Genomic DNA, 72,089 nt, shown 5'->3' with positions numbered 1-72,089 from the left:
GGAAATGTGGGTTTCCCATTTTTTATGATTTCTTTTAGATATAGGCCTAGAATTAGAATTGCTATGTCAAAGGATATGAACAGTTTTATTGCTCTTTGGGCATAGTTCCATATTGCTCTCCAGAATGGATGGATCCCTCCACCAACAGTGCATTAATGTCCCTATCTTCCCACAGCCTCTCCAACATTGATCATTTTCCCTTTTTCTCATCTTAGCCAATCTGATAGGTATGAGGTAATACCTCATAGTTGTTTTTAATTTGCAATTCTCTAATCCATAATGATTTGGAGAATTTTTTCATATGATTATATATAGCTTAAATTTCTTCATTTGAAAACTCTCTATTTATATCCTTTGATGCCATCAAATTTCTATTGAGTTTTCAGTTAGCTGTAACACCTAAATACCCACATATGAATTGCTATCTAGGCACATTTTTCCTCATTCTGTTCAATGATCGCAGTAACATCAATTAACTTGAAGGTTATCGAGTCCAATTCCTTATTATACAAATGAGGAAACTAAAGCCTAAAGAAGTTAGCTGATTTACCCAGGGTCACATGACTAGTAAATGTTGGAAGAAGGATTTGAACCCAGGTCTTCCTGATTCCGACTTTTTTCAACTTAACTGTGGAATTTGATACTTATTCCTATTCTTTTTCAAATTGTTAGATTTGATCCTTTCAAGATCTCAGTATTGCCACCCATTGTTTTTGCTCCCAGGTTAGTTCTAAATGCAAATTTAGTGAGCATGACATCTATACATTTACTCAAGAGTTTGATTAAAATGCCAAAGACAATGTAACCAAAACAGAGCCTTGCCAGTAGAGAATGACCATTGATCATTTATCAACATATTTTGTGTTTTCTTTCCATTCTTCCAAATCCACTGAACATCATCTCAAATAAGTTCTAAATTATTCCTTTCAATTAGGCTCAGTTTTGTATATAGACAAAATACCACTGATATCAGATAGTTTTAGAAGTTGTCAAAAGAGCTTCAATCTCCCCAAAAGAGTTTTCTGAATAGCTCATCTTGATGTCTGAAATTTTAACATTAGAGCTCCATTCCTTTGAGTCATGGAATTATCTCTTTCTAAGATAATGAATATAACATTGGAATTAGACAAAATTGTGAAATTTTATCTTTAATACCTTTCTATTTTCTTCTTCAATAATACTCTTCCCTCCCTTCCTTCCTTCCTTCCTTCCTTCCTTCCTTCCTTCCTTCCTTCCTTCCTTCCTTCCTTCCTTCCTTCCTTCCTTCCTTCCTTCCTTTTCTACCTCTCTTTGTGCCTTTTGACAGTACTGATCTCCTGTATACTTTCTTCTACTAAATTTAAAAATAAACCACCCTTTTTTTTTTGTTTTCCTCCTTTCTATCCAATCCCTGCTCAGTCTCTTTTGCTTCATCTGTGGTGTATCCAATAATATTTTTTTTGGGGGGGTTGGGTTCTCCAGGGCTCTGTCCTGATCCTATTTCCTCTTACTTGATGAGCCATCCTTTCCTATGAGTTCAATTATCATCTTTAGACAGATGAATCTCTCAGATTTATGTAAGCAGTCCAGATCCCTCTCCTAAGCTAGAGTTCTACGTTATCAGCTGCTTTTTTGGACATCATAAACTAGATGGTGCATATGTATCCTAAACTCAAACTGTTCAAAACAGAGCTCATTATCTCTTCCCCTCCCCCCCTCCCCCCAGCCTCCCTTCTTCCAAACTTTCTTATTTCAAAGGAGGGGGCAACTATGAGATACAGTAGTTAAAGCACTGACCCTGAAGTCTGGAGGACCTGAGTTTAAATGTGACCTCAGATAGCTGACACATTCTAGCTGTGTGACCTTGGACAAGTCACTTAACCCTGATGACCTCACATCCATGATCATCTCCAGTAGTCCTGATTCATATCTGGCTACTGGATCTAGAAAGCTCTAGAGAAGAAAGAAGACTGGTGACTTAGCATAGCATTCCCTCACTCAAATCTAATTCATGTGCTTGTTATGGCATCACTTCCCTGATGATTCTTCATAAATGAAAATCAAGCAATAGCAACAATTTCAAGGAATATCAATAGGAAGTTTGGGAAGGAAGAAATCAAAGCTATATATAGTCATGAAAATACGTTCTAAATCATTATTGATTAGAGAAATGCAAATTAAAACAATTATTTGATATTATCATACCTATCAGATTGGTTGAAATGATAGAAAGGAAAATGATAAATGTTGAAGGGAATGTGGAAACATTGGGACATTAATACACTTTGTGGAATTGGGAACTGATTCAACCACTTTGGAAAGCAATCTGGAATTTAATCTAAAGAATTACAAAAGCAATCTGGAATTTAATCTAAAAAGTTACAAAAAAGAGTTACAAATCTAAAGAGTTACAAAAAACAGTTTTGTAGCTCTTTAGATTAAATTCCAGATCATTGGAATTTATACACTGTACATATATATTTATATACTGTACATCTTTATATACTTGACTGTGTACATATGTACTGTATTATATATATATTATATATACAATTTTAGATACTGTATTATATGTATTATGATATGCTACTCTCTCTCTATATATATATACATATATATATATGTATGTATGTATGTATGTATGAATGCATGTGTATCCTTTGGCCCAGCATTATCACTATTAGATCAGTTTCCCAAGCTGATCAGGGAAAAGGGAAAAGAACCTATGTATTCTAAAATGTTTATAGTGGCTCTCTTTGTGATGACAAGGAACTAGAAATTGAGGGATGCCCATCAACTGAGGAATGGTTAAACAAATTATGACATATGACTGTGATAGAATGCTATTGTACTATAAGAAATTATGAGCAGGCTGGGTTTAGGAAAATATGGAAAACTTGCATGAAATAATGAAGAGTGAAACAAGCAGAATCAAGAGAACATTCTATACAGTAACAGGAATATTTTTGGAAGAGTAAATGTGAATGACTAAGTTATTCTTTGTTATAGGAATATTCATTTCAACTACAAAGAACCTATAAAGGAAGTTGCATCCTCCAAAGAAAGAACTGCTATATAAAATTATTTATTTTATTTATATGTATATGTATGTGTGTGAAATGTTGACCTTCTCTAAGGTGGGATTGGGAGGGAGGGAAGGAAACAATTTGAAACTCATATGTAACAAAATGAATTTATTTATTTTTTTGTAAGGCAAATGGGGTTCAGTGGCTTGCCCAAGGCCACACAGCTAGGTAATTATTAAGTGTCTGAGGCCAGATTTGAACTCAGGTACTCCTGACTCCAGGGCCGGTGCTTTATCTACTGCACCACCTAGCCGCCCCAAAACAAATTTATTTTAAAAGATTAAAAAGGACCCCACAAGCTTTTCTATTACTGTTATCAAAGTTTAATAAGTACCTAAGACTTTATATGTCTGATAAAAAGAAAAAAATCTGTTTTTCTCAGCTTCTAATTAAGGTTTATATATCTGAATATTGTTTCTGGTGTAAAAAAATGTCAATCTGCCAGGTCAAGACCTGCCCTTCTCCATAACCTGTTAACTTAACCTGTCAGCTTTGTAATAGCACCAATAAATTCCTTTACTGGGTCAACAAATCAAAAGATAAGAGACATCTTGCATGAGGAGAGAAAAATCCAGTGTTTATAAACATTCCCTCTCCAGCCTAAGTGGAATTCTTATTAATAGGAATTTGAAGAAATATTATAACTTACAAGAGGATCATAATGTATAACCATGTCAGTTGTATGAAATTTCATTGGTTGCCTAACTCTGTTTTATGGCTCTTTGTACTTTCTGTGTAACTATGCCCCCCAAAAACTTTGTATCAGGGCTGACATCTTTAATGATGTCTTCCACCTATAGGTTTTTCAGTATGAGCTTAGAGAATAAAACTTCATATATAACCTAACTTTTTGTTATTTCATTTTTAGCCCTGAAAAATTAAGGCTCAACACTATCAAAGGTACTACTATTGCCTGGGTTTTTCAGGTCTTTAACTGGCATGTTATTCTCAATTCCTCACCCTCACTCACCTTCACTCATCCTCACTGTCATTTCCTTTTCTCTCCATTCACCTCCCTAGTACAAGCTTTCATCTCCTCTTTTTTGGACCATTGCAAAAACTTGCTAATTGGGTTCCTTATTATTCAGTCTTTTTCCATTCTAATCCATTCTCCACTTGGTTGCCAAAGTGATCTTTTTTTTCTAAATCCTATATCTGACCATGAAACTCCCTACTCAATAAGCTCCCTATTACTTCTAGGATCAAATATAAACAAATTTGGCATTACATTTTTCTAACACCTCCCCCTTTCATTTTTAAAATGTTCTTGTACTTCAGTTCCCTTCTCTCTCCAGCTATTCTATGATTTAGCTACACTGTTATATTTGATGTCCCTTGCATGGGTCCCTATCCATCTTCCATTTTTGTGCTTTTGTGCTGATTATCCTCTATATCTGTAAGGCTTGGGACCCCCTCACCTCTACTCCATGGTTTCTCCAGATTCCAAAAATCATTCCAAATTCCATGTCCTATAGAAATCCTTTTCCTGCCTCCTAAAGTGATAGCACTTTCCTCTTTCCAATTATTTTACATTTATACTATATTTATCTTGAATATACATAATGATTTACATGGTATTTTCTCCATTAGAATGTGAATACCATGAGACCAGGGATTGTTTTAGGCTTTTTTTTAATATCACTACTACTTAGAACAATGCCCAGTATATAGTAATGATAAATTTAGAAATGCTTCTCAGCCTTGTTCTCTAGTTTTCTTTTTTTTTTTAGGTTTTTGCAAGGCAAATGGGGTTAAGTGGCTTGCCCAAGGCCACACAGCTAGGTAATTATTAAGTGTCTGAGGGTAGCTTTGAACTCAGGTACTCCTGACTCCAGGGCCGATGCTCTATCCAATGGGCCACCTAGCCTCCCTGTTCTCTAGTTTTTCAATGCATTTTTCCCTAGGGTATTATCATGACAAGGCAGGAAATCTTTGTTGGTATATTTACATTTTAATAAAAGATTGAAATTACTGTTGTCTTTATATATTGTAAGGGAAATGTTTTGGAACAGGATGGCTGGTCTATATCTCTTAGTCAAGTGGTACCCTTCTAGGAAAGTTAAGCTCTTATCAGTCAACTCATCAGATTGATCACATGCCTACTATGTACATGTCACTGAGCTAGACTCTCAGGTACAAATATGACAAATACCTTAGTTCAACAGGGGAATGAGATAGTACAAATAAACACAGTCCAAGTTGAATAAAATATGCACCTAGGCAGAGTGAGATATCACTTCTAGCGATGTGAATTCATTCATCAGATTCTTTCCAACTTGACAGGAATAGGTTTTGGTTTGCTGAAGAACAGAAACACAAAGCATGCTACCTTCTCTCTCGGGGAGAGGAAGGAGGGAGATTTAATAAATGTGAATAGTGGTCTAGAAGGCATTTAGAGGACTTCAAAAGAAACATCTCTCTGGCTTAACAGTTTTTTCTCCATTTTTCTTCCATAATATAACAAAATATCTTCTTCCTGACTATTCCATATTCTCATCTCCTTTTTTTTCCAAGCCTGCCAAAGATAGCAACTTTGTTGATTGTAATATTTTGTCTACTAGTTAGTGCATTCACCCTTGAAACAAGCTAGACAATTTCTAATATATCTATGTGGATTTGGAAGAGCTGAAGCCACATTGTAATAGAGGGCTTTGGTTTCCAGAAAATCTGCAGGGTTTTCAATTTCACCTCTCAGACGAATTCAATAGAAATTGAAGTATGTGTTTTCCTCTAAGAAAAGACTTTTGGAATTGTTTGTATTGCTGAAGAACTGCCAAATGCAGTTCTAAAGGTTTCCATTCTGTTATTCAGTAGCACCTAAGAAATATTTTCTAAAAAGAAAGGGGAAAATGTCATAGAAATGATGGTGGTTATTTTAAAGTCTACTCTCTGACCCTTGAAAATGAAGCCTGAAAATATAGCATTTACATGTTCTTGCTAATTATTTTGCATCTGCCTAATTCAAAACCAGCTATGCCCCACAAGGGCTTTTTCAGTTAAGTTGGCATTTGTTTCATGATTCTTGTTCCGTATCAAACAGTAACTTGGATCTGAAGTTCTTCATGAGGGATAGTATCCATTGTCTTTTTTTGTTGAGATCTTGTTGGCTCTTGGTATTATCATTCAGTGTTTTTAATCTATTTCACCCAGCTTTTGTATCACATGCAAATTTGGGAGGCTTGCATTTATAATTTTATTCAGGAGCTTAATTAAAATGTTGAAGAGAACATGGTCAGGAAAAGACCCTTGAACTTATATCAAGCAAGTGCCAACTTAAAATCACAGAATCTTAAAAACCTGGAAACCCATCAGAGGGCATCTAGTCTGGCACTCTATCTGAAGCATAATATCTTTGATAAATGGTAATCTAGACTCTGAGTATTTTCCCTCCCTTCCCTAAATCTGAATCTTGAATAGCATAGTTTTGTGTTTTTCTCACAGTTCCAGTCACTCTTCTCTCAATGAGTTCTGGTTTGACATTGCCCATCTTAAAATGTGATTCATTCTTGAGAATGGTATTTGCTCTTGCACACACTCCTTAGTTTCCTCTGACACTGCCATCACCCTAGTATAGGCCCTCACTCCTGGACTATTATAATAGTCTGTTGGAGGGTCTGCTTGCCTCAAGTCTCTCCCTACACCAGTTCATCTTTCACTCAGTCCTTAAAGTAATCTTCCTAAAGCACAAGTTTGTTCATGACACTTTCCCCTATTCAATACACTGTAGTGACTCATTATCACCTCTCAGATCAAATATAAAATCCTCTGATTGACATTCAAAGTTCTTCATCACCTCCCCTTCACAAAAATTTTCCAGTCTTCTTCTACCTTCTCTATGAACTCTTCCATTGAATACTTAATAAATATCTTTTGACTGACTGGGAAGGATCTTGAAAATTAACTGCTTCATAAGGACTTTATTCTTTCTTTTTAGAAAGATTTTATTTATTTTGAGTTTTACAATTTTTCCCCCATTCTTGCTTCCCTCCCTCCACCTCCCACAGAAGGCATTCTGTTAGTCTTTACATTGTTTCCATGGTATACATTGATCTCAGTTGAATGTGCTGACAGAGAAATCATATCCTTAAGGAAGAAAAATAAAGTATGAGATAGCAAAATTACATAATAAGATAACAGTTTTTTTTTTCTAATTTGAAGGTAATAGTCTTTGGTCTTTGTTCAAACTCCACAATTCTTTCTCTGGATACAGATGGTATTCTCTATTGCAGATAGCCCAAAATTGTCTCTGGTTGTTGCACTGATGGAATGAGCAATTCCATCAAGGTTGATCATCACCCTCATGTTGCTGTTAGAGTTGACAAAGTTTTCATGGTTCTGCTCATCTCAGCATGAGTTCATGCAAATCCTTCCAGGCTTCCCTGAGCTCCCATACCTCCTGGTTTCTAACAGAACAATAATGTTCCATGACATACATATACCACAGTTTGCTAAGCCATTCCCCAATTGAAGGACATTTACTTGATTTCCAATTCTTTGCCACCACAAACAGGGCTGCTATGAATATTTTTGTATAAGTGATGTTTTTACCCTTTTTCATCATCTCTGCTGGGTATAGATCCAGTAGTGGTATTGCTGGATCAAAGGTTATGCACATTTCTATTTCCCTTTGGGCATGATAAGGACTTTGTTCTTGAACTAAAAAAAAAAAAAGAGCCGGGGGGGGGGTTCTTGCCTAAAGTTGAACAAGTAGGCAGTGACAGACTCAGAACCAGAACCCACTTAGGCATTGTGCTAAGTTCTGAGAATACAAAGACCAAAGATGGTCCCTGCTCTGAATCTAATAAATATGTGCTAATAACTATATACATCCAAGTTACATATAGTGTAAGAGGAAGGGCATCTCACAAGGAAGGCAGTAGCAGTGGTGAGATAGGGAGAGACCTAAGGCAGAGAAGGTGAAATTTGAGCTGAGCTTTGAAGGAAACCAAGGAAGCAGCAGGTGGAAGCAAAAAGGGGAAGCAAAAGGGGGATAGCCATGAGTTAAAAATCCTCTGTCCACCTTGATCCCAGAATGCCACCAGCTCCTAATATCTCTAATGGGGTCCCTTTTCACCAAACTTAAATCTGTGTCCCAAAGTTTTTTGGGAAGAGGTGCCAATGAGAAGACACAGAGATGGAAGACTGGATGTCGAAAGGTGTTAGGGTACTAGAGGCTGACTGTGTAGCTCCTCTTGAATAATGATGAGACCCTGGGGACTTGCTGAGGCATATGTGAACACCTTTGTCTTTATGTTTTGAAATACAGGGACAGGGAAGTATAGCATGTTCTGCACATAGGCATCTCCAGTGTGTGCTCTTGGTTCAGGAAGTGAGCTTCCTCTTGGTGGTCTGACATTGTTTGCCTTCTTCTGGCATGCAACAGGGCAGTGATGAGCATTTTTCTAATTGGTACACACTTGATTCATGTGGGGATGCTGTTCCTTGATTGGAAAGAGTTGCTTGCTGTTGCTTGATGGGAAACTGTTGCTAATTCACATGGCTTTTGCTGATAGCCAATAGTATAATTGCAGGGAGCAGGAGGGACAGGAGAGAGAGAGTTCTGAGGAGGATTCAGAGAGGATTTGGGGGATTCTGAGATGTAATCATTGAAGTTAGAAGAATAAAGCTGCCTGTTTGTTTGCTTCTGGTCTGTGACTCTCTTTGTAGAACACACTGGTCTTGTCTGGTTGAACACCAAAGACCTGAGAGAGGTGTGGCTTGGCTGCCACTGGAAAGAGGATCCAGACAGTGGTGCCCGAACAGGGACTCTAATTAGGGGCAGGAAAGGACCAAGACCCTGCAATAATTGTAGGAAGATATCAAGAGTACCTCGCTGATGTTGTCAGGCAAGAAGATGGGAAATAATAAATATTCCTAGCTTCAGACTAGAGAAGAAGGAAATATGGGCTAGCCAAACTGAAAGTAAAATAAATGATTGTCCCTCAGATAAGACAACTCATAAGACATTGGGAGGAGGTGAAGGGGATTTATAGAATGAGTTATGGCCCCCGTCACCATCCTCTAAAGCACCCTCATACAGGAAATTGTATCCGGACTTATCCGGTTTAGAACAAACTTCGTCAGAATGCCAGATAGAAGAGTCCCCAAAAAAGAAGCTTGAGAAAGAATATTTGCCTTGGCCTCTTGAAACAGAAAAAAAGGAAAAGAAAGAGGTTAAAGAAAAATCTGGACTGGAAAAAAGTACTGATATGGCCAGAGAAAATGGGGAATATGTGGCTGGGTGGGGCATATGCCCGGTTATAGAAACTCCTGATCCTCAGGCCCCAGGAGGAGTTAGAAGAGAACATATTGCCATACCTTGGACACACATTAAAGATTTAAAAGCTGCAGTAACTCAGTGTGGCCCAACGGCTCCTTATGTTGCTGCACAGTTTGAACAATTGTCCATACTATTCATTTCATGTCTGAATGACTGGAAAACTATAGCCTGTGCATGTTTAACACCAGGACAAGCGGTAGTATGGCAGGCTGAATTTGCAGAACAGGCAAAACAAGAGGCATTGAGGCATGTTGCAAGAGCTCCTCAGGTATATACTGCACTATCTGGAACAGGAAATTATAAAACCACCACTGCCCAACTACAATATGCCCCTGTTGAATATACCTTGGTGGCTGATTGTATGAGAAGGGCATGGACTAAATTAATTGGGGAACAAGGAGAAAGAAAAAGTATGACCCAGATAAAATAAGGCCCTAAAGTGCTTTTTCCTGATTTTGTTGCCCAAATGCAAGAGGCAGTGGCCAGAAGCATAGGCCCAGTGGAAGGTGCAGAAAAAGTTTTAAATATGATGTTGAGGGAAAATGCCAATCATGATTGCAGAAAGGATATGGTTGGTCTACCAATGAATGCAGGATTGGAGGATATGCTAGCACGATGTGAAAAAGTAGGCTCTGGGACTTATCATGATGAACTACTTGCAGGGGCCATACAAACAAAAAGGGGAGAAGAGAAAAGATGTTATGGATGTGGGCAGTCAGATCATATTAAAAAAGACTATAAACAAAGATGCCCTACTGTTATCTGTTTCAAATGTGGAAAAAAATGACCATTATGCAAAACAATGTAGGACCCAGAAAAAGCAGGGAAAGGGGGTGAGGGGTGCCTCATGGACCCCTTACCAACAAAACCCTCAGGCTGGATCCAGTCCACAGGTATATCCAGTACAGACCTTGGAGAACGAATACAAACAATTAATGAATCAAAAAACTCTTTTAAATCCATGTACACCCTAGGAAAATACAAAATACCCTCTTATGCAATAGTGGAATTTCCCATTGATCTGTTACAGCAGGATGCTTTGATTCTATGTCATGCTAATTATGTCCCTGGTATAGTCCACTCCTGTATTCTCCCAGCGGGATCTTCTTTTATAATATTCACCAATCCTCACGAGGAATCTGCTTATGTTAACAACAGTTTCCCTATTGCAGTAGCAGTAGCTTTGTCATTACAGCAGGAATCTCCCACTGTAGCTCTTAGTCAAACTATTGAATCTGGAAAACCTTATGCCATAGTTTTATTCAATGGATGGCCTTTCCAGGGTCTATTGGACATTGGAGTGGACCGAACTGTCATTGCCTCTTTCTTGTGGCCCCATGAATGGCCTACTGAACCAACATCTACCTTTGTATATGGAGTGGGAAGATGACAAAATGCTTTACAGTCCGTGGAATGGATAGAATGGAAGTTAGAAGACAGAGGTGGTAAGTTGAAACCCCTGATAGTACCAGGCCTGTCAGTCAATTTATGGGGAAGTGACATTATGAAGCATTTACAATTAAGACTTACCAATGAAAGCTTTTAATAGGGGCCACTGTCCAAGTGAGGAAGACATGCCCTCCCCTTGTACAGAAGACAACTGAACCTGTCTGGAGGGGCAGTGGCCCCTAACATCTGAAAAACTCCTCGCGTTACATAGTCTTGTTGAAGGACAGTTAAAAAAAGGGACACATAGAACCTACTTTTTCTCCCTGGAATACCCCTGTATTTGTAATACAGAAAAAAATCAGGTAAATGGAGAATGCTTACTGATTTGAGAGGAGTGAATGCAGTACTGGAACCAATGGCTGCTTTACAGACTGGCCTTCCTTTACCTAATGCCATACCTGAAGGTTATGCCATATGGATTATAGATATACAAGACTGCTTCTTTAGCATACCCCTGAATGACAAAGATAAAGAGAAATTTGCTTTCTCTGTACCTCTGCTTAATAACAATACCACCGTGTTAAGATACCAATGGAAGGTTCTCCTGCAAGAAATGGCTAATAGTCCTACTTTGTGTCAATGGTATGTGGCTCAAGTATTACAAAATCCTAGAAAAAGGTGGCTGGAGGCATATATTTGTCATCATATGGATGATATATTAGTAGCACACTCTTCTCAGGTAATTTTACAAGAAATTAGTAAAGCAGTTATTTTAGAATTGAAAAAAACTAGGCCTGCTGGTAACCCTAATAAAATTCAAACACAACCCCCTTTTTCCTATCTTGGCTTCATTGTGAATGCTTCCCATATTACTCAACAGCCTTTGCAGATAAATTGGCAAAAGATAAATACCTTGAATGATTTCCAAAAATTTGTTGGTTCTATACAATGGATTAAGGCTTGCACCCCCATTCCTGTGACCCTGATGAGATCTTTATATGAACTATTGAAAGATGACTCTGCTTTGACATCACCACATCAATGGACCTCAGAAGTAAAAAAGGCATGTCAAGAAATCTTATCCTTATGCTCACAGCATAGTACTGGAAGAGTGGACATTAATGCTTCTATTAGTATAACCTTAAAAAAAATGAAATACCATTTGTTGCTATACACCAAGGTAACAAGATTCTTGAATTGGGCATATGGTACCAGGACATCGCACGTTATTATCCCATGTCTTGAAAAGGCAGGTAAAGTACTGCTTGAAGCAGCTAAATGGACCGCTATGGTTTTCGGCTGTCTTCCCATTGCATATGTAGACTTGCATAAGGAGGAAATTAATGAATTGACACAACAAAATTTTACATGGGCAATACTTACACAATGGGAGAATATATCTTCTGGTACCTCATCTCTAATTACAAAGAACATCTGGGAAACCTGGACGGTGCCACCAAAGAAGATAGTACATCAACCTGTTCCAGGACCTAACATCTTTACTGATGCTACTACCAAAGACCATAGAGCAGCTATTGTACATGGGGATTCAAGGGTAGTAACTGTGTTACATACTCCTTATGACAGTACACAAAAGAATGAACTTTTTGCAATAATTCAGGCTATTAAGCAATATTCTTATAGCATCAATATTATCTCTGATAGTTCCTATGCAGTGCAAGTGATGAATAGGATAGAAAATGCCATCATTCTAGATCAGAAATCTACTATTGGCTCATTACTCCTTCAAGCTCATTGTGCTTTGTATGATCGTACAGAACCTGTTTATATTTTACACGTTCAGTCACATACTGATGGGCTCGGTCCCATCTTTGAAGGTAATAGATTAGATGATGCTGCTGCATCACCTACTTCTTCTTTCTGTGCCTCTATTTACTCAACATTGGAGAGGGCCCAAAAGGCTCATTCTTCTCTCCATCTTTCTGCTCATTCACTACGTCATCTGTACAACATTACCAAAGAACAGGCTAGACAAATTGTTAAACAGTGTCTTTGCCATGTTCTCTTCACCCCTTCTGTTATTACTGGGGCCAATCCCCATGGTTTGTCTCCTAATGAAATATGGCAGATGGATGTTACACACCTTAATGGTTTGCCCATTCATGTTTGTATTGATACCTTTTCTAATTTCTTGATAGCATCAATACAAGGAGGCGAGCAGGTTCGTCATGTAATTAACCATTTGTATCATTGTTTTTCCATAACCAGGACCCCTTTAGAGATCAAGACTGACAACGGCCCTGCCTACTTATTGCTGGAATTACGTGATTGGATGAAAGAATTAGGAATTAGACATGTAACAGGCATTCCTTATAACCCCATTGGACAGGCCATTGTGGAATGTGCTAATCGCACTCTGAAAGTGATTCTCACTAAACAGGAAAGGGGAAAGGGGAGATTAAGCCAAGGAGCATTGGACAAAGCCATATATACATATAATTTTCTTCAAATTTCTCCTACTACTAACTTGTTGCCAGCAATGCGACATTTTGTCACAGTAAAACGCACCCTACGGCTAGCCCCAGAAACTTCAGGTGGCATTATTAGTTCCCCAAGTTCCCCTAAATATGTAATGTATAAAAACCTTGAAGGGGCATGGTCAGGTCCATATAAAGTACTAATGTGGGGTCCAGGTTCTCTTTGTATCCCAACAGGAAATGGAGACCAGTGGGTTCCAGCAAGGCACACGTGAACGGTGGAAACCAGAAAAAAGGAGGAGGAGACGAGGATGACAAGGAAGGGTGAAATCCAAGAGGAGGAGAGAGATGAAGAACATATTGAAGCTAATGACTCTTCTAACATTGTTCCTGACATCTGTATCTAGTGACAACAGTGACACGAGGAGATGGGCTTTCATTCCATCCCCTTCATGGCTAAAACTATTGACCTGGACTGATACAATGCCTTGTCACACATGTTCCAAGATGGAGGATTTGAATGGACAGTTGAAAACAGAAACTGCAATGTGATTATAGGTTCAATCAATATTGTTTAACCCAAGCTATATACAATGAAATTCAAATGGAATGGGAGTCGATTAGAGCTCAATAGCACAGGTTAAATTTAGAAAATATTTTTTTTTGTATTGTAATCATGTTACTTTGTATATGCTTGCCTTGTTTAGTATGTTTTATGGCTCATCTGATTTAAGGGCACCTTCACTTCAATTTATGCCTCACCACCTAGGAGATTTATGAATTTTTGCTGTTGCGCTTTGCGCCAAACGAGAGGGGAGATATGTTAGGGGACTAGAGGCTGACTGTATAGTTCCTCTTCAATAACTATGAGACTCTGGGGACTTGCTGAGAGATATGTGAACAACTTTTGTCCTTGTGTTTTGAAATATAAGGACAGGGAAGTATAGCATGTTCTGCACATAGGCATCTCTGGTGTGTGCTCTTGGTTCAGGAAGTGAGTTCCAGTCTTCCTCTTAACTGTCTGACATTGTTTGCCTTCTTCTGGCATGCAACAAGGCAGTGATGAGCTTTTTTCTAATTGGTACACACTTGATTCATGTGGGTATGCTGTTTCTTGATTGGAAAGAGTTGTTTGCTGTTCCTTGATGGGAAACTGTTGCTAATTCACGTGACTTTTGCTGATAGCCAATAGTATAATTGCAGGGAGTAGGAGGGACAGGAGAGAGAGAATTCTGAGGATTCAGAGAGGATTTGGGGGATTCTGAGATGTAAGCATTGAAGTTAAAAGAATAAAGCTGCCTGTTTGTTTGCTTCTGGTCTGTGACTCTCTTTGTAGAACACACTGGTCTTGTCTGGTTGAACACCAAAGACCTGAGAGAGGTGTAACTTGGCTGCCCCCCGAGAGAGGACCTGGACAGAAAGGAAAAGCAGAAAGGTCATTGTAGCTGGATCTTGGATTACCTAGAGGATCAAAGTCTAAATAGACCGAAAAAGGAAGAAGGGACCAGGTCATATAAAGATTGATATGGGAAGGGAATAACCATTTTTATCAGGCATATTATGTGCATTGTACTATCTTTATCTTCACAACAACCCAGTCAGGCAGAGGTTATTATTACCCTTAGGGCAGCCCTGACCCTGAAGCCAGAAGGACCTGAGTTCAACCTGGCCTCAGGTACTTACTAGCTGTGTGACCTTGGGCATGTCACTTGACCCAGTTACCTCCCATGCAGGGCCATCTCCAGTCATTCTGATTCATATCTGGTCACTGAATCCAGAGAAGAGGAAAAAGTGAGGCTGGTGACTGAGCACAGCCCTTGATGTCATGGTCTTCTTCAAGAATGAAAATAAATGCAAATATCAAGATTGCCCGCATTTTGGAGTTGAGGAAGCTAAAGATGATGATGATGATGATGATGATGATATGAAACTGAGGCAAAAAAAAAAGGCTAAGTGACTCACTGAAGGTCATACAGATGGTGTCAAAGCTAGATGCAAACTTGGATCTTACTGACTCGAGGTCCAGAATGCTATCCATGTGCCAGCAGTTACCTCTGAGACCTATTTGATCCTAGAGGTATTGGGAAGCTAGTGGAGTTTTTACGTAGAATGACACAGTCAAAATGCACTTTAGGAAAATCACTGGCAGCTGGGTGGACAATGGATTGGAATGGGAAGACACTTTTGGGAGGGAGACCAATTAGAAGGTTATTATCATAGTCCAGGTAAGAAGTTAGAAGAACCAGAACCAGGATGGTGCCTGTGAGTAGAAAGATGGAAATTTGAGCAAAATGATTCATGAGGTTTGAAAACAAATTGAATATGTGGACTTGAAGTGGGGTTAAGGCACTCAGAGATATCAGAAAACAGGAACTTAGCTCCCTTACACAGCAAGAGAACTAGCTTCCCTTTGCACTTTCTAGTTTCCCTTGTGGCCATTTAGACCCAAGCCACAGTCTGACAAGTTTCTGATTCCCTCCAATCTCTGCTGAACTTGTGGTCAGGGGACTTTTCCTCAGTTTGCACTAGACTTCTCCTCCTATCTTATAGTAACCTTTTTGACATTTCACCCTTCATTTTCATGTCATTACACATGCTATTTCCTGGATTCCCAGCATGTACTTGCTGAGATATTCAGAAACTAAGACTGAACACTCTCTGTCCAACCCCAACTCCTCCCCTGGGCAGGTTCTCTTTCTCCCCAATTCTAACCCCAGAAAAAAAAGGTCTTCTCTTCTCAGTTTGCCAACCAACTAACTGGGGAGATGGTGATGTCTGGCACAGTAAGATGAAAATTGGGGGGTGGGGCTTGAGAGGAGTTTAAATTTTTTTTTAGGTTTTTGCAAGGCAAATGGGGTTAAGTGGCTTGACCAAGGCCACACAGCTAGGTAATTTTAAGTGTCTGAGACCAAATTTGAATCCAGGTACTCCTGACTCCAGGGCTGGTGCTTTATCCACTGCACCACCTAGCCACCCCTTAATTTTGGACATGTTGAATTTAAGATGTCTTTCAGACATCCTGGCAGCTGGGTGGTATAATGGATAGAGTACTGGATCTGGAGTCATCAAGACTTCTTTTCCTTAGTTCAAATCTGACCCCAGATAGGTATTAGCTGTATGACCTTGTCCAAGTCACTTAACCCTGTTTGCCTCAGTTTCTATATCTGTAAAATGAGTTGGAGAAGGACATGACAAACCACTCCAATATCTTTGCCAAGAAAACTCCAAATGGGGACATGGAGAGTTGGACATGACTGAGAAAATGATTGAACAATGAAACATCTAATTTGAAATGTTCATTGTCAGGCTGAAGGTCATCGTCCACTTCACAGGCTCAAATGAGATAATTTAAGTAACTAATCTCCAACTTTAAGTTGGAGATCTCCAATTTATGTAAAGCAACTCCATCTCAGTGCTCTTAGCTCTGACATCTTGGGCCAGGCAGAACAAGGCTCTCTTCCAACTCCCAAAACAGGGACCTAAATTTAGAACCCGAAGGAAGGTGAACAGAAAGACTTGGGTTGAATAAGTCGACTGGAGCATCACCAGAATGGAGATGCTAATGAATCCTTGGGTGTTGATGAGATTGATCACCAAGTAAAATAGTACAAGGAAAGAAAAGAAGAGGCCCTATGGGGAACACCCAGGATTAGCCATGATTTCAATAAAGATTCAGCAGAGGAGCCTGAAGATGAGAATTATGACAAGTAATGTCATGACAACCTGGAGAGAAGTCTTAAGAAGAGAGTAATCTACAGTATCAAAAGGCACCGAAAAGTCAAGAAGAATTAAGAAGTCCATTAGAATCGGAAGAGATCTTAGTAACTTTAGAGAAGTTCTATAAATCCTGGACAGCTAAACCTTGGGGATTCTGCACACATTAGGTCTTCCATAATGTAGGCTCATAATTACTAAGAGAAAACATAGTTCAAGAGGGATGGAAGACTCCTAAGAATGAAATTCCACAAAAGTACATGTTTTGCAAGTAAAGGGCAAGAAAAAGTGGAAGCATCTAAAGTGAAAACAAGAAGCTCGGGTTAAAACATACACACAGCACACACACAACACAGATTTTCCATCCCCGGTCTCAGAAGATCCCTACTAAACCTTTCCCACACCCACTTCCTAGAACCTCCAAAAAAGACACGGGATTTGCAGTTCGGTGGATTAAGATCCAAATCAACAAATCAAGGCCTGCGGCGCTACGAGCACCGCGTAATTAAGACAAGATCTTGCAACTTCAGGAAACACTGTATCGGCCCGAAGGGTTTGGTTCTCAACCCACGGTTACACCTTAAACCCTCAAAGGTGGGCTAGCAGTTTGGGAGCACTTGGCTCTCCAGGGGGCGGGGGAGAAAAGGCGTCTATTCAGCCCACTAGAAGGAAGGCAAGAGAGGAAGGATTACTTTTTTCTGGCCGGTGGCAAAAATAGAAGAGAGGAAGGAGGAGGAGCTGAAACCTAGCTGTTCTAAGCCGTCAGAATCACGTGTCCGGAATGCTCCGGGGCCGGCTGGAGTCCGGACTGCCCGGACTGTTTACGGAAACCCGGGCAGCTGCCAGCCCCCCGAAGCCAGGTATGCCCGCCTGGGGCGGAGCTCGGGCGCTCCCTGGCACCGAGGATGCTCTGGAGCTACTCAGGGGCTGGGGTCCGGGTGGATGCGGGACGCCAGGCCGGTCTCTGGCGTGGGATCCCCTGGGCCAGCCTGGGGAGACCCTGGGGAAGGGGCCAGAGCCGGGCGCTGGCTCCTGCGGGCCCCCGCAGCCCTCCTCTCCAAAAGGCTAAAGTCGGGGGGGATGGAGGAAAAAAATTGAAGAGAGTCACTCTGAGAACTGATGCTGAACCCCTAAGAGGAGGGGGGGAGGTGGAAAGTGCGTTTGAGGTGTAATCTCACTTTTTAAAACTTTTATTGCTCGACAAGAAGATAAAAACAACGGAGATTATGGGGGGGGGGCGGAGAGAATAGGGGATCGGTAACTATTCGGTGTAGTTTGAGAGGCTCGGATTCTTAGTGGACAGTTCATTGTTGCTTTTGTGGAGCGGGATTTGGGAAAGGGAGCCCGGACCGGTAACTTCAGGTGTGGTGACTTCCCTCCATTGGCAGATCTGTAATTTATAGTGTTAGAGATTTGAAGGGAATCGTCCCGCAATATTGTGTGTTTGTGTATGTGTGTGTGTATGTGTGTGTGTGTGGTGGTGGTGGTGTGTGTGTGTTGGGGAGGGAAGGTAGGGCAGGGGACTTTAATCCAGGGTTTATTGATTTTAAAATGCTCACTTTCCCAGACTCCCCATTAGCAGCACTCCCTCCAAAATAAAAGATGTATTTTACTATTTCGGGAAAAAAAAAGTACACGCTCTAATTAGTTTAGACCTTACCTGGAGAGAGGACTGAATTTTAGTCAAGAAATGAGTTTACTTGCTACTTCTTATTGGTTATGTGATCTTAGACAAATTAACTTAATCTCTTTAGCCTTCAGTATTCTCTCTAATATGGATTATGTTAGAACGAGATTTTTGATATCCTTTCAAGAGACATAGTCTGTCCTTCAAATGGAAAAGATAGGACAAGAGCTCGAATCCAGCCTCAGCACTTGATACTTACTAGCTGGGTGACCTTGGGGAAGTCACTTAACTCTCATTGTCTCACAGCCAGGGTCATTTCCATTCATCCTGATTCATATCTGGTCACTGGACCTAGATGACCGTGGAGAGAAAGTGAGGCTGATGACTTAGCATAGTGCCCACTCATTCAAATCCAAATCATGTGCTTATGATGGCATCATCTCCATCATCTGAGGTCATGGTCTTCTTCTAAAATGCAAGACGAAAGCCATCAATTGCATGAAAAAAGCACTGCCTTTGGAGGGAGAGTTTAAATCCCAGCCCTGAATCTTCAGTTTCATACTCCAGCTCAGCTACTTCTGCCTTCTGCAGTTCTTGGTTCATCTCTTTCATTTATTTATTAAAGAACTGGGCTTCCCTGTCTTACCCAGGCTGGAAGTACAGGGGCTGCTTACTGGAAGATTCCAATGGTGATAAACTTGGCAACCTTGACTGTTCCATTTTTTTCTTACCTGGCCCACTTTTTTCTTTTCTTCCTTAGGCAAATCTTTCCTTCCTCTTCCAAGGGTCTTGTAAGGGTATGTGATGTGTTTAAACTATTGCAATTCAACCTTTCCACTGCCTGGGTCGGCGTCCTGCCTTTGGAAATCCAGTCCTGAACCATCACACTCTACTTCTTCTCTTGGGGTTCTAGTTTCCTCATCTCTAATATAAAGGGGTGTCAGTAGACCCCCTTGAGGTGCCTTCCAGGCTCTGAATTTAAAGCTCTATGGAGTAAGTAAGCCTCAAAGAGCTCTAGGTATGTCAGGAAGAAGTTGCTCAGTGGATAACTTGAAATAAGACTCCCTTAAATTGCCTCTCCATATATTTTTTAAATTAAAAAGCCATAGTTTCATTTATCTTTTTTTCAGTCCTGTCACTTAAACATCCCAACCCAAGTTGTTATGCCAGCATCTTCTCGGAAGAGACTTGAAAATAATATCAGTGCCTTATATTTGTATTATATCTTGTATTTTGCTTAAACATTTCTCATAGATTTCTAAACCCTTAACTTTTAATGTGACTAATTGTGTTCTTTTCTCTTTTTTTAGGACTGAATACAATGAAGTCAAAAACAACCCTTGTATTCATTCTGAGTTCCATTTGTTTAGCTTTTTATTGTTTGTGTACTGCTGACAAGTTCTCCAATCAGTAAGTTATTTGCAGAAATAAAATTTCAGATCAACTTGGCAAGATAATGTAATTGTATAACTAGCATTGATTCATGCAGGATTTGAAGTCAGGAGGTTTCAAATCCTGGCTCTTTTCCATTCTACCATTGTTTCCCTGGGCAAGTCATTTTCCTCACTTCTCAATACCACCATCTGAAAATTTGGGGCAGGAGTGGTACCTGAGTCCTGGGTTGGAATGGATGACCCATAAGGTTCCTTACAGCTCTGCAACCATGATTCTGTGCAAACTTAAGTCAGGTTTTTGAACTAAGTTAAAAGACTAAAGTAAGTACTAAAAAATTAGAAGATAAGCATTGTTGAAGGAAACTTTATTCATTTTTAGATTCTTTTCACTGATAATACAAATAGCTGTTTCATCAGTTAGTTTGTCTGAAATTCTTAACCTTGAAAATTGTAGTCTCCTCTCCTTATTTTCTCCCTTCCCAAAACCCCATAAAAAATCACTAAGCAAATTCATGTATGTATTTCTTATAAAAAAAGAATTGTAATGTTCAAAATCCAAATTTTACTTTAACTAAAAATTAGAATTCATGGGGTATAATTTTATTCTAAAATATTTTCAAAAAAATTGGAGGTAGATTATGCTTCATATTTTAAATAGCTGTTTGATTATAAATAACTTGATGTTGAACTTTTGAAGTTGTTTTTCTGCAAGTAGCTTGTTTTTTCTAATAATTCCACTTTACAAAAATTAATATGGTTTCCCTTTTCTTTCCAAGTTGTTAAAAAATATGGCTTCAGTTGGCTTCAGGGTGGTTTTCCTAATTTTCTTTTCAATGGTTAGAGTTCAGATACTTTAGAATTTAAGGTAGGTAGAATCTTTTCCCCCTTAGCTGGATTTCCTCTTGAATGTCATTGCTCAACTTCCTCATTATTGTCTTGACTTGTCTTCTTTGGGGAGTGGGGAAGAGTGGGGGTGGAGGTAGGTTGTGTTCTTCTTAGAGCAATTTCCTTTTTTCTTTCAAATTAATATTTGAAGATAGTAACAACTCATATACTTACATGTTGAAATACATACATATATCTACATATAGATGTGTGTGGATATATATATATATATATATATATAGATATAGATATATATATATATACACACATACATATGCTCACCCAGGTATTCATGGGTATAGAGGGTATACATGCATGTATAAATAGACATTCCCTCAGAGGATAACCCTTCAGTGCAATTTTAAGGTATTAAAACTTTGTACACTTATAGCAGCTGGTATCACAGAAGACTTGAATTCCAATCCCTCCTTAGAAACTTATTAGCTCTGTCTGCCTCATTTTCCTCTACTTTAAAATGGCCATAATAAAAGTATCTATCTCTCAGAGAGGTTATGAGGATCAAATGAGATAATACTTGTAATGTGCTTAACATACAGTAGGTGCTATATAAATGATTATTTCTTCCTTCTTCATTTAGTATATACAAAATGCTTTCCTTCCCACAACTATGTGAAATAAGTTAGTGCAGTCATTATTATAGTCATTTTCATAATGATAATAATGACTAACATTTTTATATCATGCTAAACACTTTACAATTATTATCTCCTTTGATCTTCATAACTGCTCTAGGAGGTATCATTATTCTCATTTTACAGATGGGAAACTGAGGCAGGTCTTTTTTTGAAGTGATTTGACCACAGGCACACAGCCAGTAAGTATTTGAGGCTGGATTTGAACTCTATCCACAGCATCATTCAGCTTTCCAACTCAGAGATATAAAATAATACATTTAGGGTTTTCAAGCTAGAATGGATCAGAAACTAATTTGCACTCAGCCTTTTTGACTCTATAAGACCATTTTTGGGCTTCTTTGATAAGAGTCCAAGAACCAACCAACCATAAGACCAGGGCAGAAATATTTCCCTTAAACTTATTGTAAACCCCTCAACTCAACTAGTTTATTCTTGTACAGAGTTGGATATTGTCATCAGTTTCAACCTATAATTAATTTTCTCATAACACTTTAATTGTGAATTCTACACTTACTCATAATCTAATTACTGAAATAGGATATTTATAGAGAAACTTGAAATGAGGATGAAGCCCAAAATTTTAATTGAAATTGAGTATAGGGCTCTACATTTCCCGATTTACCCCAAACTATCTCAATGATGAGTTTTAATTTGGTTCTACTGGTTATTGTTTTTCCATTCTTTAACTTTTTTTTTTAAAGATAGAATATTATCATTTTTCCTGGGACACTGATTTTTACTATATGATTTACTACAGTAAAACAGGGTTAGAGATATCCTTTAGGGGAAACCCTGAGCATGAATAAAATGTTTGTTAAGCACCTAAAAGGGATCAAGAAAAAAAGTATTGAATAAAGATGAACTATTTTTTAAATGTATTTTTCATCTTTCATTGCCAGTTTGCTGTAGACACTGATGATAAATAGGATTTTTTTTTTTGGTTGTTTTGGTTTTTGGATGAAAGCCATCATTTAGACTTAGTGGAAGATTTATAAAATAAAAAAATAAAAAAATAAAAGTTGAGAAATAAATTACTTCTCTTTCCATTGTGGCAGCCATGAGTGGAGCAAACTGTTTATGGTTCACCATTGGCCTACAACTGTGTGCAAGGTAAGTTTCCAATGTTTGAAGTGTTTATACAACTCAAAAGAGGATTAGGTGTTCTCTAAGGTCTTTCTAGTACTAAAATCCTAGATATTAAGATGCTAACTTTTTTTTTGGTTAGTAGTAAGGAGCCATTTTGATCATGACTAACATTAGTATAGAACTTGCAGATTTTCAAAATGTGTTCATTTGAGCACCACACCCTTTGAGATAAGCACTGAAGAAATTATCCCCATTCTACATTTGAGGGAATTGAAGACTAGAGAGTTTAAATGGCTTGCCCATGGCTGTACGGTTAGTAAGTCTGGGATATGAACCCAGTTTTTCATGACTAAAGGTCCAATACTCTACTAACTAGACTGAGCTGCCTTCACTGAAGATTTTTGAGTAGGACAGTGATGTATTAAAGATATTAGTCTAGGAAGACAGACCTGGCAGTGCTAACTAAATTGGAAGATAGGGAGAAATGGTTTAGGAAGTTAGTGCATGGGAGAGACAGTTTGAGCTGTCAATGGGGATGAGGGTAATGGGGGGATAGTCTAGATATATTCCAGAGATAGAATCAATAGAACTTTTAATACAATCCAAGCCAAACAGGTGTTGTGCTAGGCATTGAGGATCCAAACAGGTTGCTTAGATCATTGGTTTGTGCTTTCTGTATTTGGTAGACTTACCTCAGGGCCCCCAACCTTCTATAAGTGCCAGAATAGCAGTAGGTATTACAAATTAAATTATTGCGATATAAACATTTGCTTTAGGAGGTAGACTGGCAACAAACATTTATTAAATTTATTAAATGTTCCAGGGTTTCTTTCAGGTTTTAGCACTCAGTAAAGCATTTTTTGTTGTTCCTTCATTCTCTAAGAGGACCAATAACATCATAAGGGTGATGTCATGACTTGCTTGTGAATTGGATTTAAGTGAGGCAGAGCTAAGTATAGTTGTCAGCCTCACTTTCTCCTCCAGAGTCATCATAGATCAGTGACAAGACAAAAGTCAGGATAACTGGCAATGGCCCAGAAACTGGTGGATAATCTTGGCCTTTTTTAAGACCTGAGTTCTTGGGAGGTTAGAAGAACAAGTCTTGAAAGCTACAAATGAAAGTAATCTTCTCAACAACATTACACAAAATAACGTTTGGATCTCTTGGATTCCATCACTCCCTACCTTTTATGTTGGGGAGGGACAGGGAAAACTTGTGATTTCATTGTACTTGACCCATAATAGGCACTTAAATGTAGATTGATTGAAGATAGAGAAATCTGGTATAGGAATACCATGTGCCAGTGCAGATCAGTAACATCTCTGTAACTGCCTTAGAGATTTGTTTATATACAGTTGGCATGATTAGAGGCAGACCTTAACCTGGTCCTTTCTACCACCAGGGCTAGCTCTCTATCCCCTGAACCTTATTGTTCCTCACCTTTTTTATGCTTATTTATATATGCGTTGAGTCAATCAGGTAGTATAGTGGATAGAGTGTTGGGCTTGGAGTCATGATCACTCATCTTCATGAGATCAAAACTGGTCTCAGTCACCTAGTAGCTATGTGACCTTGGACAAGTTACTTAACCCTATTTGTCTTAGTTTTCTCATCTTTAAAATCAGATAGAGAAAGAAACAGCAAACTGCTCCATTATCTTTGCCAAGAAAATTTCGAAGTATCACAGAGATTTGGACATAACTGAAAATGACTGATTAACAACAAATATGTTGAATTTTCCCCAATAGACTATAAGCTCTTTTACTTCAAAGGCTGTCCTTTTTCACATTTGTACCCCCAGTTCCTAGCATAATGCCATCCATGTGGTAAAAGATTCATACATGTTTGTGAAGTATTTGATTATTAGAGTGCTTGGTTTATGCCAAGTCTAGCTTTATGTTCAGAGTTAGGCCATATGTTCAGTGAGACATTTGTCTAATGGGATGTGGGAGCTTTGTGGGCTAAGTGTAAAGATAATTAATTGAAGTGCTAGTGAGTAATAGCTTGTTTGTCACGCACCTGGATTGTACATGAAAGCTTTAGAAATATATACATTTTAAAATTCAATTTCAGGTAAAATCCTTCTGCAGGAGTAAAACTTCAGGGGAGCTATCTGTATAACCAAATTAGTTCTGTGTCCCATCCATAGCTTATTGTTAACATTCAGTGAAAAACTGCTTATTGTCTGTAAATATGCATGATCTCGGGCAAGTAATTTAACTTCTCTGAATCTTGGTTTCCCCCTGCTATAAAATAAAAGCATTGAACAAAATGATCTCCATATTTCCCTCCAGCTTCAGATCCTGTGGTAACAAGTGTTTTCTGTGATTTTTCAGTCTTCAGGAAAAAACCTTTAGTTTATGATGTTTATATTGTAGCTGGGAAGATGGCGCAGAACTGAACTACAGTTAAATTTCTTATTTGACTTTGGTTCTTCCATCCAATTACCCTCAATTTCCTTCCTCTCTTATCTATTAAAGGCTATGAAAAGGGAACTTACTAAACACCCTGTGCAAACTAACCCCTCCTCTTTCCATACTGAGATAGTAGCTCTGCCTTTCCCCTTGTTTCTTCTTACTTTTCAACCTCAGTATGTTGAAATGTTATTTTCCTATCCCCTGGGAATATTGCTATATTGAATTAATTGTAACACAGGAATGAAAATTAAATATTTAAAGTATCTGTATGCATAATATAAATATGAGATATTTGAACACATTATTTAAATGCCTATTACATTATATAATATATTCTATATTACATATATATGCATAACTTCTGTCTTATGTTGGAGAAAAACAAGATTGCAGAATGTACTTAAAGAAATAATGAAGTCATTTTTATTTTTGTTCCCTCCCCACTTAGGAAAATGAAAATGACTGCAGAGATCCCCCTGATTATTGGACAATACATGGACTGTGGTAAGAATTTAAGCAATTGCCATTTAATTTATAAATAATCTTTGTATAACCATATTGAAGCTCCAGTCCCATTATTTATTTTAGTTACTTTTAGTTAGGGTGAATATATTCAATTTATTAGTTCATTGACCTTAGTCTTTCGATTCCATCTCTGATTTGGTAGCTTTAGGACAAGGTTAAAATGGATGACACAAATTCAGACATTACAAATGTGAGTTTGGACATCTATTCCTAACCTGTGACCCATGAATAAATTATTTATGCATTCGTGACAAGCCATGTAGGCTCTGAATATATAATGTATCACTGGGGTGATCAAGTACAACTCCTTACATGAAGCATGAAACCCTTCAATAAATATCCTAACAAGTGATAGTTGTCAGGACTTTTCTAAAGCAGCCTGTTGCATTTTTATATCCTTTTTATCGTTAGAAAAGTGTATATATTGAACAGAAGTATGTCTCTGTTTAGATAAAATACATTGCTTTTTTTTTTTCATTTTTGAAAACATTCTACTGAAATCTCTGACCTCTGTGGAGCAGAACAAATTCTTTTATGTTTTTTTTTTATAAGACACCCCTTTAGATGCCATCTCCAGTCATCTTGATCTGTATCTTACAATGAATGCAGATGGCTCCAGAGGAAAGAATGGGGTTGATGACTTTGCACAGCCTTGCCTCACTTAAATACAATTCGCTTGCAAGTCAAGACATCACCTTGATATCATAGGTCTTCTTTGAGAAGGAAAGACAAACCATCTGTGAGTGGTAGCGGTTGCCCCATTGGGGACCCAACTGGTCAGTTCCATTTGGACAATGCTGCTCCTTCCTCTCTTCCTATAGGGAACTGGATTGTTGTGAGAATATTATTTAACATGTGTAAAATGTTTGGCATGTTTCCTGAAGATAGTAGGTGCTATATAAATAAATAAAATAATATAAATAAAAAGGTACTTATTCTCTTTTCCCTTCCCCCTCTCTTTCCTGTTATCCTGGATTCTAATTTCCTTTCCAATCCATCCTTTACTGTGTTCCCAAAGTGATTTTTCTAAAGCATTGTTGTGACTAAGACTCTCTTTTGCATCCAGGACAAATGAAAAATTCATGTCTTATAGTTTTAAAACAGTTACCAGTCAGAACTCCACCTACCTTTGTGGGCTTATTTCTCACTATTCTTTACCCATCCTACATTCTAGCCAAGTTGCTCAGCTTTGTTCCCTCTACATGATATTGCATCTCCTGTGGTCATGCCTTTGCCCAGGTATCTTCAGTTGCATCTCCAGTGCAGCTCTGGCTGGAATGGATATGGGATTTTCTTGAAATAGGTCTAGATGAGTAATCTCCCTCTACCAATGCAAGTGAGCACCTTCTCTACAATTAGATTCTTGTTAAGTACTTGTGAAAGAATCAATAGGGGCGGCTAGGTGGTGTAGTGGATAAAGCACCGGCCCTGGAGTCAGGAGTACCCGGGTTCAAATCCGGTCTCAGACATTTAATAATTACCTAGCTGTGTGGCCTTGGGCAAGCCACTTAGCCCTGTTTGCCTTGCAAAAAAAAACCTAATAAAGAAAAGAATCCATGAATGAATGAATATCTCATCTTATGTCACTTATTCTCCTTGAATCCTCAGAGATGACAGTTACTATAAATTTAGATCTGGAAGGGTCCTTAAAAGGCCATCTAATCCAACACATTCATTTTATAGTTGAGAAAACTTGAGTCCAGAGAGGTCAATTGATTTGCCCAGAGTTTCATAAGTTAAATGATATAGTTTTTAAAGGCATTTTGGCTCCAAATTCCAGTGCTGCCTTTCTGTTGTGCCACAGTGGGTTAGCAATAATATTTGTAAGTTTGTTCAGGGAATAGAATTTATTCATGCCAATAGGCTTGAAGCCTTTTGAAAGATCTTATTACTCACCTACCTTAGACTAAAGTTCTGCCTAAATCATTTTATTGTTCTTCTTATTTAACCTGAGGATGAATTTCTTTAAAAAAAAATATGGTAATACAAAAAGGTTGAGTAGTTTTGCTTTCCTCCCATAATTAGTTTTTAAAGCCTGAGTCCTCAGTCTAAAGAGTCTATCCCTTCCTTATTCTTCTACTTTAAACACTGCTAAAGAAGAGGCTTACATCATCTTAGGATCTTAAATTTAGAGTTGGACATTTGGGAGTCCTTCAGTAATAATGCTGTCTTTTTTTATAATATCCTTTGAGTATATTAATCTTTAGCATTTTCATAAGGTTTTTATCCCTTCCAATCTTTAATCTTTCTGTCATTGTTCATAATTATGTGCCACTTTTTTCCCTGAAAACTTTTGCTCCCATTTTTATTACATATATGTGCATATGAATGTGTATGAATTAATCTGAGTTTATTGGATTCCCCTTTTTTAAAAATATTTTTATTTTTCCAATTACATATAAAAATCATTTTTGATGTTTTTATGGAGTTGGGGGAGACATGGAGTTGTGGTTAGGTGACTTGACAATTATTATATAGCTAGTAAGTATCTGGGATTGGATTCGAACTCGGGTCCTCCTGACTCCAGGGCTAGTTCTCTATCCACTTTGTCACCTAACTGCCCCTTTCACCTTTGTTTTTCACTACTTTTGAGTTCTAAATTCTCTTCCATCCTTGAAAGGCAACATTTTGATAAAGTTTATAACAGGTGCATATTAGTCATGTAAAAGAAAACATTGACCAAAAAAAAAACTGACAAGAAAAATGAAGTTACAAAAACAACAACAATATGCTTCAATCTGTATTTGGATTCCATCACTTCTTTCTCTGAAGTTCAAAAGCATTTTTCATTATAAATTCTTAAGAATTGTCTTGGATCTTTGTATTGCCAGGAGTAGCTTAGTCATTTGCAGTTGATCATTGTGCAGTATTGCTGTTATGGTGTATAAGGTTCTCCTGGTACAGCTGGTTTCCTTTTGCATCAGTTCATTTAAGTCTTTCCAGGTTTTTTTCTGAAAGCTTCCATGCGTTTCATTTCTTATAGCACAATAGTATTCCTTAAAGATTATATACCACACTTTGTTCAACAATTCTCCAGTTTTATGGATGGATTCTTTTTTAGATACGTCCACCTTTTTTTGCTCATTGGTGCCATTTATAATTTTATTAGTTGAATTTCATTCTTGAGAGTCTTCTATCTCTCTTGAACTATGTTTCCTTGTGGAAATAATGGTGGTCTGCATTATAGAACACTTTGAGGTTGTAAGTGCTTTGCCTCATCTTCCTCTATTTATCATAAACAGTGATGTGACAGTTTTTCTCAAGTTACCCTTTCACTTCCCCTTCATAATCTAATTTCCTTCATTTCATATACAGTTATTTTGGAGAAGCAGATCCTTTTGAAATTTCCTTTGCCTTCTGAAAAGTGAAAATAGAAGCATCATAAAACATTTACCAGATACTCTGTTTTTGGTGGAATGAGAATTCCATCAGTTATCCAAGTTGTTTTCTTCAATCTCTACTGTATTTTGACTCTTAGTTTTATAATCTGCACAGAGACATCACCCATTTTTTGCATCTGGAAGGGAGATTTTTCTTGTATAGATATTTAATTTGTTTCTCCAACCTTTTAGCCTCATGTTCTTCCTATTGTTTCTTTTCTTAAGATCAGTGGATTATATACAGGGTTTTATTTTCTTGACTTTTCAATGTTCTCCTATCACCCTTTTAATATACTATTTCTTTTGAATAAAATCTACCATTTCCATGTTAGAGATGTGAATTCTTTTCCATAATGTTATAGCAGGATTTCTTTCCTTGCCTTAAAGTGCCAAGTTCATATTATTTATTACTTACATAGTGCTAACTGTACATACAGCTCAATAATATAATTGAAAGGGATGCCAGAGATAAGATCATGGAATTTGGAGCTGGATGTTTTTATGTACCCTGGACATCATTTTGTATCATGGCAGTCTGAGGAAGCCAAGGATCTTTTCTCAGAGAGTAATGTTTTTAAATGTAGAAAATAATATATCTAGTTTAGTAAAAGAAACAAAAGATTTTATATATATATATATATATATATATATATAGTAATTTTATTATTATAAAATAATCTATTATCATTATTATTAATGTCTAAAGATAGTATTTTTTTCCCTAAGTTCATGGAACCTCTAATCAATTCATGGATTCTTTAGGGGTCCACATACCCCCAGATTAAAAGACCTTGATCTAATTAATAATGTAATTTGTTATAGGGAAAATTTATGAGACTCAGAAAAACTGAATTCTGCCCCTGGCTGAATTTGTGAGTTTAAACAAGTTATTTAATCAATTAGGACTTCAATCCCCCTACTTATTAAATGGGGAGGCTACTTTCTATAACCTATAATTTTCCTTTTAAAATTTTTGTTCTTTTATGTTTATTTTATTTATTTTAAAGGTTTTTAGACTGCTTTTCTAAAATATTTTATTTTACCCCAATTACAAGTAAAGATAATTTTTAACATTAAGTTTTTAAAAATTTTGAGTTCCAAATATTCTTCCTGCCCCCACCCTGAAATAGTAATCAATCTGATATAAAGTAATACATATGCAATCATGCAAAACCTTTCTTTGTCATGTTATGCAAGAAGGCACACACCCAAAGGGAAAAAACCCATGAAAAATATAAAGTAAAAAAATCACATGCTTCTATCTGTATTCATACTTTGTCAGATTTTTCTTTGGAGATAGATATCATTTTTCATCATAAGTCCTTTGGAACTGTCTTAGACCCTTGTATTGCTTGAGAATCACAGGTAATCATTGTAAAATAATGTCACTCTGTACAATGTTCTGTTTTTTTTTTTTACTTTATTTTGCATTAGTTCATTTAAGTCTTTCGAAATCATCTTGCTTGTCATTTCTTATAGCACAGTAGTATTTTAGAATCATATATCACAACTTGTTCGGGCATTTTTTCAATTGATTGACATCTTCCCAATTTCCACTTTTTTGCCAACACAAAAAGAACTGCTATAAATATTTTTTTTTTTTTGGCAAGGCAAATGGGGTTAAGTGGCTTGCCCAAGGCCACACAGCAAGGTAATTATTAAGTGTCTGAGGCCAGATTTGAACTCAGTTACTCCTGACTCCAGGGCTGGTGCTCTATCCACTGCACCACTGAGCTGCTCTATAAATATTTTTGTACAAGTAGGTTCTTTTCAATTTTTTAAAAATCTCTTTGGGATATATACCTAGTAGTAGTAGTATGACTCAGATCAAAGGGTATGCTCAGCATAACTTCTAATTTTCCAAATGTAGTACTCTGTGATTATACTTTTACTAATAATCATAGCTTTGATTGTATAGTTACAATAATGCATACCATATTATTAGAATTTTACTTATTACCTGGGCAAAAGTAGTTCCTAGATTGGCAAATAAGCAAATGCTAAAGGGGCCTATTTGTGTGTTATTTAGTCATTTTTAGGTTTGTCTGACTTTTCATGACCCCATTAGGAGTTTTCTTGGCAAAACCAAGCAGATTGATTTTTTCATTTCCTTCTCCAGCTTATTTTACAAATAAGGAAATTGAACCAAACAGGGTAAAGTGACTTGCCTAGGGTGGCAAAGTATCTGAGGCCAGATTTAAACTCATGAAGATGAGTCTTCCAAACTCCATGCCTAGCATTCTATCCACTGATTCACCTAGCTGCCCCCAAACTATCACACAAAAATATTATTATTAATAACAACAATAATAATAACAATAACAATAATAGTTAAGGAGGTGTGATCTAGTGAATAGAAAACTGACCTTAGATTCAGGAACTTCTGGGTTCAAATATGCCTTTGTCACATATTACCCTATGCAAGTTTCTTAACTTTTCTGGGCTCCACATAACTCAAAAAATTAGGTTAATTGCAGAGTAGATGCTGATCAGCATTGTTTTTATGTAGGAAATTATTTACCAGGAGATCTGTACACCAATGAAAGCATAAATCTGGTTAAGAATAGTTATAACTATTCTTATATGGCAGCATCTCTTTATTTTATATAGCATTTGAAGACTGGTAAAACATTTTATGTGCATCAGTTCTGTTGTGTGAGAATCCTGCATTGCCAACCTCTTGTTGACAGCAAAGGGAATTTATAACCTTTTTCCTTGTCATCGAAACAATTTTTGACCAAGTTGACCTTTTCAAGCTCAGTTAGGACTTTGTGAAATGTCATAGCCCCAAAAATATCAGCAGTTAACTAAGTAAATAAATAGAGAAGGAAAGGGAATTGGTATATTCAGGAACTGTCATGGAACTGAAAGATTTGAAGGGATTATATATTGGAGGAAAATGATTTTTGTATAACCAGGGAGTGAAGGAGGGAGGGCACAGTATGATTAGTTGGTTCACTTCACTTGACGAACTTTTTTTCATTAATCCTCTTGTAAGATAAGATTCTTAATGTTTTAATAAAACTTGCAATTTTAAAAAGAAACTCCAATGATTTTGTTATTGGTTCGCTTGCTAAAATGAATTTGAATGTTTGGTGTTAGATTATGGCTATGTGCAGCATTAATAATTCCAAATTAATGCTTATTTGATTATTGTTCTTTGGAACGCTTAATGAAGAGAATTCCCTCCACATGAGCCTATCTAATGAAAGAATAGTTGATTGTAACCTTTCTAATGTAATTTAGAAAGAAATGATAAAAAATATTAGCCATATGTCCTGAGAAAACCATCCCAAGATTCATTTATATGTTTTATTAATTTTTTATTTCCAGGCCTGATAAAGCTGGAGAGTGTAATCGATCGTGGCATTTTAATTTAGATGAGATCAAGGTATTTCTTTTTAATTTATCTATCAAAAGTTGGTGCTAAATTGTAATTTGACAGTCTTGTCTGTCTTACTATCAAATGTTCTTGGAATTAATTTTCTGACTGAGTTTTAGCTGTCATGAATATACCCACCAGGATTGAACCCTAAAGATTTTCTTTTGATTAATTCTAAATTAAATATGTAGGGAGATAAAAACAAATTCTTGTTACTATTGCTCTCTTTGGACATGCCTTGTCCTCATCTCAAATGTCTTTACTTCTCTCTGCCAGTTAACATCTTTCATTTTCTTCCGAAGAAATTATCCTTTTTAAGAAAACCTTCCTTACTGCTACCTATGTGACCTATTGAAATCACTTAATCTTTCAGGGCCTAAATTTCCTCATCTGTCAAATGAGGGTAATGGCCTAATGTCCTTCTAGTTTTATCTGTTGTATTATAACAATATCAAGACAATAAGTCCTTTCTTGAATTTCTTTATTGTTTAAACGTGTTCAATTTAAGTACATTAAATTTGATATATGTCTATACATATTTATTGATTGTTGTATAGTAATACATTTTATTTCTGTAACTAACTTATATATCCTTTCAGTTCAGGAAGAGTAACTTCTTTTTCTATTCTATCTTTTTCTCATTCCCATACTTATCATTCATTCCTACTATTGACACTCAGGGAGTCTGCTTCACTGAGGAGTTGGCCCTAATGCAGTAGATCTTAATTACTTTATTTTCAAAGCTCCTTATCAAAATAATTTCCATTTGCCACCTCAAAATAAGTAACATTATGAGAAGACTGTCCCTACTTTTGAATGCAAATGATGAATATCAGAAGTAAATTATTAATAAATTCTATACAGAAAATAGTAATTATAGGGGGTAGGAGATTTTTATTGGGGTGGCAGGAATGCAATTATGAAAATCACTATCTCCACCAGTGTTGCTAAGTGCATCCTTGAAATTTATTGAAAAATTAAGATAATGGATTATGACCCTAGGTGTTAACTATTTGTGGGAGACAGGAGATGGAAAAGAAGTACAGTTCTTATGTTTATCCCTTGGAGTTAGGAGGACATCTAGAGCCCTCTGCAGTCATTCTGTTCCATATCTGACCACTGGATTCAGATGACTCTGGAGGAGAAAGTGAGACAGCCCCTCCCTTACTCAAATTCAATTCACATGCTTGCCATGTCACCACCTCCCTGATGATATGGTCTTCTTTGAGAATGAAGGACAAAACAAAATCCTCAGAGAGATTCAATGGGAACTCTGGACCATATTGGGGGGTACACCTGGGATGGGGAAGATATGAAAGGACTTCCCTGTCCTAGGATAGAGGTCCTTTTTGGGAGAGGATAAGCAAACAGGATCTGGACAACTGCTCTTCTGTGGTTAGCTGGGTGTGTTGATGGCCCTGAAGAGTGTTGGCTTGCCTAATCTAATGCTGAAATAGTGAATGCTTTTAAGGTTGAGGCTTACTTTCTGTCCACATGATGCTAGTATTGACATCTTTCTCTCAATTGAAGAGCTTTGACATTTAGATAAAACCTTAAAGTAGTTTATTTCAAATCTAATCCAATCAATCAGTAAATCCACAAGCATTTATTAGGCACCTGTTTGCACTGTCTTAAGGTGCTTGGGAATACAAAGACAGTCTCTAACCTGAAGAAGTTTATAGTCTGGAATGATAATGTAGAAAGACTGTCCAGTCAGAAGAACTGCTTACAGATTGCCACTCTAGTATTTACCACTTGTGTGACTTTGCCAAAGTCACTCCACTCTCCTGGCCTCATTTTCCTCTTCTGTAAAAATGAAGAGGTTGAACTGGTTGACTTTTGAGGTCTTTTCCATCTCAAAATTTATGCCCCAATGGTTCTGTGCTGGGTGGACTGTGGGTGATAGAAAAGATGTTGAACTTTTAGTCATATATAGTCAGACTTTTTCATCGATTATTACTATGAAGTTTGGGATATAAAAAGGAACTGCTTTTCTATTCGCACAAACCAGCCCTAACCCTTAATTCTTTATTACTGTTTCCTTGATACAAAATCTAAAAACCACTATTTTGAACTTCTCATTTGAACTTTTCATTTGTTGGCCAGGGATTGATCATCATTTATTCTAGCAGCTGTTAGAAGAACTAAATTAGGAAACAGCTTTTTGAAATCCAACATTTGGATACTACTTAAATTTAGCATTTAGAGAACTCTTCCTAGATACTAGGTGGGAGGCTACAATAAAAAACCTTTTGTATCCCTTAATGGAAGTAGCTTAGATATATTAAGGTACCCATTTACCTAATTTCTTTTCTTGATTTTGTGTCACTAAAATATTCATGAATTTCTCTCTCCTTTAATTGAACAGGATCTTTTGCCTGACATGAAACGTTTTTGGCCTGATATAATCCATCCATCTCCTAATCGTAGCCAATTCTGGTGAGTCCAAGTAATTTAAGAACTCTTCTTGCCTCTTAGAAAACAAGTTAGGACTAATTTATAAATGAGATGTTAAATACAATTTTTTTTGTGGGAAGCACAAATAGAAAATTCTATCTATTTCCAAATCTGAGAAATTTGAAAAATATACTATATAGAAATGATTTTGTCATTTTAAGTGACTTTCTTCTATGTAAAAAAAATAGAGAAATAGGATTTCCTTTTTATAATCTTTTGGCTTGATTTTCTGATATTGGAAATGAATATGGATCTAACATATATAAAAAAGTTTATAAATGTGCATATATGGTCTGGACTTGTGATTGCTTCTATGTGGGGAGCTAATGTGGAAACTCCATCCTTCCAATATAGACTGACACCTCATCTTAGTCAATCAGCAAACAAATATTAAGTGTCTTCTACATGCTAAGAATATAAAGACATAAATATGACAGTTGCTTGCCCTCAAGCAACTTGCATCTTATAGGAAACAAGAGAAGTGTGTACAAAATATAGACTATAAATAGGAGATTATTTGGTGGTTAGATATTAGAAGCTGAAGTAATTAATTCATTAGAAAAGGACTCATATAGGAGATAGTTTTAAGCTGAACAGCAGAGGTGAGGTGATGAAAATAATTTTGAGATATAATTTCTTATTTTATGAATAAGTCTGGCACTTTATTAGTAAAAGGTTGGCCATTTGGCCATCTCTCTTAGACCAAAAACAATCAAGGTTGCAGGCTCAGAATTTATTTGTTCTTTTGGAAGAGGAATTGCAACTGACTCTGATTGGTTAACAAAATAGAAATTGAGTCATATTAAAATGAAGGGCCAAGAGTGTGGGAAATAGTTTCTCTATCTCCATTCTCAGATAACGCCTTGCCTTGGTCTAGCAGACATAAGGATCTGTCTTGACATTAGCTTGATTGAATGGAATTCATCTGAGACTAGATATTCTTTGTAGGGTTGGGTTGGGTCAGAGAGAAAAGTTTAACTTGATATTCAGAGACAGAGGTCTTGAAAAGAAAATCAGAACTCTGAATCTTTTTTGAATCTTTAGTTATTAATCATCATTTCTCTAATGGGGAGGGGAACAGTCTGTGAGTAAAGGATGGGAATAAATTGTTGAGTGTGAGGAAGAGTAAGAAGTCCAATTGGTCTGGACCCAAGAATGCATCAAGGAAACTATAGAAAATAAGGTTGAAAAGATAGGTTGGAGAAAAGCAGTGAAGAGTTTTTAATGACAGAGGACTTTATATTGGATCCTATATATATTGTGGAAGTTCTGAAGTTTGTCATAGGGAGACATAGTTTCTATGCTTTAAGAATATTTCTTTGGTAGCTAGGTAAAAGATTGCTTAAGGATGAGAAAGACATGGAGATGGGAAAGGCAATTAGGAGGTCCTGATCACCTTTCACCCTGACTATGACTGTAACTTCATAGTCATACAATAGATGATGTTGGAAAGAAAGGGACGAATGCAAGGGGTGTTGGGTAGAATTGGGAATACTGAAAAATTGATTTTGATAGTTGGGGTAACTGATAGTGACAGAGTTGCCTGAGATTCTCAGTGATTAAGAAACTCATCCATGGTCAATGTATCGCAGTGGTGGGACTTGGAACTGGGTCTTCTTGACACTGGGGGCAGCCTCGCTTCTCTCCCCTGCTCTCTCCCTCTACTAAATTTTAGTGTCATCTATTAATAATATTATCTTTATTTCTTTCACTTAATTTTTATTTGTAAATTATTGTTTACAATGCAGAATATTTGAATGCCAACAGAAATTTGACTTCCTATTAGAAAGTAAAACAACTTATTCTGAAAAAAGATGTTGCTTTCTTCAACTTCTCTTGGGAATAAGGCAAAAGGTGTTCATGAAAAAGAAGTACTCTCATCTTTGAATAATTGAAAAAAGTAGTTAAGATATTAAGCTCATTTATCTCAAATAAAAAAAATTCACTTAATGTTTAGAAAAAATGGAGTTTTGCTGAAAGTGAAAAAGGTCCTATTATATATGTTACTGTTAAATGAATGTTTTGTTTTGGAGTCAGAGTTGGGAGGCTTGAAACTTGACTCTTCTGCTTGCTACTTGGGTAACTTTGAACACACATCACTTCTCTGGAACTCAGTTTTCTCATATACAAAATGAAAGAGGTTGGAATAGTCAGCCTCCAAGTTCCTTCCCAGTGCCACATCTTTGTTCTATGTTTTCATATCTGTTAATTTCAAGATAACTTTAAAAATAATTGCTTTAATAAAGTCATGCCAAATCTTTAATATCCATTAGCAATTAAACCTAATATTCCCTTTGTTAAATTAGATTGACTGAAGGCAAGATGCCACTTTGTTTCCCCATTCTAAGTTCTGCTTTTCATAATCCAGACACCAATAAAACCATTTTTTTTTGCCAAGATGAAGTCTCTGTTTTTTCTCAGTGAAGAACTTAACCTGAAAGTATTTCTTTGAAGGGTTGCCAGGAGAAAATTTGTGACTGAAAGAATTGGTGTGGAAGTCACTTTTACTTCAAAGATATTGTAGAGCTTAGGTAGAAATGTCCCCATAGTGTGTTTGTTCCTCTGACATGGCTTTACAATGAGAGGACCAAGACTGTAGTTTGAAATTTTTCTCATTATGTAGGAGGAATTTTGAAAAGAAAATCAGGTTTAATAGCAATTTAGAAATAGTTAATCCAGGTATAGAACAGGGTTAGGCTAGTTCTTTTATTTAGCACAGCATTTTTCTTTGAATATGGAATGATGAGATGATAATTATTATACATTGACATGAAATGGCCTTAAGAAAAAGCATTTCATATTACACTAAAGAACGAAGAAACTATGGTAATCAGTTCACTGTTAAAAATCTGAATGTTGTGTTGATTATACTGTTCGGATCAGAGAACTGTGATATTAATTGATGATAAATTAGCCATCCATCACCCAAATAATAAACATATGCAGAATGCCTTCTGTGTTCCAAGCATCATGGTAAGCCCTGTTATGTTTAATATGTAATGATTCAGAGAAAAGATTTCTAAGAAGGTCAAAATGACTTTAATCTTTTAGAATTCAGTAGTAAATTATAGTTTTCTTATAATAATTTTTCCTTTCATTTATTGAATGAAAAAAGTAAATTTCTAAGTGTACCTGGAAAGGGGCTTAATTTTGTGAAAACTAACTAGCAAAAGTTTTATTCTACTGTGAAATATTTTCCTACTTAATTTCATTTGACTTTATTAAGAAAGAAAGCTATCTTTTGTTCAAAACATGTCTTCAGTTTTAAGATTCTTTAGAAATGTATGAAAGAGTGGCAATTCTCTAACACAGGAACAGCTAATCAGGAAATTAATGTTTCTATTTGGAAAGATTTTGTATGTTTTTTTTCATTTTCCACTTCAAGTGACAAGGTTGTCTGTAAACTCAAAATAAGATTATACAGAATATAAGTTCTTGAAGCAACTATTTCATTTTTGTCTTTGTCTTTATACCAATAAAATCACAGAACTAGACTACCCCCACTGCCCCATTTAGGATAGAATCTTGTAAATGGTATTTAGTAAATGCTCTTTGAATTAATGAAGTTCTGAACAGTTTACTTCTTTTATTATTACATTTTCTAAATTTCTTCTGTTTTTTTCTCTTAATCTCTCAGACACCCATTAAGAGACTATTTTAAAAAAGAAGAGAAAAAGAAAATAATTCAACAAAACTGTTCAATATATTGATAAAAATCTGACACCATTTGCTGTGTTCCATGCTCTTCTCTCTCATACATCTGAAAAAGAGTGGGGGGGGGAATAAGAAGATATCTTCTAATAGCTTTTATTTGGGACCAAGTCTGTCCTTTAAATTTTGTAGCATTCTTTTTTATTTTGACTTTTAAGAATTTCATTGTAATTTGAACAAGAGTTAGTTGCCTTTTTAATAAAGTCAAATGAAATTTAATAGGAAAATATTTCACAGTAAAATAAAAATTTTGTAGGGTTGTTTTCACCTAATTATTCCCCTTGCTTAGCAACAGTAAGAAACCCAAATTGTAGGATTTTGAGGAACAGAATTAGTAATTTTCTGGCTGATTTTCCGATTTACTTCTTTTATTTAACACAAGAAAAAACAAAATATAAGAAAATTGCAACTTCCTACTAAATCCTAGAAAAGCTCAAGCCTTGTACAAAAATATTCATAGTGGCCCTGTTTGTGGTGGCAAAGAAATGGAAATTAAGAAAATGTCCTTCAGATGGGGAATGGCTTAACAAACTGTGATATGTATGTCATGGAACACTATTGCTCTGTTTGAAACCAAGAGGGATGGGAATTCAGGGAAACATGGAAGGATTTGCATGAATTGATAATAAGCAAGATGAACAGAACCAGAAAAACATTGTACACCCTAATAGCAACATGGGGGTGATGATCAACCTTGATGGACTTGCTCATTCCATCAGTGCAACAACCAGGGACAATTTGGGGCTATCTGCAATGGAGAATATCATCTGTATCCAGAGAAAGAATTGTAGAGTTTAAAGACCAAAGATTATTACCTTTAACAGAATTTTATGTAATTTTGCTATCTCTTATACATTACTTTTCTTCCTTAATGATATGATTTCTCTCTCATCACATTCAACTTAGATCAATGTATACCATAGAAACAATGTAAAGACTAACAGACTGCCTTCTGTGGGGGTGGGGAGAGGGAAGCAAGAATGGGGGAAAATTATAAAACTCAAAATGAATAAAATCTTTCTTGAATGAAAAACAAAGTTCAAGCTTTTGTTATTTTCCTTTAGTAATTAAGTATATTAAGTAGATATATTGCTTTCTTGGTTCCTACTTCACCTTGTAAAGTTCACATCAGTATTTTCCTGCTTCTCTATACTCATTGTTTTCATCATTTCTTTATTTTTTTTACATTTTTCTAATTGTTAGGGATTTTATGTATATACTTTATTTTTTATTTTTTTTAGGGTTTTTTTTTTTTTGCAGGCAAATGGGATTAAGTGGCTTGCCCAAGGCCACACAGCTAGGTAATTATTAAGTGTCTGAGACCAGATTTGAACCCAGGTACTCCTGACTCCAGGGCCAGTGCTTTATCCACTATGCCACCTAGCCTCCCTATACATTATTTTTTTTAATAAATATTTTATTATTTATTTTGAGTTTTACAATTTTTCCCATATTCTTGCTTTCTTCCCCCCCCACCCTCCACAGAAGGCAGTCAGTTAGTCTTTACATTGTTTCCATGATGTTCATTGATCTAAGTTGAATATGATGAGAGAGAGAGAAATCATGCCCTTAAGGAAGAAAAATAAAGTATAAGAGATAGCAAAATCACATAATAAAATAATGGGTTTTTTAAAATCTAAATTGAAGGTAATAGTCTCTGGTCTTTATTCAAACTCCACAATTCTTTCTCTGGAAACAGATGGAATTCTCCATCGCAGATAGTGATTGTCCCTGATTGTTGCACTGATGGAATGAGCGTGTCCATCAAGGTTGATCATCACTCCCATGTTGCTGTTAGGGTGTACAATGTTTTTCTGGTTCTGCTCATCTCACTCAGCATCAGTTCCTGCAAATCCTTCCATGCTTCCCTGAATTCCCATTCTTCCTGGTTTCTAATAGGATGATAGTGTTCCATGAAATACATATACCACACAGTTTGTTAAGCCATTCCCCAATTGAAGGACATTCACTTAATTTCCAATTCTTTGCCACCACAAACAGGGCTGCTATGAATATTTTTGCACAAGTGATGTTTTTACCCTTTTTTTCATAATCTTTTCAGGGTATAGACCCAGTAGTGGTATTGCTGGATCAAAGGGTATACACATTTTTGTTGCCCTTTGGGTGTAATTCCAAATTGCTCTCCAGAAAGGTTGGATGAGTTCACAGCTCCTCCATCATTTCTTAAAGAGTAATATCCAGTCACATTTACATAATACAGTTTTTTCCAAGATAGTCCCTATTTGCCTTATCAAGAGGGACAGAAATTTGTTGTGAAAGTTAAAATGATTTTATATGCATGTGCAGTCATACATAAGAGTTGCAGTGACAATTATTAGAATTTATCACTGTGATATTTGCAAAGAGCTTTACATGATCTCATTTGATAATGAAATATACACTTTTTACATAAAAGCCTCCTCCCTGGCCAGATTTGTACAATTTCCATAGCTAGAAGATCTTAGTCTCCTTCCAAATTCTCATTCTATCTGCTGGTAGGACCAGTCCACTGAGGTAAGATTTGAACTCAGGTCTTCTTGAATCCAGAAGTAGCCCTTCATCCAAGGCAGCATTTAGCTAACAGTAGTCAGTACTTAAGGTTAGAAAAGAAATAATAACTTTGTTGCATTTTCTGAATTCAGGTAAGTTGATCCAGATGAAATACATTCTTGGAAATCTGTATATTTTGTTTGTTTGAATTTTATTTTTATTTTCATTCTAAATTATCTCTTTCCCTTTCATTCCCTCATCCAAACACTGAGAAGGCAAGAACTATAAAAGTACTATTAAAACATAGATAATATTACCATGGAATTTTCTTAGTTTATTTGTGGGATCATTATATACAGTTCAGTGGCTTCTACTTTTTTAGTTTATAGTTTAATGCTATTTGGTCTGGATAATAATACATTTACATGCAGAATGGTTGAGCTCAAAGAGTAGTCTTCAATGACTCAATTTGTTTGGCATTGGGTCTCTAGCAGAGCACCTCAGTGGTCTGTGCTTGGACCTGTTTGGTTTAACATTTTTATCAATGATTTAGTTAGACATTGGTGTCATTCTTATCAAATTTTTGTATAGCACTTTTTAGGAAGATAAGGTAATAAACCTGAATAATAGAGGTCCAATAAGGTCCCAAAAAGACCTTAACCAGCTTGAGCACTGAACCAGTGCTATAAGCATTTATGAGGTACTGGCCTAAGTTGTTAGAGATACTTGGAGAGGGAAAAGAATCTCAGGATCTGATGGTGGAGATTTCAAGCAAACAGATATGTACAAAGAGGCTTATCTACATGATAAACAGAAGATAATTAAAAGAGGCAAGTCCCTAAGAATGAAGAGCATTGGAAAAGACTTCTAGTAGAAGATGGGATTTTAATTGAAACTTGAAGGAAACTGAGAAAGTTTGGAGGTGGATATGAGAGAGAGCATTAATTCAGAAAAAAATGAAATTCAATATGAAAAACTCTAATTGCAACTTGTTGCTCTTGGGTTCAAAAAGTCAGCATTAGAAGTAATCTGGGGATGTGTATTTAAATAAGTTTGGGAACTGTGGTGACTTGAAAATTCAATATGACGCACCAGTTTGAGTTTTTGAAAGGTAGTGTTGGGTTGTATTAAGAGAGGCATAGCCAATATGACCAGAAAGGATAGTAATCAATGTTGGAAGGGATGTGGGAAATCTAAGACACTAATAAATTGTTGGTGGAGCTGTGAACTCATCCAACCTTTCTGGAGAGCAATTTGGAATTACACCCAAAGGACAACAAAAATGTGCATACCCTTTGATCCAGCAATACCACTACTGGGTCTATACCCTGAAGAGATTATGAAAAAGGGTAAAAACATCACTTGTATGAAAATATTCATTGTAGCACTCTTTGTGGTGGCAAAGAATTGGAAATTGAGTGAATGTCCATCAATTGGGGAATGGCTTAATAAACTGTGGTTTATGTATGTGATGGAATACTATTGTTCTATTAGAAACCAGGAGGGATGGGAATTCAGGGAAGCCTGGAAGGATTTGCATGAACTGTTGCTGAGCAAGATGAGCAGAACCATGGGGGTGATGATCAACCTTAATGGACTTGCTCCTTCCATCAGTGCAACAATTAGGCACAATTTTGGGGTATCTGCTTTGGAGAATACCATCTGTATCCAGAGAAAGAATTGTAGACTTTGAACAAAAACCAAAGACTATTACCTTTAATTTTAAAAAGTTCTTATTAAATAATTTTACTATCTATTATACTTTATTTTTCTTCCTTATGGATATACTTTCTCTCTCATCACATTCAATTTAGATCAGTTTATACCATGGAAACAATGTAAAGTCTAACAGAACTGTCTTTTGTTGGGGGGGGGAGCGAGATTGGGGGAAAGGTGTAAAATTCAAAATAAATTAATTAAGAAAAAAAAGAGAGGCATAGCTTTTAAAATAAGAAAGTGGATGAGGAAGATTTTCTTTGTTCTGGCCAAATGTATTTAGTTCTGGGCCTACAGTAAATAGTTTCATAAGAACATTGTTAAACTAGAGAGTTTCCAAAGAAAATTAACCAAGATGAGAAAGGGCCTTGAGTACTTGTAACAGGAGAATTGGTTGAAGGAACTGATCTTGTTTGGATGAGAAGAGTCATGTAGAACATCATAGCTATATTCAAGTGTTTGAAGGGCTGTCATATGGAAAAGGGATGATTTACACTTACAGTTTGTCCCCAAAGGCAAAACAACAAGCAATGGGTAGAAGTTGCAAAGAGATTAATGTAGGTTTGATGTCAGAAAAAGCTTCCTAATAATTAGAACTCTCCAAAACCACCATGGGCTGTTTTATAGTTGGAATTCCTTTTAATTATGGAATACAGTAGATAGCCACTGAAGGCCCTCCCAACTCTTAAAATTCTGTGATTTTGTAATTCATTTACCTTTTATCCCCTCCCCAGTGGAGGCAGTTGTGGTTTGTGGGAATGTGATCCTGGTTTGAGAGTAGTCAGGTAGGCCACAACAATGAGAAAAACAAGGCTTCAAAGTCAGCAAATAGGGAATATCCCAAAAGTCTTGGTGTAGTTTTAAGAATTAAATAGTTTAAAGATGTTAGTTTAAATAGCTTAAAATTGCACTAAGACTTTTGGGACTCCATGTAGTGTGCCTGCTACTGGATTAGATTTTTATTCAAAGCCTTAATTAATCCCCAGTTTGTTCAAAAATGACCATTCTATTAGTCTCCAACTGAGTGAACCCAAGAGCAGATAGGTGGCACAATGGATATAGTGCTGGGCTTACAATAAGAAAAATCAATTCTGATTTCAAAAATAGCTTCTGACACTTATAGCTATGTGACCCCCAGCCAAGTCACTTAACCCTGTTTACCTGTTTTCCATTTGTAAAATAGGAACACACTGGAGAAGGAAGTGGCAAACTACTCCATTATCTTTACCATGAAAACCCAAAAAGGGATCCTGAAGAATCTAACATAGTTGAGTCACAAAAGGGACTGCTTCTAGGATCTCTATTATAATTAAAATGAAAGCAACCATATTTATACCTTTTACATGGCAGAGATTCTCTCTTGCAAAAACTGGTCAAGATAGAGTGCCTCTTTCTTTGACCCAGTGAATCAGAACTGCATTGAGTCATCTTTGACCCAGACCTACAGCCACAGCTATTTTCTGAGTTTTCCAGTTAGGATGATATTTTCTTTTTTTTAAATTTTTATTAAAAATATTATTTGAGTTTTACAATTTTCCCCCAATCTTGCTTCCCTCCCCCCACCCCCACCCCACAGATAGCACTCCATCAGTCTTTACTTTGTTTCCATGTTGTACCATGATCCGAACTGGGTGTGATGAGAGAGAAATCATATCCTTAAAGAGAACAGAATTCTCAGAGGTAACCAGATCAAACAATAAGACATCTGGGTTTTTTTCCCCCTAAATTAAATGGAATGGTCCTTGTACTTTGTTCAAACTCCACAGCTCCTTATCTGCATTGTTCCCAATTGTTGCGCTGATGGAATGAGCAAGTCCTTCAAGGTTGAACATCACTCCCATGTTGCTGTTAGGGTGTACAGTGTTTTTCTGGTTCTGCTCATCTCACTCAGCTTCAGTTCATGCAAATCCCTCCAGGTTTCCCTGAAATCCTGTCCCTCCTGTTTCTAATAGAACAATAGTGTTCCATGACATACATATACCACAGTTTGCTAAACCATTCCCCAATTGAAGGACATTTACTGGATTTCCAATTCTTTGCCACCACAAATAGGGATGCTATAAATATTTTTGTACAAGTAATGTTTTTACCCTTTTTCATCATCTCTTCAGGGTATAGACCCAGTAGTGGTATTGCTGGGTCAAAGGGTATGCACATTTTTGTTGCCCTTTGGGCATAGTTCCAAATAGCTCTCCAGAAGGGTTGGATGAGTTCATAGCTCCACCAACAGTGTAATAGTGTCCCAGATTTCCCACATCCCTTCCAACAATGATCATTATCCTTCCTGGTCATACTGGCCAATCTGAGAGGTGTGAGGTGGTACCTCAGCATAGCTTTAATTTGCATTTCTCTAATAATTAATGATTTAGAGCATTTTTTTTTCATATGGCTATGGATTGCTTTGATCTCCTCATCTGTAAATTGCCTTTGCATATCCTTTGACCATTTGTCAATTGGGGAATGGCTTTTTGTTTTAAAAATATAACTCAGTTCTCTGTATATTTTAGAAATGAGTCCTTTGTCAGAATCATTAGTTGTAAAGATTGTTTCCCAATTTACTACTTTTCTTTTGATCTTGATTACATTGGTTTTATCTGTGCAAAAACTTTTTAATTTAATGTAATCGAAATTATCTAATTGGTTTTTAGTGATATTCTCCAACTCTTCCTTAGTCATAAACTGTTCCCCTTTCCATAGATCTGACAGGTAGACTAGTCCTTGATCTTCTAATTTGCTGATAGTATTGTTTTTTATGTCTATGTCCTGTAACCATTTGGATCTTATCTTGGTAAAGGGTGTGAGGTGTTGGTCTAATCTAAGTTTCTTCCATACTAACTTCCAATTATCCCAGCAGTTTTTATCAAAGAGGGAGTTTTTATCCCGGTGGCCTGACTCTTTGGGTTTATCAAACAGCAGATTACTATAATCCTCCCCTGCTTTTACACCTAGTCTATTCCACTGGTCCACCACTCTATTTCTTAGCCAATACCAAACAGTTTTGATGACTGATGCTTTATAGTATAATTTTAGATCAGGTAGTGCTAAGCCACCTTCGTTTGCATTTTTTTTTCATTAAACTCCTGGCAATTCTTGACTTTTTATTTCTCCATATGAATTTACTTACAATTTTTTCTAACTCATTAAAGTAATTTTTTTGGAATTTTGATTGGTAGGGCACTGAACAGATAGTTTAGTTTTGGTAGAATTGTCATTTTTATTATATTAGCTCTACCTATCCATGAGCAGTTGATATTTGCCCAGTTATTTAAATCTGATTTAATTTGTGTGAGAAGTGTTTTATAATTGTTTTCAAAAAGATTCTGAGTCTGTCTTGGCAAATAGACCCCCAAGTATTTTACACTGTCTGAGGTTACTTTGAATGGGATTTCTCTTTCTAGCTCTTCCTGCTGTTTCTTGCTAGTCATATATAGGAAAGTTGAGGATTTATGGGGCTTTATTTTATAACCTGCAACTTTGCTAAAATTGCTAATTGTTTCCAGTAGTTTTTTAGATGATTTCTTGGGATTCTTTAGGTAGACCATCATGTCATCTGTAAGTAGTGAGAGTTTTGTCCCTTCCTTCCCAATTCTAATTCCTTTAATTTCTTTTTCTTCTCTAATTGCTGATGCTAACATTTCTAATACAATATTGAATAGTAGTGGTGATAATGGGCACCCTTGTTTAACCCCTGATCTTATTGGGAATGCTCTAGCCTCTCCCCATTGAGTATAATGCTTGTTGATGGTTTCACATAGATGGATGATATTTTCTAAGTCTAAATCTCTCTCTCCACTCCATGTAAATAACTTGCATCTTGCTAGTGGAACACAAGGCCTACAAGGTCAGAGACTTTAGTATTTTTATCTCTTGGGTCTAGCACACAGCCTTGGCCCTCAGCAGGTCCTTAATAAATGCCTATTGGTTGATTGATTGCCAAACTGGCTAGAGTAATGGCTACCTTCATTAATCATGTCTCCAGAATTACTGGTAAGGGCAAAGGACATATCTATATAAATAGATGAATGAAAAAGTATTTATTCAACATTTATGATATGCCAATCACTGGATGCTAAGATCTCAGGTTATAAATGCAAAATTGAATCCATTTCTGCTGATAGGCAACTTCTATTCTAATAAGGGGTTACAGCACTTTAGGGGAATGGTGTCCAGGAAGGGATGTTTTGGTTTGAAAAATCACAGGGATGGTCGATGGAATTACCAGGATTTATACTGTGGATTCAAAGCTGCAAAGCCTGAAAAGTAAATCAGGAAGGTTAGCTCCAGCAGCTTTAAAGGCTATAGTCAAATGTAGTATGATTGGGGAGGAGCTAGAAATAGAGGGGATCATAGGAGATATTCAGCAGACCTGGCTTTGACCCTGGGCTCTGCCAGGTGCTACTTGTATAACTTGGGAGTAAGTCTCTCAACCTGAGCTTCCTCATCAGTAATATGAAAGGTTTACACTAAGTGATTTTTAAGTTCTTCCCAGCTCTAAATCTATGAACTACCTCTATGATCTTGCGTAAATAGTTTTAGTTCTTTGGATTCCAGGTTCCTTAACTGATAATAGCAGATATGTATTATCTCCTGTGAGGGTCACAACAACCCTGGTGGTAAATACTATAGATTTATCCACCACCTTGCTAACCAGATGTAGTTAGCTATTTTCTGTTTACCTGGACTATATTCTTGACTGCTATTATGAGTATGCTTCCCTTCTTTCCTGATCCCTCTTTCCATCTTTGAAACCATAATCAAATAAATATTGCCATTATTATTGGGATGAATGTTAATCTACTCCCTGGTGACTCCATTCACCATTTCTCTGACTTTTTACTTATTGTTATCCTCTTTTAACTGTACATATAAGCTATTACCAGTTAAGAAACTGAGACTCAGTTACTGACCTTGGCCACATAGAGAGAGAGAGAGAGACAATGTAGTCTCTTCCCATATAATGGTATCTCCTTAGGAGCAGGGACTGTTTCATTTTTAAAATTCTCTTTTTTTTGTCAGTCTCTTATGTAACAGGCATATTCCATTTCAAGTGACTGACCTTGGCCATACTCTTGTTAGGTGTTAGAATTGGGATTCAGACATGTCCCAGTGACTCCAATGACTCCAAATCCTCGTAAAGAATTTGTTTATGATCCTTGTGAAAAGGACAGGGGTTGATTGGATGCTCCCTAAGGTCTCATCTACCATCAACATCTTTTGATTCTGAAGCTGCTATGGAAACTGCTTTATGTCATATGATTTAGTCATGCATTTTTTCTTTTACCTGTCCTTCAAAGTGATATTTTGTTTTTAACCAACGGCAACCATAACAAGTTGGGTTACTTTGGATTAGTTCCAACCCTGAATTCATTTTTATTTTAGACTTTTATTGAGGTTACTTCATGATGTGATGTTGAATAAACTTGAGGTGACAGAATCTGATTCATATTCTGTTTATTTTAAATTAGAATTTTGCTAAGATTTAAAGCATTCCCAGAGCCAGATAAATTTTGATTGTTCAACTGATTATGTAAAACTGGTTTTGCTTCTTCACATAGTATTGTGTTTCCCCCACCTCGGCTTGTAGAGACACTTCCTATGGAATGGTATCTCTTTGAGGGCAGGGACTGTTTTATCTTTGTTATAGTCTTTGAAATCTTCTCTTTTGTTGGTTTCTTCTGTGGTTGGTTTCTTCTTCTTCAGTTATTTTCCATTTCAAATGACTGGCCTTGGACACACTTAGGTGTTAGAAATGGGATTATGAAATGTCCCCAGTGACTCCAAATCTTAAGTATGCTGCAGAACCATACCACAATTAGTACAGTCACTTTTCTTTAGGTTTTTGCAAGGCAAATGGGGTTAAGTGGCTTGCCCAAGGCCACACAGCTAGGTGTCTGGGACTGGATTTGAACCCAGGTACTCCTGACTCCAAGGCCGGTGTTTTATCCACTACGCCACCCAGCTGCCCCTAGTACAGTCACTTTCCAGTTGATTGGCATTCAATTGTTTTTCAGTTCTTTTCTTGTTTTTCTTTTAATCCTGCTCTTCATGTTCAAGCAATTTTTTAAAAATTATGACTGTGTCCTCTTCAATATTACCTTCCCTTTTAATTTCCTCTTTCCTCCTTTTCTGTGACTATTCTCTATGGTATCTAACACAGGATATGATTATATAGATATTTGTGTGGTTATAGACATACCCACATGCACATATGTATGTACATGCCTACTATTTATGCAATAAATTTTATACATATACTCTATGCTTTTTGAACAATTTACTTTATTTTTAGTTTATGAAACAAAACAAGAATTTCTTTAACATTGTAAATAAGATGATTGAGAAATGAAATTGCAAATCTATTAATGTATAACTTGACTTGCTTTTCCTTTAAAATATATAATAAAATAACCATGAACATTTCTTTTTTCCTTCTCACCACCCTAATCTATAAAAATATGACATTTTTCTATCCTTTCTAAAATCCTTTTGTCAAAATCTTGTGAACCTTACACCAAATCCTATAAAACAAGTGAGTGCAGCAAGAAAAAGAAGCATTACCCAGTAAAAAAATTTTAAAATGTAAGAAGTTAGCAAATTAATTGTATGTCAATTGATTGAATTATTTTACTTGGTTTCAAGAAATTCTTTTACCTGCTATGTAGATGGTCAAAAGAAAGGATTTGGAAAAAAGAATAAGGCAAATTTGGGGAAACATCTACATGTGGGGGATGAGAAAGGGAAGGAGAGTCAAATAGGCAGGAAGAGAAGCAGGAGAGATTATCATCTTAAAACCAAAGATAAAAATAATCAAGAAGCTAGGTGGCACAGTGGAGAGAGAGCACCACTCTGGAATCAAGAGAACCTGAGTTCAAAATAGGGCTCAGACACTGAAAACTTACTTAGCTGTGTGACCTTGGGCAAGTCTCTTAACCCATTGCCTGCCAAAAACAAAAAGGAAGAAAACAGTCAACAGTGACAAAAGGCTGTTGTTAGCTCTAGAAGAATAAGATCTAAGAAAGGATAATTGGATTTGCAGTGGGGTCCTTGGTGATTGTGGAGAACATGGCTTCAGTAGAGTGATGGAGAGAAAAGTCATTTTGCAAGAGATTGAGAAATGAGTGGATGGTATAGAGGCAGCATTGACAAGAGCAGAATCTCCTTTATTACTGTGTGTAACCAAGTAATTTTCAGTTAACTGATTCCTTATTTATTTACATTTATTAGTCTTCCTGGGCATGAATATCTAGAGGAAGCTAGGTGGTTCAATAGATAAAGTTCTGGACTTGACTCAGGAAGACCTGGGATCAAATTCAGACTCAGACATTTAGTAGCTATATGACTTTGGGCAAAATCACTTAACCTTTGACTGCCTCAGTTTCCTCATCTGGAAAATGAGCTCTTCCCTTTAGTGAGGATCAAATGACAAAACTAAAAACTCAAGCATAGGGGGTGGCTAGGTGGCGTAGTGGATAAAGCACCGGCCTTGGAGTCAGGAGAACCTGGGTTCAAATCCAGTCTCAGACACTATTAAGTGTACCTAGCTGTGTGGCCTTGGGCAAGCCACTTAACCCCGATTGCCTTGCAAAAACCTAAAAAAAAACCCCAAAACTCAAGTATAGTGCTTGATAAATAGTAGGTGCTTAATAAGTGCTTCTTAATTTAAAGTTAATCTTGGGTTACCTGATAAATTTTTTCTCTCCACTCCTTATAGAAATAGATAAGCTTAATACCCTATACCTTATGTGACATACTAAAAGTCACGATTTACACTGTTAAATTGAATTTCTTGAAGAAAAATTTTACTGCAAGTTTGAAGATAGTTTAGGGGATAGGTGGGTGGATTTTCTCTCTTTTGAATTACCATTATTGAGGTTCTGAGAAATAAGCTACCTATGAGGCGGAGAGACAGAGACTAAATAATTCTAAAACATTTTTCTTAGGAATTAGTTATCTTATCTATTCATGCCTAGTTACTGAGAAATGACTGTCTCTCGCCTAGCTGTCTCTATAAAATGCTCTGACTGTAAAATACTAGCTATCTGCATGAGAACACACGACTCACATCTCCTAGTGAATATGTGGGTGTTTGAACAATGGCATTTTCATGTTTCTCACCCTTAGTCTGTTGCAGTTTGAGCAGGCTGTAATCCTAGAAATGAATTGGAACTGATTAGCAATGAAAGGAGGCAAGAGAATGGAGAAAGCATACTATGGGGGACTGCTGAATGTTATCCCAAGTAGCTTATGCTTATGCTTTAGGGAACTGCAAAATGATACATGTTGTGAGTACTCAACTCTTGTTTTGCTGAAAGAATAGTAGGATGAAATGAATTTATTTTGTGGAAACAAATATAAGTGTTTCATCATGTTATCTGTTCCAATTTTCTTTTCACACAGACTTTTTATTACTCTTCGTTTTTCTTTGTTTCTTACAGGAAACACGAGTGGGAGAAACATGGTACATGTGCAGCCCAGTTAGATGCTCTAAATTCTCAAAAAAAATACTTTGGTAAATGTCTGGAATTTTACAAGCAAATTGACCTAAACAGGTATGTTCTTTCTTCACTTTGTATTTGTGTTGTTGCTTTTAATAAACATGACGGTTCTTTCTGAGTCCCCTTGGTGATTGATGTTTTCTTTAAAATCTAAAACAAAATGGCATTTCTTGTTCCTATTTTATGACTCTCTCTAGTTGTATGCCCTATTGGGTGTGATTTGGAAACCCCTTAGTCCAGTGATGCAAAGAAATCAAACCATAGAAAGAACAGTTTGAATATCCTTCACCCCTCCCCCATTCAACAAGTTTATATAGATTTCCAGACTCTCTTTAGATATTCATCCTTTGGTCTGTCTATTCTGCATTTCTGGGAATTTTGGTTTGAAGCTTTGGCTTTGTTTTTATGACTGTGAAATGAGTGAAACCAAATAGATACTGTTTGTGAGCTTTTGACACCTAAACAAAAGCTTCTGAGGCAAACAAATTTCACAGTAATGATTTGCAAGAAAAAAGGAATGAGTTAATTATTGGCTTCTACATCTTTTTTTTTTAAATTAGGTGATGCTGAAATACATTTTGTCCTTGGGGAAATAATGAAAAAAGGGACATTGTTTTCTTGTACAGTATTAAAGAAACATTTCCCATCTAGGATCCCTGCAGTGCAACATTTCACCTTGTTCATGTTCAACAAGGTTACTAGGGCTCAAGTCGTTTTCCAGCTTTTCATCTCAGAAGCTGTATTTAGTCAATCCTTTGAAAGGCATATTTCAAAGCAGGAATCAGAGGATCATAAATAAAGTATAAGACCCTCAGTGAAGATACTTTATCTTGATCTTTGTATCTAATCTGCAGTGCCACTTCCCTCTACTGCATTTGCCTCTCTCAAAATAGGCACTGACATAGCTGAAAACCTTACTTTGTCCAATAAGAATAAGGAGTAATTTATGTAAAGTGACTTTAGCTTTCCAGAATGAAGACCCTGTACAAACTGCCCTTGTCCAATGAAATGATGGCATTCTAAAAGTCTTTATAAACTAAGATTTGGAACTCCATTTTCCATTTTTTAAAATTTTTCATTATTTCTAGTTTTCATGGAAGTAATATTATCAGTAGTGCTTAGAGTTTTGGCCCAGAAATTCTTCCAAGTGTAGCTAAATTCTATTATTTGCTTGGATTGTAGATTCTAAAAACATTTATAATCTTGTTTCTCTGGGAAAATAGGTCCCATATTCCCACTTGGAATGCCAATATACCCTTGCCTCCCAAGAACAAGAAGGAATAGATCCTACTTGCCCAATTTATTCCTCTTCCCAGCTTCCCTTTTTTCAGGAGAAGGAAGGTATTTCACCTGAATGAATATCTGAATATTCATATTTGGGGAATTGTGGTAGTAAATAAATGCTATATTTTATAATAAATTCTACCAGAATGCTGCCTCTTGTTCCCACCCAAATCGAATTACAGTTATCTTAGTAATAACAAATATTTGAAAAACGCCTTTACACTTTGCTTTTGACTTCTTTGTCAGTTCAGGAGTGTTTATTGAGTAGCAACTGTGGGCAGTATCAGCAGAAAGGTGCCTATTAGATTAAAGTCAGGTGGACACGGGTTCAGATGTGGCCTTAGATTTTTGCTAGCTATCTGTGTGACCCTTGGCAAGTCTTAAATTTCATATGCTCCAGTTTTCTCATTTGTAAAATAGGGATAAAATGGCACCTACCATACTAAAAAGATCAAATGAAATTATATTTGTAAAGTTATTAGTACATATTATTGGCATATAGGAGTTTAATAAGTGAGTGTTTCTTGCCTCCTTCCCTCCCTCCTTCTCTTCCTGTTTCCCTCTTTTCCTCCTTCCCCTCCCTCCTTTTCTCCCTCCTTTCCTCCTTCTTCCCTCCCTCCCTTTCTTATTTCCTTTTTTCTTCTTCTTTCTTTCCTTCCTTCCCTTCTTTCTTTCCTTTTTCTTCCTTTTCCTTCCTTACTTTCCTCCATCCTTTTCTTTCTTCTTCTTTTCCTTCCTTCCTCCCTCCCTTCCTTCCTTCCCTTCCTCCTTCTTTCCTTTTCCCTTCCTTCCCTTCTTTCTTTCCTTTTTCCTTCCATTCTTCCTTGCAATGTAGAAAGAATCTGGATTTAAGGTCCAAGGATTGAGGTTGGCACCCCCAGCTTTGATATTTTTTACTTGCATAATCTTGGATAAATTGCTTAATCTCTCTAGGGCTCAGTTTCTTCATTTGTTAAATGAGAGGGGTTGGAGTAGTTGTCCAGTGACTTAATCTGTTATCCTGGAATGCTATTTTCCTCCTATGGGAGAATAATAATAATAATAATAATAATAATAATAATAATAATAATAATAATAAAATAGTGTAATTTCCTGCTCTCAGAAAATAATTGGGGTCCCATGATGTGTATATATATATATATATATATATGTACATATATATATATATATATATATATATATATATATATATATATATATATGAATGAGAATGACAGCTTATGTTTGGGATGGAAAGCAAATTGCAATTTTATTTTTATTCTATTGTGCTCATTTTGGAGGAAGGGAAAACCTAAAAACATCCCTGTGGATTGAAGAATTTTTTAAAAGATTCTTTCTTAGATTGTCTTATGGAACCACTCATCTACTGGAAAAGGCACCCTCCCCTTTTATATCCCAGCAAGCAGAGTCACCTCTATCAGTATGAATCCCAGCTGTTACATGGCTTTTGATTAAGTTTAAATGGAATATCCATCTGTATGAAATTGGATGAAATATTCATTTCTGGATGCTTTTATCTGGAAAGGGATTGAAACACATGCTTAGGGATACGATGTAAGTTTATTTTTCCTTTTAAACAGATTTTAATCACATAAGTTAAATATGGTTGATTAGCAAAAGATGACTTCATATTATTCTCATTTGTCAGGGAATTGCTGTGACTAAATTAGCTTTATAAATTACAGATATCCTAACAATGGATAGTAAACCACAGGCTTCTCTCAAATATTTTAAAAACCATTTCCCTATGATAAAAGCATTTATAATGAAAGGAACTACAAATCCTACATGCTTGTCTCGCTTAAAATGAAGCCCAAATGAAGGATCATGAGCTAAGAAATCTATTAGATGTGTTGTCTCCTGTAAATCTGACAACTGTGGGTCAGGTTGAACTAAGGTTGAGGAGAGAATCTTAACTTTTACTTGATTACATTGGAGTCAAGAGGAGGAACTAAGAGGAAGCAATACATTCTCCACCATTTACATGCCCTCCTGCATCCAAAGCTGAGGTAAAGATAGGCAGAGAGCAGAACAGGTGCCTGAGAGAGCCCCAATTTATCTTAGATGAATGCTGAGAGAAAGAACCTTATCTTCTCCCACCATCCTAGTTTTATAATATAGGACCATTAGGGTAACCAGATAAATTGTGTTTTTAACCCCACTGGGCTACACAACAACAGAAAGTAAAAGAGATATAAAAACTTGACTGTCTTCATATTTCAGATTCTAATTTATTGCATATATGTTAGGTGATCAAGAAATACCCTAACCCTGAATCATTAGATATAATATTACAGATTTACATCTGAGAAGGATATTAATCAATTGACTATCTAGTCCAATTCCCTTATTCATAGATGTGGAAACTGAAGATAAGGAAAATTATATGACTTCACTGATCACACTTTTTTTTTTTGGCAAGGCAATGGCATTAAGTGACTTGCCCAAGCAAGTTAATTATTAAGTGTCTCAGGCTGGATTCGAACTCAGGTCCTCTTAATTTCAGGACCTGTGCTCTTGCCATTGTGTCATGTAGCTGCCCCCTGATCACACAGTTAATGAATATCAGAGGCAGGATTTGAACACAGTTTTTTCCAACTTCAATTACAGATCTCTAACCACTATACCATTCAAATATAGCTTCTTCATTTTTCAGATGGGGAAAGAAAATAAGGCCCAGAGAAGGTAGCACAGCTAAGTAAGTTGCAGAGTCAAGGTTGAAACCCAGGTCTTTAGCCTTTAGCTTCAGTATTCTTTCTATTCCTATACTATCCTACTTATCTCAGTGATTGAGATATTGGGGAAAATAAAGTTGTTTCATTAAGAAAGAGATATACATGGCGACCCCTACCTATAAGTTCCTGAGGATGCTCAGGCTGGTGGAACACATAAGGTCAGGAATTCTGAGATGCTGTAGAAAGGGAGGGCGGGCAGGAAGAAGGAAGGAAAAAAGGGAGGGAGGATGATAGGGAAAGAAGGTGGGAGAATGGAAGAAGGAAGGAGAGAAGGGAGGGAGATAAAGAAAACATGGTATGAATATTTGCCTTTTTTATATATGGTTTCATATGTCTGCAGAATTCTTGTATAGTCTTCATTCATTCAATAAACTTTTTTTAAAGGCATTCAGAGTTACGTGACTTTCTCAGGATCACACAGATAGTAAGTGTCTGAGTCAGTATTTGAACTCGAATCCTCCTCACTACCCTAATGGTCCTATATTATAAAACTAGAGTGGTGGGAGAAGATAAGGTTCTTCCTCTTAGCATTCATCTAGGATAAATTGGGGCTCTCTCAGGCACTTGTTCTGCTCTCTGCCTATCTTTACCTCAGTTTTGGATGCAGGAGGGCAGGTTCACTATACCATCTAACTGCCCCACCATTTGATAAAGTTTATTGGTTGGGGAGGAGGGAGGGAGTAAACCATCATAAAGTATAGCATAAAGTTTTCTTCCCTTGAGTATCTTTTATTCTAAGAGAATCAGAGCTAAACGTGCAAAGCAGCACAAATAGTAAGTGTTGAATGAGTGGCATACACAGAAAGAATTCATGGGGGAAGGTTGCAGAAAGATCCCTCTGGGCTAGAGTGGTCAGGAAAAGGCTTTAGGGGAAAATGTGCAAATTATTTTGGGGGATGATGAATCTGAGAATCAATGAAACAGACCATGGTTGACTACCTCCATTGTCCAGTGAAGAAATTAATTATATGGTGTTTTAATAAGATTTCTTAGAACAGGTTAAAACTTGCTGCTTTGGAAACTATTTCAAGACTGAAGATACTTCAGTGCATTGACCAAATGACATTGTCTTAAATAAATCTTAAATCCCACATGACTTCTTCTACACTTTTAAAGGTCTTGTTTCATAAAGTGATTTAAAAGAAAAAAGTAATTCCATTGACAGCTGGGTGGTGCAGAGGATAGAGCTCTAGGCCTGGTTTTAAAACCAGCTTCAGATACTAGCTTAGTGACACTATTTAACCCTATTTGTCTCAGTTTCCTCATCTGCCAAAAGAACCAGAGAAGGGAATGATAAACCACTCCAGACTATTTGCCAAGAAAACTCCACTAGTGAAAGGATTCAATAACAACAATTTCATTAAGAGCCCTTCTTTTTAGTCATGAGTCAACAAATATTTATTATGAGTTTATATTAATTACTAGGAGTAAAAAGAAAGGCAAAAAAAAAAAAACCAATCCCTGTCCTGGAGGAGCTCACCATCTATGTAGCATTAGATATCAAGTCAGAGCCTTTCAGAATGCATCAGGGATTAGCTTGTTATTTTAATGACTTTGTAAAACCCATTTTATGTCTTTGGAACTCAGTTTTCTTAACTGTAAAATGCCTTGAATTATTTGATCTATATTATATCTATCTAATATATCTTCTAGTCCTGCCTCTTTTGATCTGTTTTAGACTTGTCTGTTTGTACATTCTGAAGATAATATTTTGAGTAAAAAAAAAGAAAAGAAAATATATCTTAATTTCTAAAGATGTACAATTTTTTTTAATTTTTAGTGCCCTCTCAAAGTTGAGGATAGAGCCAGCCATCTCATACTACGAGGTGAGTTTCTTATTTTTAAGTCTCATAGTTAACTAAAATAGCAGGTTAGAGGATCAACAACCCTGAAAACAAATCTCAGCCTTTCAACTAAAGCAAAAATTATGTTTTCTGAGCTATTCAGCTCACACCATCTTTCATCTCCTCTAATGTTTACATGCAAATTTTCATTTCTAGTGTTTCTTTTCAAGGGAATGCTGAATACAGAATCAAGTCTGTTTAAATGATTCAGTGATTACAAACATTTAACTCCTAGGGTTTCACTGGCTTAGATGGGAAGACTCTGACAGCTATTTAGCTTTGCGAAATGAATCAGCACTTTTGGCTTTGTTTTTAGTGGTTGCCTTCCAATTTATAACCACATTCCAATCCATTCCTTTCCAATACAATCTAGCAAGTAATTAGCACGTCCCTTCTATGTGTAAGATATGATGCTAGGTGCTGGGATGCAAAATGGAAAATAGACCTCCTTACTTTCTATTGGAGGGATTCCAGTTGACATTCTCAGTGCCAGTGAAAAACAAAGGAATTACAGTTTTCTTTAAGTAATTTTATCCTGATATTGCTGATTATGATCTTTATAAGGCTTTCCATTATGATCTGTACTTGTATCCAGAACCTGTGACCTGGAGATAACATCATCATCGTCATAGTTAATATTTATATAGGTCTTATTATATAGGACACTGTGCTAGCACTTTCAAATTATAATTTCATTTGATCACAACAACCCTGGGAAATGTAATCTATTATCTTCATTTTACAGATGAAGAAAGTGAGGCAAACACAGGTGAAGTAACAAATCTTGAAAGAGTTAATACCAATCAGTTAACTGATAAGCATTTTTTAACACCAGTGGACCAGGACTGAGAGAGATGATGAAGGCAGAAAGACAAAAGAGAAAGTCCATTTCAACAAGTAATTTATATGTGCAAAAAAATATGCAAAATAAGTGCAAGGCAGTTTTGAGAGAGCTAGGGATGGGGAGAAGAAAACCAGGAAAAGCCTCATGGAGGAAGTGGTTTTTGAGTTAAGCTTTGAAGATAACTTGATTCTAGGAGACATAAGTAAGGAAGAAGTATGTTGCAGGGAAGGGAGGTAATTGGCAGATAGGGGAAGATTAGCTAGAAAGAAGAGATAGTTCAGACAGGGAACCCCAGTAGAGAGTGTTGCAATGGTCCAGGAGAGAGGTGATGTGGGCTTGACCGTGTGTGTGTGTGTGTGTGTGTGTGTGTGTGTGTGTGTGTGTGTGTGTTGTGGGGGGTGTTGTATGACTAGAGAGAAGGGGTGAATACAGAATTGTGTGGGGGTCATAACATTTTATAGATGAGGAAACAGGCCCAGGAATTTTAAGGGATTTGATGTAAGTGATATAGTGTGGAATCAGCAAAGATGAAATTTGAAGATCAAAGAGGGGTGTGTATGTATGCGTATGTGTGTGCACATTTAGCATACTATGTGAAGATCTGAACACCCAGATTTATGACTGGTTGAAAGAATTAGGGATGTTTAACCAGGAGAATATTTAGGGAACACTCGATAGTTATTTTCAAATATTTGAGAATCTTAATATGCTGAAAAGGGAAGACCTGAAGTTGAAACCAGCCCCAGACACTTACTAGCAATGTGACCTTGGGCAAGTCATTTAATCTCTGTTTGCCTCAGTTTAATTATCTGCAAAACAAGTATAAAAGCACCTGCCTCCCAGAGGTGTGGTGAGGATCCATTCAAATAATATTTGAATAATGTTTCCCACTGTGTCTAGCACACAGTGGGTACTATATATAAGTTCTAGTTGTAACTGCTGCTGTTAGACATAGAATCAAGTATAATTGTTCTGTTCCCTGTCCTTGGCCTGTTATTCTCCTTCTCCATGAATCTTTCTGGCATGTGCTCCTTCACTGCCACTTGTCAAAAAGCCCTTTCTTCTTTTAAGGGTCAGCTGAAGTGCCATCTGCTCCATGAAAGTTCCCTAATATTCCTAGCTAAGTATTTTTATTTCCTATCCTTAGTATTTTCTTCAAGTATCAGATCTCTCTTTCACCTCACTCTCATTTGGTATCATTATTATACTTGTAACAAAAGTTTGAGGTTGACCACATTCACATGATTGGCTCTCTGCTTGATGTTAGTACATTTTCCTTATTCACTTTCAATTTGCCAAATTCTAAGGAAAAAGGCCATGTTGGATATTTCCATACTAATTGATGAAACAGCAAGATTTCTCTTTGATCTAACAAGTAAACCAACCATTCAACTTCAGTTTGTTCAGTCCTCTTAAAGATACAGTAATAGCATTTATGCTGTGAGTCTCTTGAAGCTTCTGTCTTGTCTATTTTGTTCTTCCTTAGGACACTGTAAATTTCTGGGTCTCAGAAATTGTGCCTGCCCCCCAAAAAAGAGTTTTATGCCAATAGAAGAAAACCAGCAATTGATTTGAGGTGAAAGTCTGTTGGTAGCATAACCATTTATCCTGCCATTGCTATTTGTGTATGTGAGTCATGGACACACAGTATTCTGCGACAGTATAATGAAGAATTTCAGAGTCAAATGGGTCTGACTACAAAGAATGTAAATAGTATAACTCAAAATACTTGACATTAATTGATGTATTTAATTTCAGGCTGCAGATATTAAGAATGCCCTTGCAAGTGTGTATGGAGTAATACCAAAAATTCAGTGCCTTCCACCAGAACAGGTAGAATATGATTTCTTTTCCTACTTTTTCCTTCTCTACACCATGTTGACTCTTTCCTTAAGCTTCATAACACTCCTTCAGAGACTAAAGAATGTTAAACTATATTTTCTTTCGCTTAGTTGTCCCTGCAAAATTTTCATAACAGAGGTCTAATAGTGGTGGGGTGTTGTAAGTATTTTTTTCCCCTCTACCATGCTAGTGGAAAGTTTCATTAGTCTCTTCTCCCATTCTCCATTTAAGGTTATAGAATGCTTTAAAGAAGGATTGGGATGGGAAAACCACTGTTACTTAGAAGTCAAACTCAGTCATGGGAAGGCACCTATAGTTTTAAAGCTGCTTAACTTTTAATTTTAATCTTTGATTCTTAGATTAGAGGTTTGAAAAAGACAATTGATAGGTAGCAAGTAAGTTGTGTGGCTTTCAGTTTTGATATGTTTCTGAGACATGTGCCCTTTTCATCTGTGGTTTTAAGTTTTGGCTTCTCATAGGAACTGAATTAATAAAGGATGCTATGTACAATAATACAAGGTAGTTATAATAAACCATAATAAATTTGTTTTTAAATGATTTAAAGATTGATTTTATTGATATCTTTTAGTTTTATATTGCCTTAATTTCCCCTTGAATTGCTCTAATTTAAATATCTAGTAGATTATTTCCATTCTATTTCAACTTAAGTAAAATTTTAAAGTGCAAAAATATTTTACAAAAACCTCTTACATTCTGCATTAAAAGAATAAATAATGATTTGAGAAAACAAACTCCTCCTTTTTAATTGCAATGATTACTTAAAACCCATGTAGCAACGGTTGCCATACAATTCTATAGTTTTGTACTTCTCGAAGTAATTTCATATAGGTTATTACTTTTAAGCTTCCTGGAAGGAAGGACAAATATAATTGTCCTGATTTTATTGATGTAGAAACAGATTTGCAGAAATTTAGTCCATGGTCCAAGGTCTCACTGATAAGACAGAGTGAAAATAGAGTTAGAATCTTTTCCAATTCCTGGTCCAGCATTATTTTTCCTATTTATATGTGTGAATGCATGTATGTGTATGCATATATATGAAATATGTGTGTATGTGTAGATACGTATATGCATATATATCTATACATCACAGTAAATGGATATACAGTATATATATATATATTTTATATATATGGATATAATATTATATATACCTATACTGACATAAACACACAGACACACACATACATATATATGTATATATATACATATATATATTTGAATATACTGATAGATGTACTATATAGAATATAGCACTATGACTGGTCCTTTTTATACTTGGGATATGAACCACAAAGGCATTTGAGTCATGTACCCAGAAAGGCTTCCTTAATTGATAGATCCGGATAGAGAAAGACTCCAGTACAAGGCTGTTCCTGCTGAGGGAGTAAAAAAGGACAGGGTAGAGAAGAAGTCCTCCCAGATCTTTACAAGGGAGCTTATGAGATTCTTTTTCCTCTAAACTGGGAACTAAGTTCTGTTGTTTCTCTTCACAAGGACATTCTGTAAATTTGACATGTCTAAATTCAGCAAACTCAGGTTCCCTTTCCTAGGTGTGATTCTGTGCATTACCTTAGATATAATTTTAGAGATTAAAATGACTTTGCTTCTTAGCCAAAGGCTTTCACTAGGACAAAAGGAGAATTCTTGTAAGTCTAAAACATTATTTATGATCACATAAAAAGAAGCTCCTTAGTAGATATCATTTGCTAAGCATCTTCTAATGTATGAAATAAGTCAAACAACAAGTGCTTTTGAATTTTATTTTAAAAGCTTTTATTTTAGAAGGGAGTGGTTTGATGGTGGGTTTAATACCTTTTCCTCCCCATAATTATTCCTTGACATCAAACTGGAATCTTGATTTTCCAAGGAGTTTAAATAATAAATATTTCATGAAGGGCTTATTTGGCCAGATTCCTGCATATCATATGTCCAAGAAACAAAAATGCACTTGTGCAGTGTGTGTGTGTGCGTGCACACGTGCACATGAGCCTAACAATGTTTTTATTCATATAGATCTTTACTTTATAAAAAAATTTTATTTATTTAAGGTAATGGGGTTAAGTGACTTGCCCAAGCTAGACAATTATTAAGTGTCTGAGGCTTGATTTGAACTCATGTCCTCCTGACTCCAGGGCTGTGCTCTATCCACTATGCCACTGAGTTGCCCCAGATTTTTACTTTTTTGAGATAAGATTTTAATGAACCAGAAAAATAAAAATTTCTCCCTCTACAATTCAAAATATGACATTGTTGTTTCAACTTTAGTATTCAAAAAAGGCCACCAATTCAGAGAGCAATCTTTTCACCTAGATAACCATCATCAGTTGCTGTGGTCTACCTCCATCGCTAAACCGTGGGCTGGTGGCCAGACTTGTGTTGGTGAGCCTCTCTCTCCACTTACCCAGGGTAGTCTTTGAAGAGCAGGCACTGGATTGATAGATTTCCTTCCAGAATGATTTAGGACCTGCCCATGTTCTTTGTAGGTGTAGTCTTGGAGGCATTGTCTTGGAGGCATCAGAATGAGACTTTAGTGTATGATCTCTACACATTTTACAACCAACTAATAAAGAAAGAAGAGGGTCCTTAGTGAGATGTAGGTTCTACTTCTGATGCTGCCATAAAATTATTGAATAATTTGGGGATGCCAGTCAGTAAACATTTATTATGTTTATTAGGTGCCATTCCCTGTACTAAGTGCTAGAGAGACAAGAAGAGGCAAAGGACAGCTCATGCTTTCAAGGTGTCCACAGCCTAATATGAAAACAATAAGCAAATAAATATGGATAAATAAACCATATACAGGATAAATAGGAAATAATTAAAAGGGGGGAAGGCATTAGAAATAAGAAGCATTGGGAAAGGCTTCCAGCAGACGCTGGGATTTTTATTTAGAAGGTAGCCAGGTTAGGCAGAGATGAGAAGAGGTATGGATACAAAGAAAAAAATGCCTAGAGACGAAGAGATGGAGTATTTTGTTCTTGGGACAGTGAGGAAGCTATTGAGTAAAAATATTGAGTAAAGTGTAAGAAGACTAGAAAGGGTGGGGTAAGTTATGAAGGGCATTGAATGCCAAATAGGATTTTGTAATTGAATCTGGATGCCTTATTTATTTAAGGCTTAGTTTTAGGAAGATCTTTAGGAGAGTGAATTGGAGAGTGGAGAGACTTGAGCCAGGCAGAACCACCAGCAGGCTATTGCAATAATCCAAGCATGAGGTGATGAAGACCTGTGCTGGAGGTTTTGCAAAGATTAAATAAACATACCTTGGCATGGAAAATGGGCGACTAAGAGCAAAATAGATGACTCCTAGATAGTGAACCTGAGGGATAGGTGAATGATATTACCCTCTACTACATTTGGAAAGGTTAATTGGAAGGAAGCTGTAGGGGGAGGAAATGAGTTCTATTTTGAACTTACTGAGTTAGAAGATGTCTACTGAACTTTGAAATGTCAGAAAGGTAGATGGAAATGCAGAATTAAAAGTCATCAGAAGTTAGAGCAGGATAGGGAGATTTGAGGTTTTTCAGCCTATAGATAGTGATTAAATCCAAGGGTGCTGATGAGAGCACCAAATGAAGTTGTATAGAGAAAGGAGAAAAGATGGCCCAGGACCTTAGGCTCTAACCTCTGGGTGAGGATCCAGCAAAGAAGACTAAGCAGGAGTAATCTTAGAGGAGGACTTGGGGAGAGTGGAGTCCCAAAATTTAGAAAGAAGAGAGTGTCAAGGAGGAGAGAGTGATTCACTTTGTATATTATTATATACACAGAAGTCAAGAAGAATAAAAGATTTGAGAAGGTCATTGGATTTGATAAATAAAAGGTTATCACTTAACCACTTGGCTTCTATTTCCTCATCTTGAAAAATCAAGTGACTGAACTACCTAATCTTTAAGGTCTCTTTCAGTTTTAATATTAATGGATCATAGATTTAGAACTGAAAGGCATAGCATACAACCATGAATCCAAATTAGAAAGGGTGGGAACCAAAAACAAGGACATGTTTTTTGAAAAAAAATTTATGTGTGTGTGTGTGTGTGTGTTTTTAAATTTCTAGGAAGAAGACATACAAACGCTTGGTCAAATTGAATTCTGTTTCACCAAAGAACTACAATTGAGAAATTGTACTGAACCAGAGATGTATTCTCCCTTCCTGCAGGATACTTTAACTGATGAGATGTCCATGACTCATGGTCTTTCTGTCTGTGAAGATGGCCCAGTTTTCTATCCCCCTCCAGAAAAGTCATACCATTGATGTTTGGATGACTGAAATATACTGTGTCAGATGATCTGGTTTGGAAAAGGAAAAAAAGCTTCATAAAATGGTTCAACCAAATACTTGCTTACTTTTTAAAATTTAATTTTAGAATACATTACCAACATTTTTATAAAAGAAATAGAGAAGAACAGGTACATAATAGATCTTGAAAAGCTAAAGTTTTTATGTTTTTGTTTTTAAATAAAGTATATAAAGTTTGGACTTATTTTCTAAACAAGAAAAATGGTTAAAGAAGCAAAAAAGAGTTTATATGAATCTTAGTAAATTGTTTTAATATTTGCTATGTAATGACTTTGTACAATTTATAGGGATTATGTGCTCCTCCCATGATGGATGGTGCCTTTGGGAGTCTGGAGCCTCTTCCTTCCTGTGCATGACAGAAGGATCACAATGTAGGAGCCTAAGCTCATTTCTCAGAAACAAGTACCAAGTTCCATTGTTCCATGTGACTTACACCAAAGGATAAATACTTGAGAGCCTGTTAATTTTACTTATTTCTCTTGTCATAGCAATTTGTATAACATATTAGTATTTTCTCCCCAGTTCTTGCTGGAAAAGAAAATACTGAGGTGTAGCAGCTACTTCATCTTCCTTCTCCACTCAGAAGTAATATGAATGCCAAAAAACCAAACCAACAAGCCATTTTTTTGGCCAGAAGAGAATAGAACACATCATATTATTTTAGTTTCTGATTTTTTTAAGGTTGTGTTACTGGAAAAGTAAATAATTTATACTGGTTATTAATTAAGGTGATATTTTCTCTCTCTTAAGGTAATTAGGGCACCATGGAGGACTTGGGCACATTGACAAGTAGAGTAAAATATTGTGACAAAAATATAATTCCAAAATGTAGTGCTTCTATTATTTTGGATCCTGTATCCAGCAGGAATTGTTATACATCATCTTTATTTGGTTTCACAATAACATAATGTTCTTGTTAATGATCCAAAACACTCCAGGCTACAAATAGATAACTGCAGTGTGAGAACCTGTACCCACTCTGTGATGATTTCATTTTTTTAAATGGGGATTTCTAATGATCTGTGAAGTCGACTGCTTTCCATGCTTTATTAAAACTATCTTTTTACACTGGTGTGTCCTTCCTTATTTCTCTGCCCTCATTAACCCTTTTATATTTAGAGAGATATTATGACATGAACCATCTATTTGAATTAATCATGCAAAGGGCTAAATTAGATTGTTGTTAACAGATTTTGTTTTGTATTTTTAATAAAGCTTATTAAGTTTCTGAATTTTAAAGGGCAGCTCTTGTAATCTTGAGTTGTTTTTTCAATGTTTTATTTATGTTGCCTGTGTGTTGGTAGGTATTATTGTTTCTGTAGCCTTTAAAACTTAGCAGTGTGTACTTCATCAGAGCATATCCTATTTGTACTGGTTTTCCTATAGAATGAATCACAATAAATTCAAGTTTAGACTTTGTTCTAGCTCATTTTAACAAACACAAGAGCAGGGGATATAAAGTCAAAAGGTGAAAGGAAAAAAGTTCCTTACCTTCACGGTTTCATTATTTTGGTTGAAGGTTTATACTACCTAGTATCTTATTCCCTTATTTGTTTAAATTCATTGAACAGGTGTGATTTGTTTGAGCTAATTATCTTTCTATTTCTTAGCTCTCTAGAGAGAGGTTTATCTAGTTTGGTTATCTCTAACTAGAGCATACTTACAAATTCTGGGATCCTTCCAAGAAATCTGTTAGGGGACACTGAACCAGAGAGAGAATTTTTATGTAGAACATCCTAGAGCAGGGGAATCTTTGTTCTTTGCTACATGATAAAAAAAAAAAGAGGGTTATTCTGGGTGTAAGATTTCTCTGCAACTGCTTCACACTCATTTTCAAGTAAGGGAAGGAATATTATTTGCAATTAATGTCATTTTGGCAGTTTTTTGGAAACAGGTTTAAGATGATAACACCCAGCTGTTACATTCAGTAAAGGATCAATAAATATTTGTTAAATGATCATTGAATCTTAGAAGAGACCTTCCTTAGAAGCCATCTAGGTCATTTATCAAATGAGGAAATTGAGGTTGAGAAAATTAAATGTATTACCCAAGGTCATATAGTATTCAAGCTGAGATTTGATCTCAAGTTCTAAAATTCAAATAAAGTACTTTTTTTTGCTCTGCTTTATGGTATATGTAGTGAATGACCAAAAGAAAGCTCTTCTATTATTTTAGATCTTCAGAATTTCTCATTTCAATGGCATATAGCAAAATGACCACCAGGTTAAACATCAGTATTCTAAATTCTAGGCATAGCTGCTTAAGCCTGGGAAAGTCATTCTCCCTGAACCTTAATTTTCTGATTTGCTAATTGAAGGTATTGAGCTGAATTATAGGATCATAGATTTAAGGACTGGAAGGACTTTAGAGAGTGAGTCTGGCACTTTTATATAGGAGGAAAATAAGGACTCATGATATAATAAGGGGAACAGGAATTTAAAACCAGGCTTTCTCTGTCCAAATCTAATGTATTTTCCCCTGACAAAATTCCCTTCTAATTTAGCTATTTTGTGCTTTTTGGTGGCCAGGCGATACAGTGACTTGGAGTGCCAAACCTGGAGTCAGGAAGACATGAATTCAAATCCAGCCTCAGACACTAGCTTCATAACCCTGATTAAGTACTTAACCTGTTTACCTCAAGGTTTCCTCATTTGCAAAATAGCACCTATCTTACAGGGATATTGTAAGGGTGGGTGTGTAGGGTGTATTCAAGGAAGACTAGTAACTCTGGAAGAGCCCTTTTTAAGACTGTTTTTCACTTTTGATCCTTACCTGAGTCACCAGACTCTCAGCTGTGATTTCAAGAAGTGTAGCATACACAGAAGCCATACCATGGTAAACTAAACCAGGTTGAGGATAACCGAGAGAGTTTCAGATTCATTGGTGAGTTGGCAGGGGTGTCTACCACAAGCATGTTATCTTCCACTGGTGACTTGGGTGAATGAGAACACTTTGTTCCAATGGCCACGAAGCATGTACCGTGGAGCACTTAGAGCTTGGTTAGACATTGAAGGTGCCAAGATCATCCACTGTATCTACAGCCATCACCAGTTGTCTTGACTGTCTTGCTGCTGGATCATGATGACTTTGGAGGAGAGAATGAGACCAAAGACTTTGTGCAGCTTTGCCTCACTTAAATCCAATTTATGCAGGAATCAAAAGACATCACCCATACCACTTTACCATTCTTTCAAAGTCCTGTGGCTACAGGCAGGTGATGAAGCAACAGGTGTGGATGCATTGGGAGCTGTAGTCACACTTCTGCACACTGGTGGCCCAGGCCATAGGGGCATTTCCTCACTGAAAGTAGAGGGATTCAGCAGCCCCCTGGTGACTGATCAGCCCTTTAAGGATTACACTGATCACCTCCTGTGCAGAAGGGGCTAGAAAAAGGTGTCCTAAAAATTGTCTACTTACCCAACCCTGGCCTGATTACTATAGCAGGTTCATGGCAATGAGATTGCCACATGCAAGAAAACACCATGCCAAAGTGCCTTTACTACCACAATGATGAATCCTGATGAAGTCAAAGAAAAATTTTATGAAGATCTGGAGACCCTTATCAATGTACCAAAAGAGGGCAAGCTTATAATTCTGTGCTACTTTAATGCTAGAGTAGGTTCAGACTACCAGATGTGGCAGAATGGAAAATTATCAAAATTTAGTTGCCCAGAGAAGTTCATCAGTATTGTATATCAATTTCATCTTCCCCAGGTTCTGGCCAGTGGATGATGCTCTCCAGAGTCCCTGGTCACCAGTGGAGTGATACAAGGCTGTGTCCTTGCTCTAATGCTTTTTACCATGATGTTTTCAGCCATATTATCAAACGTCTGGAAAACTCACAGAGGACACATGCTCTGTCAGAAGACGTGACACCAGGACACCCATGGACCTGTGGTAGAGAATTTCAAACTTGTATTAATTTGATCAGCCAAAGTTGGACATATTGTTTCAAACATAGTGATGTCATTTTGGTTTTATCAGTAACAAAGGATAAAGACCAACCAACGAACCAATTATAAGGATCAATGAGATATTTGTAAAGTACTGTGTATTTTGAACACAGTATTTATGTGCACGTTAGAATATTGTCATAGTAGTTTTTTTCAAAGATATAAAAACCCGATACCCACTAAATGATGACTTCTAGATTCAGGGTTCCTGAATTTACTGTAGCCATTTCATTGATCAAATACGTCTTTAGAGATTTGTTGACTGCTCTAAACAATAACATCTACTTTTTATAAGTGCTTTAAGGTTTGCAAAATGTTTTATATATTTCTCTTTTTATCTCCAATTATTCCATTTTACAGATGAGAAAACTGAGAAGTTAATCAGTCTGCCTAGGGTCATATAGCTAGTATTTGAACTTGGGTCTTCCTGACTCCCAAATCTAACAAGTATTCATTATATCACCTAGTTGCTTTATATAAAAGTGAAAAAAGGGACTAGAGTTCACTATCTAAAAAGTTAGTAGAGTCTTAGCTCCAAGTACCAGGTGATGAATCTCATTCCTATCATTTTCCTTGTTTATAACTTTATTTTTGCTAGCTCCTTTCATCCTTCCCTTCCTACCTTCCTTCTTTCCTTGGTTATTTCCCTACCTGTTTGATTTACAATATTCTACCATTCTCTGCCAAACTCAGGGTATTGGTTCATTCATGAGCATGGATGATTTAAATTTATGTTGCTGGAAAGGTTGCAAACCCAGATAAGTTTTCCTTTTTCCAGAGACTGGCTTTATGGATCACTGTAATTGTTTCTATAGAGCTGTCAGTGGAACTTAGTGTTCCCCGAGTAGAGCCTTTCTCAGTAACAAACTGCTATCTCCCAGAGCTATTTAAAAGTGGAGATGATTATAATCTTATTCTAATTGTTTTGCAAATAAACAATATCCAATGTTAGAATTATCTTAGGAAGAGTCAGTAGTAGTTTACAGAAACTAGATTGCCATTTATCTTCTATCTAAGTTACTTAGGTAGTTAAGGGAAAAATTAGATCTGGTTTGACAGCTTTCCATAAAAACTAGTAATGTAAGGATAAATAATGAGAATAGCCTTGCTTATGTAATAATTCTCATCAAAAAAGCATAAAATGTTGTATACCTATCTGATCCAGTAAATTAGATTTTTAAATTTTAATAAATTTATTTATTTTTTCAGTCACATCAAAAGATAATTTTCAACTATTATTTTTGTAAGATTTTGAGTTCCACATTTTTCTCTCCCTCATTTCCCTCCCCTATCCCCTTGAGAAAGAGTAAGCTAAGTTATAAATGTATAACTATGTTAAACTTAAGCAATTTTGATTTTGATGCAGCAATCTCTGCTAGATCTATAACCCAAAGACATCCCTTCCCCCCCCAAAAAAGGGGAAAAGGACCTATTTATACAAAAATATTCATAGCAGCTCTTTATTTGGTGTCTAAGAATTGAGAATCAAAAGAATGCTCCTTGGGGGAATAACTAAGCAACCTATGGTATATGATTGTAATAGAATATTACAATATTGTAATAATTACAGTATTGCACTGATGGCGAATTCTTTAATTTGAAAAGGCTATAAACCAAGACCAAATGACTCATAAGATCATCAAAGGAAACTATTTTAATATATGGTTATTTACATTTGTTTCTATATCTGCCTATCTATGTATGTATAGCTATCTATTATCTATCTACCAAGTTCCCTGAACCTAGTTTAAGGACCCAAGAATAGGAAAAATATGAATAATCAATAGCAATATGATATTTGATTATTAATTTAGGGGAAAAATAGGAATGATCATTCAAAGAAAACATATGATTAATAGACAAATTATGGTTAAAGCAAAGCAAAAACTATTAATCTCTAGGAGTACAGAGAATTTATGAGCCATTTTGTCCAAAAAATTTTTTCAATGCCTAATGACCAATCTACTAAAGTTACTTGACCAGTATGTAACAGGACATGGATTTAAAACCCATTCTCTCCACTCCTCCTTTGTTTCTTATTAAAAACCTACTCTCCATTTCCTCCTATAATAATTAAGAGATTGATTTTAGTCAGATAGTATAAAATGGATAGGGCTGTAAGAAGGGGAAACATTTCAGGAGGGACTGAATTCATATTGTGGTTCTGCCATTTCTTTCTTTTTTTTTTGCAAGGCAAATGGGGTTAAGTGGCTTGCCCAAGGCCACACAGCTAGGTAATTATTAAGTGTCTGAGACCGGATTTGAACCCAGGTACTCCTGACTCCAGGGCCAGTACTTTATCCACTATGCCACCTAGCAGTCCCCATTTATTTCCTTGTTACCCTTGGACAAATCACTTTATTTAGGGCTTAGATTTTTCATCTTTTAAAAAGTTTGGATAGGTTGACCCTTGACATTCCTCCTAGTTCTGTGATGAAAGCAAAGAGAATAATAGATATTGAAAAATGGAAACCCAAGCCTATAAACCAGTTTGACTAGAGCAGAGAGGGCTCTTGGGAATAAGTTGTTTTTTCATTTTGTATTCTTTTTGTTTGATATTTTGCCATAGTCAAAAACATCATTATCAAGTTGTGTAATTTTATTGATGATTTACCTTGGAATACCTAACTAAGTTGGTACTTGGGAAAATGACTTGGCCTGTTCCTAGGGCCTTATTACATATTCTGGTAAAAAAAAAAACATTCTTCAATTTTTCCTATATTCTTTCATTAAGCAAAAGAAGTAATCATCACTATTAATTGTTGTACCACTGTCTAATGTGGAGTATCAATGAACAATATAATTGAGACTGTTAATCCAGTGTGTTGAATGAAGGCCATAGAAAAGAGACTCTTATATTTGTTTCCGTTTTGTAAAATAGTGGCTTAGTTGGGAAAAGGATTTAATCTAGGGTCCCATGAGTATTTGAATATTGCATTGTAAATAAATTCCTGAAATTCAATTATAATAGTTTTAGTCCTTATTGAAGCATAATGAAAAACAAAAACATGAAAGCAATGAAGTTACTTTCTTCATAAATGCCAGCTCATAAATTGAAATTAGTGAAATATTATCCTAGTTAGTACTTCAATAGAACTGTGATTCCTTTCTGTTCTTTAATAGATAGTTTTTATGAGTTCATGTGGTCAAAAAAATCATAACCTTCTGGGAATGGGCCTTTCTAAAGCTGGTGACTCTGTTCTTTTGATTGATATCTCTGGGACTATATTGAAAAGTTTTCCAACTAGCTGGAACCTCTCAGATCTTGTGATGCTCAAATATTACTTTTTAGAGCCCAGAGCTATCATAAGTGTCATAATTAAGTATTAGAATAGAGTTTTACTTATACTCAAGTAAATGATAAATTAATTGGCTATGCCAGTGAAATAGCTTCATTTTTTTATAGAAGAGAATGTATCTAAGATTTTAAAAAATAAGCAAATTATTCTTTGACTAGAAATGATAAATACTGTAATTTCATGTAATTTTTGACAGTCATTTTCTGTGAGTGACTGTAATGAGTCTCCCATTTATCTTATAGACAAAGTAAAAATTACTATATCGTGTTCAAAAGATATTAGACTATTAACATGTTAAGATTTTTGAAGGAAAGAGCTGTTAAATGCTTTATTGACTTTAAGCTGAAATATCTTTAAGATTTTAGATCTATGAAGTATTATTAATATTCTGACATCTTCTGTTCAAGGATTGAGGTTCCCACCATAACTTTTATCAATTCATCTTCAGATCCTGAGAGAGGAAAAGAAAGGAAGGCCTCTTTTTTTGTCACCAAATTTAGGAAAGACATTCGGTAATGGTCCAGTTACTATATAGAAATGCCGGTTGTTAAGTGAGTTAATATCTGCCTAATACCAAGTATCTTATATAACAAATCAGAAAATTCGATCAACTACACTGCTATTTCTAAGTGCCTAGAAGTTTGGCATCATAAAAACTAATTACCTAGGATATCTGACTTTTTCATTTTTTTTTCCTGGATTATTTAGCATCACATTGGCACAGATAGACAGTTTTTTCTGACATGCTAGTAGACTACCTGCCAAGCAGGTATTACCATCTCTTCCTCCTTTCTGAAAACTTATAGACAAAAGTTATGATTTTTTTTTGATGAAGGTGGTTGACTAGGCCATTTTAGGG

General features: G+C 36.3%; 1 protein-coding gene across 2 annotated transcripts; it reads left to right on the top strand.

Moving 5' to 3' along the window:
* The first annotated feature begins 17,638 nt into the window (after positions 1–17,638).
* RNASET2 (ribonuclease T2) lies at positions 17,639–65,046 on the top strand. Of its 2 annotated transcripts, XM_074188019.1 has the most exons (11): positions 17,639–17,746; positions 19,824–19,923; positions 22,504–22,558; positions 25,401–25,456; positions 32,191–32,248; positions 34,608–34,678; positions 51,049–51,162; positions 56,908–56,953; positions 59,574–59,648; positions 61,992–62,060; positions 63,736–65,046. In XM_074188019.1, exons 1-11 carry the CDS (start codon positions 17,668–17,670, stop codon positions 63,931–63,933), a joined length of 921 nt encoding a protein of 306 aa, XP_074044120.1. In that variant the 5' UTR covers positions 17,639–17,667; the 3' UTR covers positions 63,934–65,046. The 2 variants fall into 2 exon arrangements, with proteins under 2 accessions (XP_074044120.1, XP_074044121.1); XM_074188020.1 differs by lacking the exon at positions 61,992–62,060 and having other exon boundaries at positions 17,640–17,746.
* The last annotated feature ends 7,043 nt before the right edge of the window (positions 65,047–72,089 follow it).

Source organism: Macrotis lagotis, chromosome 5 (assembly GCF_037893015.1).
Source record: "Macrotis lagotis isolate mMagLag1 chromosome 5, bilby.v1.9.chrom.fasta, whole genome shotgun sequence".
Taxonomy (NCBI): domain Eukaryota; kingdom Metazoa; phylum Chordata; class Mammalia; order Peramelemorphia; family Peramelidae; genus Macrotis; species Macrotis lagotis.
The sequence above is the reverse complement of the archived record's forward strand: the minus strand, read 5'-3'. Positions and strand labels throughout refer to the sequence as shown.

What these genes read in the sequence shown, in the direction of transcription:
- RNASET2 (XM_074188019.1), top strand. Translation starts at nt 17,668, where the DNA reads ATGCTCCGGGGCCGGCTGGAGTCCGGACTGCCCGGACTGTTTACGGAA. An exon ending in TGCCAGCCCCCCGAAGCCAG is followed by an intron (nt 17,747 to 19,823) that starts GTATGCCCGCCT and finishes CTCTTTTTTTAG; the next exon opens with GACTGAATACAATGAAGTCA. An exon ending in AGTGCCTTCCACCAGAACAG is followed by an intron (nt 59,649 to 61,991) that starts GTAGAATATGAT and finishes CTTTTCACCTAG; the next exon opens with ATAACCATCATCAGTTGCTG.